At 44.2% G+C, this 72,089-nt stretch overlaps 4 long non-coding RNA genes and 1 other non-coding gene across 6 annotated transcripts in view; 4 read left to right on the top strand and 1 right to left on the bottom strand.

Annotated features, from left to right (window-relative positions):
* The window catches only part of LOC140582986 (uncharacterized), a 1,944-nt gene extending 723 nt beyond the window's left edge, over positions 1-1,221 (top strand). Inside the window, exon 3 of the long non-coding RNA XR_011985784.1 lies at positions 132-1,221. This is a non-coding gene — a long non-coding RNA (uncharacterized lncRNA). The remainder of the gene's footprint in view (positions 1-131) is intronic.
* A 5,728-nt stretch (positions 1,222-6,949) lies between these two features.
* Positions 6,950-9,814, top strand: LOC140582898 (uncharacterized). The gene is made up of 4 exons (XR_011985707.1): positions 6,950-9,031; positions 9,137-9,262; positions 9,426-9,571; positions 9,735-9,814. It is a non-coding gene; the product is annotated as an uncharacterized lncRNA (long non-coding RNA).
* Positions 9,815-41,551: 31,737 nt separating this feature from the next.
* LOC140582717 (uncharacterized) lies at positions 41,552-42,279 on the top strand. Of its 2 annotated transcripts, none has more exons than XR_011985552.1 (3): positions 41,552-41,768; positions 41,881-42,016; positions 42,121-42,279. It is a non-coding gene; the product is annotated as an uncharacterized lncRNA (long non-coding RNA). The 2 variants fall into 2 exon arrangements; XR_011985551.1 differs by having other exon boundaries at positions 41,877-42,016.
* Positions 42,280-49,476: 7,197 nt separating this feature from the next.
* Positions 49,477-51,194, top strand: LOC140583025 (uncharacterized). The gene is made up of 3 exons (XR_011985811.1): positions 49,477-50,350; positions 50,433-50,499; positions 50,616-51,194. It is a non-coding gene; the product is annotated as an uncharacterized lncRNA (long non-coding RNA).
* Positions 51,195-59,334: 8,140 nt separating this feature from the next.
* On the bottom strand, positions 59,335-59,418 carry trnal-uaa (transfer RNA leucine (anticodon UAA)). Its single transcript has one exon. It is a non-coding gene; the product is annotated as a tRNA-Leu (tRNA).
* Between the last annotated feature and the right edge of the window lie 12,671 nt (positions 59,419-72,089).

Raw genomic sequence — 72,089 nt, 5'->3', positions numbered from 1 at the left:
CACAGAAGACCACCATTGGAACCGCTCCTGACAAAACACATCCATATATATGCATTTGACATGACTGCAAAGTAAAGTTGGAAGGAGGTGTGTCTTGTATTTTTTTTTTTCTCCCTCCTGTTCATCTGTAGATGCCTCGCACCAAGGCATCCCGGCGTTCAGCAGCAGCGAAGAAGAGGCTAATGGATAGGCGTCTAGCTACTTGTAGCGATGTTGTGGCTGAGACTGTTGACGGGGTATGCCCTTTTCCCCGACCCAAAATGGAACTGACCGTGACTAATCTGACGAGCCACAACCAACAGCCTGACCCCGCTGCTGCTGCCATCCATGTCGTGGCTAGGACTGATGACGGGGTTAACCCATTTCCCCCCTACCGGAATACCAAAATGGTGATGACTGCGACTCGGCGGACGAGCCACGACCAACAACCTGACCAGGCCGCACAGTCGCGGCCTGTGTCTGTCATGGCTGTGACTGATGACGGGGTTAACCCATTTCCCCCCTCTCGGAATACCAAAATGGTGATGACTGCGACTTTGCCGACTAGCCATGACCACCGGGTTCCCGCCCTGGGTGCCATTTATACGACAGCTGACGAGTTTTGTAGGTCTTGTCCTTCCCCCGGTGAAGGAAAGGCACCGACGGACGAGGCATTCCAGCCCCCTCCTAAAAGAAAGGCTGGAAAAACTGACCCCAAATACTTGAATGAGCCTGATCTTGAACCTGATCTTGAACCTGAACCTGAGCTTGAACTTGAACCTGAGCTTGAACTTGAACTGAAAAGCAACCTGGCACTGCCAAACCATTGCCCAATCCTGGGTCAACAACAACATGTGAACCCTGTAATTGTACCTGTATCCCCTCATTTTCCTCAGGCACCTACAGTGAGAGGCTCATTTCATCAAGGAGACCGACGATTTGGAATCAACGGTAACAAACAGTGTGTGGCTAATAGTTTGATTGCTATAGTAACGTGTAAAATAAAAAATGTTTTAACCTGGTCAGTCACAGACATTGATCAAGTGCTGCTGAATGGAGACGACCTCTACAGTACCATCAGAGACGCTGGGAAAATTCGAGATGCTTCTGGGTATCTGTTTGTCAGAGATCTACCGACAGAGTACTCATTGAATGGTGATACATTTCAAATAAAGTACCACGATGACATGTTTGTTGGATTATTTGGTGTGAGTGAGTATGGAGATATGAGTGATGTTCTTATGTCGGCTGATGAAGCAGTAAGAAGAGTATTCTCACGGTTTGATGCATGTCTTTTTACCCTAAAAGTCAATACCTGTGCTCTCATTAAGCAAAGGTCATGGTATGTGGTGATCGACTCGCATTCCCGACGGGAAGATGGCGCAAGCGAAGCATCGGGCAGAAGCATACTGGCTTACCACTCTAGCCTAGACTCTTTGTTGAACCACATTGCTATCCTGGGCCTGTCTTTAGATGCAACTGGGGAGCAGTTTGAGATTACAGCTGTAAGTGTGAGTGTACCCACCGAAAGCATCGCACAGCAGCATTCCGAAGGTAACTCATCAGTCACCAGACTCGACCAGTTGACCAGCGCACCAGAGACTGGATATGGTACGGTAAGGCTGAATGTGACAGATGATGAAGCGCGTGAGGATGATGTCTATGCTGGTAATGAAGCTGATGTGGTCTTTATCGGTGAGCTGCACAGTGAGCAGTTTTCCTTCAGTCCTTTGACAACGCAGCAGCAAAGACGCCTGTCCTGTAAACTAGGTGTGGTGTACGTCGAGCATGGTCATGTAGACGTGACTGCAGAGTTTCCAATGGGTGATCCTTGCAGAACGATGCCTATCACTGGTGATGGTAACTGCTTTTTCAGGTCTGTGGCTTTTGCTATAACTGGAAGCGAGAGAGAACACAGGAAAATCAGGTGTGCTGTTGTTGCCCACATACTAAGAGATGAATCCAGGTATGCCGCTTGTCTGAGAGAAGGTCACTCTTCCGTCACTGAGTATGTTGCCGCATCACGGATGAAGTACGTTGGTACTTGGGCATCTGAGGTAGAGATTCAAGCTGCTGCCAATCTGCTTGGTGTGCATGTTTTCACATACTCTCATGACAGATGGTTAAAGTACTCCACGTGTCTTGGTTGTGATAGTGATCAGACGGGTATATACCTGAAACATTGTAATGAGTCACATTATGAGGCTGTAACTTGTGTGAAAAGGCTTGATGCTGATGGTTGTGCTGCGACCTGCTCTCAGATTGCCACTTCTGATGTGCCTTCATCGTGTCGTCGGAGACTGGAACGACAGAAAAGACGGTATGAAGTAAGTAAGGTGTACAAGGAGGAACAACTTGAGAGAAGCACAAAGCGCTACCGTGAGAATGAAGTGTACAGAGATCATGTGAAGCAGTCGAGCATCTGTAAGTATGCCACAGACGCTGATCATAGGCAATGTGTGAGACAGTCGAGTGTCAATAAATATGCCACAGACGTTGAACACAGGGAACGTGTCAAGCAGTCGGGTGTGAATAAATATGCCGTAGACATTGAATACAGGGAACGTCTCAAGCAGTCGAGTGTGAATAAATATGCCGTGGACATTGAACACAGGGAGTGTGTCAAGCAGTCTGGTGTGAATAAATATGCTGTAGACATTGAATACAGGGAACGTCTCAAGCAGTCGAGTGTGAATAAATATGCCGTGGACATTGAACACAGGGAGTGTGTCAAGCAGTCTGGTGTGAATAAATATGCTGTAGACATGGAATACAGGGAACGTCTCAAGCAGTCGAGTGTGAATAAATATGCTGTGGACATTGAACACAGGGAGCGTGTCAAGCAGGCGAGTGTCAATAAATATGCCGTAGACATTGAACACAGGGAATGTGTCAAGCAATCTAGTATTGATAGATACAAAACAAACAGCCAGTTTGCTACTGCAGTAAAAAGCAGAAATATTGAAAAACGGGTGAAAGAGAAGGATAAAAGAAAGGATATTAGGTATGTGATTGAACAGTTTAGAGAGAAAATTAATACAGGACCTGTGTACATTTGTTCAGTGTGTCATCGAATGCTGTTTAAACATCAAGTTGTCATATGCAGGAAAGATGAATACTTGAGAAAATCAGAAGGGGTTGCTTTAGTGGCATCGCGGTGTATCACAGATACATATTTGCATAAATGTGTAGATGCCTGTTCTGAAAACTGTAGTGATCTGAGGGGCCCTGCAGGTTCATTGTGGATTTGCTACACATGTCACAGAAAGATTCATGATGGGAGAATTCCAGCTGAGAGTGTCACAAACAATCTAGCCTTACAGCCAGTCCCTACTGAGTTGCAATGTTTAAATTCACTAGAACAGCATCTGATTGGTATGCATATTCCTTTCATGAGGATTGTGTCTTTGCCAAAAGGTGGACAAAATGGTGTTCATGGTCCGGTGACTTGCGTCCCATCTAGCGTTCCAAATGTAGCCCAAGCTTTACCGAGAGTGAACAACGATGACCTTATGATTCGCGTGAAGCTGAAGAGGAAGTTAACTTACAAAGGACACTACAAATATGAATTTGTGCACCCAGAAAAGATAAAGAAGGCCTTGATGTATCTCAGAGAGCATAACAAATTTTACAGTGATATACAGTTCAACAATGATTGGATTAATCCACTACAAAGAACTGAAGACGTCCCTGCTGATGTAAGTGACATACATGATGATGAAGACCATGCTGAAAATAACATGGAAGATGAGGACATGGATGAAACTCTGCATGATAGACAACAACATGGCATGTATATGGATACGTGCCTTCAACCTGTTGACATAGCACAAGAGATCCTGGATCAGCACTTTGACGGAATAATGGCTATGGCACCCGCAGAAGGAAACAATCCAGTGAGGCTTTTGACTGATGAGTCTAATGAGGCTAAATGTTTTCCAGTCCTTTTCCCAAAAGCCACAGGCACTTTTCACGAGAGGAGGAATGAGAAACTGACATTGTCTAGATATTTAAATACAAGGATCCTTAATGCAGATGGACGTTTTGCAAAAAACTTGGACTATATTTTTTATGGGCAATATTTGTCTGAGCTTCAGCAAGTTGTGTCAAATGTGTCCATTGCTGTGAGAAAAGGGTATGATGTCTGGGACAAAAGCACCATCACGTCAGAAACTTTGACAAACGCGGAGTCTCTACGAAGGATGTTGAATTTTGATGAAGGCTACAAATTTCTGAGACCCATCAGAGGCACCCCTGTTTTTTGGCAAAGTGTTCAGAAAGATTTGTTTGCGATGGTGAGACAGCTTGGTATTCCCACATGGTTTTGCTCCTTTTCCTCTGCCGATTTACGCTGGACGGAACTGATGACGGCAATCTTCAAACAAGATGGTATTGATGCACAAAGCGCCGAGCTAGAGTGGTCAGAAAGATGTGCCCTGTTGAAGAATAATCCCGTGACGGCCGCTAGAATGTTTGATCATCGATTTCACTGCTTCCTGAAAGATGTGATCATGTCAGAAGCGCAACCCATCGGCAAAATAGTTGACTACTTCTACAGAGTAGAATTTCAGCAACGGGGATCACCTCACACTCACTGTTTGTTCTGGGTGGAAGATGCACCAAAGGTTGGTAAAGGTGAGGACGACGAAGTAGCAGCTTTCATTGATCGGTATGTGACATGTGAAATGCCCGAGGATGATGATGAAATGCATGAAATCGTATGTAGTGTACAGCAACATAGTAAGAGACACTCGAAAACATGCAAGAAAAAAGGGACAACTTGTAGATTTAATTTCCCACGTCCACCAAGTAACAGGACATTTCTGTCATCACACAAACTTGGAAATGCTGAGTCAGATGGAAAACACCTCAAAAAAGAAGTAGCAGCGGCCATCATGAAGAAAGTGAAGCATGCTCTGCTGAACACTGAGGCCAACTATGACTCTGTTGATTCTTTGTTTGATGCAATTCATCTAAATCAAGAAGTATTTGAAGCCGCTTACTCGAGACTAACAAAGAACACTAGCATCGTTCTGAAGAGAAGACCATGTGAAGTCTGGGTGAACCAATATAACAGAGACCTCCTACGATGTTGGAATGCAAACATGGACATTCAGTTTGTGGTTGATGCATATTCATGTATTGTATACATCATCTCCTACATTTCCAAAGCTGAGAGAGAGATGGGACTGCTCCTGGCAAATGCTCAGAAAGAGGCCTCCCAGCAAGGCAACCTTGATGCGAAAGAAGCTCTTCGACAACTGGGCAGTGTGTTTCTGCATAATCGTGAAGTTTCAGCTCAGGAAAGTGTGTATCGTCTGACTAACATGAGGTTGAAAGAGGGATCACGCAAAGTGCAGTTTATCCCAACTGGAGAGCATACGGTGAGAATGAGTCTTCCACTACATGTCATACGGAAGAAAGCAGAGTGTGAGGAGGAGGATGAGCAGAACATTTGGATGAACAGTATCACTGACAGATATAAAGGCAGACCAAAAACAGAAGACTTTTCAGAAATGTGCCTGGCGAGATTTGCTTCTGAATACAGAATTTTATCAAAATCTGAGAGCTCGTCTGCTGGCAGTATAGAGTTGGACAGGAAATTAGGATTCGTGAAGAAAAGGACACGCACAGATGCAGCTGTTGTTCGGTATGCTAGGTTTTCGCCCACAAAGGACCTAGAGAAATACCATCAAAGCATTTTGCAGCTGTTCCTACCACATTATTTTGATGGCCAACTAAAACCACCTCCTTTTGGCAGTTATCAGGACTTCTACGAGACTGGCTTTGTGAAGTTTTTCGGTAATGAATTACATTCGGTGAAACGGGTCGTCGACTCAAATATGGCAAGTTTTGAAAAGGAAGCGGATGTGATAGACAAAGCTGAGGAAGATCTACAGTTGCATGGTGTAATGGAAGATGCATGGGCACTGATCTGTCCAGAGACTGAATGTGAACGGTTGGAGTGCCTCGCCAGCAAATCCAGTGTAAGGCCAGAAATGAGCGAAGACCGTGATGAGATACCAGATTTGTTACCGAGACCGGGTCGCCATATGTTCCAGGACAATCCTTGTGGTATGTCAAGGCAGGAAGCGCTGGCTTTGCTTCGCTCACTGAACAAGAAGCAGTCTGAGATCTTTTACAAAATAAGAAGCTGGTGTTTACAGAAGACACGTGGTGAAAATCCAGAACCATTTCATGTATTTATATCTGGACCTGGAGGTGTGGGCAAGTCTGTCTTGATCAAAGCAGTACATTATGAGGCATCTTGTATCTTGTCAAAGTTGTCAGATAACCCGGATGAGAGGCATGTGTTGCTGACTGCTCCGACTGGGGTTAGTGCCTACAACATCAGTGCTGCGACGATACATGCCTGTTTCCACATTGCGACAGATGTGAAGCTGCCTTATCAACCACTTGGAGATGAGAAGATAAATTCATTGAGAGCTGAACTGGGAAACCTGCAGATATTGATTATAGATGAGATTTCAATGGTCGATCACAAACTGCTTTCATATATTCATGGCAGATTGAGACAAATCAAGCAAACTGGAGATTATTCTGCTTTTGGTAACGTCTCAATAGTTGCCGTTGGAGATTTCTACCAGCTTTGCCCAGTGAAAGGGAAACCTTTGTATACTGAGACTCAAGGTGTCAATCTATGGCAGAATCATTTTGCTTCAGTGGAGCTGACGGACATCATGAGACAGAAAGATTTGGATTTTGCACAGTTGCTGAATCGGCTAAGGAAACGCAAAAGGGGTGATGCAATGCTAGAGGAAGATATTGCTATGCTGAAACGACGGGTGACAGACCAAGGACAAGACAGTACTGCCCTTCATATCTATGCGACTAATTATGAAGCCGATCTGCATAACCATCGCATGCTGCAGAAGGTATGCTCAGACCCTGTCATCATTCACGCTCAGGACTTTGAAAGGGTTGCTGCAACTGGCCGACTGCAAAGGAAAGCTGGACATCACGCACAAGTTTACAAGACGTGTCTGTCAGAAACACTTCACGTAGGTGTTAATGCACGGGTAATGCTACTGAAAAACATCGACGTTTCAGACGGCCTGGTAAATGGTGCATTTGGTACGGTAAGTGAGGTGTGCTTTGGTACTGAGGACGATTTCCCATTCGAAATATACGTCACGTTTGACAATGAAGCAGCTGGTAAGTCACTCAGAGCAAAGAAGCCGTGCTTAATCAAAGGTTTGGACAGAGCGACACGAATCAAACCAGAGGAGGAGAGAGTGGGTAACAGCGGTGCAGCACGACGTCAGTTTCCATTGAGATTAGCATGGGCTTGCACAGTACACAAAGTACAAGGTCTGACTGTGGATAAGGCTGTTGTATCGCTGAAGAAGATATTTGCAGCTGGACAGGCATACGTAGCGTTAAGCCGTGTGACTTCTCTGGAAGGCCTCATAATAGAAGACTTCAAGGAAAGTGTTATATACGCAAAACAGGACATTGAGAGTGCAATGCAAAGCATGCCTGCTTTTATTGAACCTGTCACAGAAGTGCCATCATTATGCAGAATTCTCCTCCACAATGTTCAAGGACTCGCATGTCACCTGGATGACGTAAAGCAAGACGGAAGGTATATGGAAGCCGATATCATCTGCTTGACAGAGATGTGGTTAAAGGAAGACACAGAAGAGATACACCTGAATGGATTTTCATTCTATGGGAAACGGAGACATCTCGCGTACGATGGTGATGATTCAATCTTTGCCGAACTGAAGAACCAACAGCATGGTGGTGTGGGCGTGTATTATAAAGAACATACCAACTGTAGCGTTGTTGATTTGCAGTGTGTCAACATTGAGTGTCTCCAGTTCAATGTGGGCCTACTGAAAACGACAGTCTCGGTACTATACAGACCGCCCTCGTATACTGTGTCAATCTTTCAGAAGAATCTCATGTGGCTGATCGCTCGCATGGACAGCATGGATGGAGGGAAAATCATCATGGGAGATTTTAATGAAAATCTTTTCACGGGAAGTACAATCACCACTTTTATGGAGGAACATGGGTATGCTCAACTTGTGAAAGATGCGACCACTGGGAACGGCACTTTGATTGATCATGTGTATGCAAAGGACATTGTCAAAAACGGTATCTGTGTTTCTGTAATGCCAACATATTTTAGCCACCATGAATGTGTTGTCCTACATTGTCTGTGAAATTGTATGCAAACTGATAATAAAATTTGTGATGGACTGAGTTTTATGGAGAGGGGTCTACTGGGGCTGGGCCTAAGCTTGGGATGGCTGGCACAGTGGTGAGGTTAGGGGGCTGGGTCTGGGGGGGCATCGTCATTTGTGTTAATCTTCTAGTGCAGGGGTGTCAAAGTCCAGTCCTGGAGGGCCGAAGCCCTGCACGTTTTTGAGTTTCCTCTCATTTAACACACCTGATTCAACTCCTTGTGCTAATTAACACGTCACTCTTGAACTCATTTCTGGTGGAACAGAAACAACTAAGCTAGACAGAGCTCCAGCCCTCCAGGACTAGAGTTTGACACCCCTGTCGTAGTGTGTTCCATTTGCCATCGGAACACTGTTTCTGTGTCATTTTCTGAGGACTGAAGCTGGAAATGACAACATGCACAACTTATCTGTGGGCTCTGTCACTTCTCAACTTATCTGTGGTCACTACAAAGTTTTATGTGTAAAGCAGCCTGACATTTCCAGTTCCGACCTCCAACATAAATGGAATGTAGCATTCCTCGTCCCCCCGATCCAGCCCCAGTCGCAACCATTTTTGTTCAAACCTTTTTTGTTTATTTGTAGTCTCTCTTCCTACTAATTACCCAACACTACCAATGTACAATTATCATGTGGCACTCTGAGGATCAAGCTAAGGGACCTTGTGTGCACGTTTGCATACATGTTCTCTACCTATGTCCACCTCTGCCTGCCACCAGCCGTCTGTGTATGCTCCCCACCCTAAGCCAGATCACCCCCTGCACTTGTTATGGCATCAGATTGGGACAGTAATGCATCATACTGCCTGCAACCTGGCCAGAGTATGCTGGGCTGGACATGTGAGTTTGCCTCTTCCGAAGGTTTCTTCCTCTTTGAGGCACTTTTACTTGGCCACTGTTAATATTTGCCTGACATGCAAGTTTCTGGTTTTTCTCTTTTTCCAGTGCCTGCTGTTTACATCACTCACCCCATGGCCACCACCTGAAGATTACCTTCACCCCTTGTGCTAATAAGGCAAACCTTGTCTGGAGCCCTCAAGGGCAAACGGCCACAGACATCTGTAGGCCACGGTAAGCCCTTATAGTCATCTGTCTGTGTAGTGTCTTACAGAAAAGTTTCAGACTAATGGAAGGAAACATTGGATGTAGGTCTGCTTTTCCTGTATTGTCATAAAGTATGTGATGCAGTCTCTAGGCTGGACTTCATTTTGTGTGTGGTTCTGTTCTACTACAGTTGATGATAAAGCTACAAGCAAGTAACATGGAATGCAGTCGTACATATGGATGTGCGAGGAAGAAACTGGAAAAGCTGGGCAGTTTGTCGCCAACAATATTCATCTAGACGCAGTGGCTGTGCATGACCATGTGGGCATAGCAAAGGTGCATGATTCACAGTGTCTCCCTTACTGTCATTGTCTTAGATATTCCACCACAGTTCATGGTACAAAACCTGAGACATTAGCCAGCTGAACATTGTCAAAATCATCTGGTATGTCCTGGCGTTCCAGATATTTAACCTGACTTTTTGTATGAATCTCCTCAGGTCACTATTGCAAAATCATCATCTACCACCATGAATATCAACCCAAGGGACCTTTGTATAAATGTCGGTTTCATATCTCCAACCTTGCCTGCTGCAGATCGTCTGTCTATGCAGCCTATAGGCTACTGCATTATCCACTGTTCTTTCTGAGCCAGTTTTCGCGTGCTACTGATGTTGCTGACTCCATGCCCACTACATGAAGTTCCCGTAACACATCGCACTCCCTGCTACCTGACCAGAAGATAGCTTGCACTTGTGAGTTTTCCTCTTTCCAAGGCTGCTACTTCTCTGAAGTAGTCTGACTTTGCAACTGTCAGTCTCTTGTTCACTGACATGCATGTTTCCTGTTTTTTCCAGTGCCTGCTGTCGATGTCACTGACCCCATGGCCACTGCATCAAGTCTCCCTTCGCCCTTTCTGCCAATGAGCCAAGCCGTGTGTGGAGGACTCAGGCCTAGTGTGCAGTTTGCACAAACCTCATCAACTGAGCACAGATACCCGTAGTGAACCCTGCCACATACAATCTCCAAACACTATAGAATGACACCAAGGCTACCTTGATTATAATGTGCCATTGCTCCTGTATGTTTCTCGCTATGGTGTGCCAGGTTTATTTCTTGTGGTTCTATTCTTCTGCCCTTCTGCCTGTGATGTCTTCCCCCTCTGCCCTGCTGCCATACTACTGTTTGCCCCACCATCTGGCACAGCTCCAGCACTTGCCTACCATCAACTGCCTGCCCTCTGCTTGCATCTCAAATGTGAAGACTGGGAAAATGTTAATTATGACTGACTTTCCCCTGCCAGCCCCAGGAGCATGGGCTCCCCCTCTGAGTCTGGCTCCTCCTAAGGTTTCTTCCTTCTAGGGAGTTTTCCCTTGCTACTGTTGCCTCTGACTTGCTCACTGTGGGCTTTGGGCAGGGATGCCGTAAAGCGCTTTGAGACTATGAAATATTGCGAGACAATATTACAATTTCAATGTGTATTGTATCATTTGTTGTGTCATTTTTTTAAAGAATTATCTATCAATGTTTCATATGTCAATGTTCCATCTATTGTATATCTGTTTCATTGTGTATTCATTTATTTCTTTTCACTTTTACTCTGCAATACCAAAGCATTAGTCATGTCTCCTAAGATGTTTCTACTTCGGGACATATTGCAGAATTCCTGTGTTTACTTGCACTAACGTGTAGTAAGGTCGCTTGTATATTCGGAAGTACGTCACCATGTTGCAGAATGGCACAATTGCACTTTATTTGTAAACTGTTCATTTAGTAATGATTTTATCATCATACATGTAATATTATGTCAGCTGTGCTGCATCCACTGTTGTGACTATGATGTACCTCAGGAGACCCCACAAACAATAGCACAAGCATGAATTTGTAAGACTGATGTAGTCTCTTGAAATTTTCAGATGTTTATTATGTGTTATGTGGCTTGCCTATCATAAAGAATAAGTATGATAAGTATTATTGTTGTCATTCTTAAGCATGATGAGTACACCTACAGTATAAAACTGAGAATGCTTTTCAACTAGGGTAGGTCCAGTCTGGTTCCATTTCAACATGCATACATAGTAAGATGATTCACATATGACAAGTATTTCAATGCTATGATCAACATTAAGAAAAAGACCCACTGGACTATAATGACATTTGATGGTAAGTAGCTGCAACTTATAATAGCTTGCAATATGCTTGCAGTCTGGTGTTTCAGGGTGACTAGTCTCATTAGCAAAAGTAGCCCAAGTATGCAGCAGTAGTCCTATGTTTAAAAATGCTAGTGGACATGGTGATGTAGTGTAAGACTACCAAGAGCCAAAACTATATAATTCAAACAAAATCCCAGGATTAATTGCACTGTCTGTACATCTTGAAGGACTTCATGGAAAAGATGGAACAGAGCACATGCATCTGAGTCACTTGTGATGCATCATGTTAAAAAACAAACCTACATTTATAGTAGAAAAAATCAAAAGGAAAGTCTATGACTATAGAATGGCATTTTTGAAAGCACAAAAAATGGATTGCTGACTACACGTCTGAGCCACTCACCAATGTATGGAAAAGTCAAACAATACTATGCACTTCTGGGACAGAATGGAGATTAAGTCTAGGCGTATCTAGTCAGGAGATATAGGACCATATGTAGACATCTGTGGTGTCATGCAGTCCAACGGAATGTCTGGTTTGGGTCTGATGCTCTGTCTAGTAGGTAGAAAACAGGATGGAGATTGTTGAGTCTTGGTCTAACAGGTCAGTAGAAGGTAGTAGGAAATAATGTAGAACTGTGTGGTGCAGTATCTGAGCCTGACTGAATGCCTGGTTTGGGTGTGATAGTCTGAGGAGTAGGTAGGAATGAGGATGGAGATTGTGTGGTGGAGTACCTGAGCCTAACTGAATGTTTGGTTTGGGTCTGATGGTCTGAGTAGTTGGTAGAAATAGGCGCCTTCATACCTGATGTGGAAAGTTTACTTACAAGTTAAAGTTTGCTTGTACTGACTGTGTGAACATAGGCTGTGTTGCATATTCTTAACAACAGTGCCAAGCTGGGAAACTGCTGCATGCAACAGTAATAATATCATACTTTGTTTTTTTTCTAGGCTGTTCATTTAGACATGAGAAGGCCTGAAAGTACTGAATGGCACTGGTTAATGGAGCACTGACTCCACCTGCTGGCCAATTTATTGAAACATTGAAATTGTTCTAGTCCACACAAGCTGAAGCATCATTGAAGTCTGATAAATTTCTAAGAGTGAAATGGCAGGATAATTACACTAAATTAAAAACCTGGAGGCAGATGTAGAGAAAGATAATTCTTTGAAGGTTTTATGAGAAATAAGGACATTTCAGCTAAATTAGCCAAGGCAGGTCTTAGACATATATAGACAGTGGCCATAGCGCCCCCATTTGAACGATCAACAGGAAATGTGGAAGGTCTGTCTGCGGTACAGTGCTACTTTAGTGAGAGAAATTTGGTAATGATTGGCTGAAGCATGTCTGAGATATAGCTGTTTGGTATGGCATGGCTGTCTGTATCAGCAGACAAAAGAATTTCGATTGTAGGACAAACAGGACAGGAGATATCAACCGAAAAGCTGGCTGAGTCGGACGGGTCGGACAATCTGAGTAGTGGGTAGGAATAGGCATCTTTGTGCCAAATATGGTTGGCCTAAGACTTACGGTTTAGGCTGGGCATTCAGTTCTATGGAAGAAAAATAATAAAGGTACTTCACTGATCCTCATGGGGAAAATGCCTTTACGTCTCTCTGAACTTCCTTTGCAGAGAGTACACTGTGCACGAAGGGCAGACAACTGTTGGGAGGTCTAACTGAAGTACCCACTGAAGCTGGGTTTGAACTGGTGACCCTCTGATTACAGGCACACAGGCTTAGCCCACTGAGCCACCCGCTGCCATGGGCAGGATGCAGGAGATCGGTAGACACCTTCCTACCTGATCTGGTAACTCATTTTAGCTGAATGTGCCTAGGTGGGTCTTAGACACATATAGACAATGGCCGTAGCACTGCCGTTTGATCGATCGATACGAAATTTGGAGGGTCTCTCTGTGGTACAGCCATTCATCAGAAATAGATATTTGGAAATGATTGGCTGAAGCGTGCATGAGATTTAGCTGTCTGATGGAAATGGACGTGGCACCAGTACAGTCAGGGTGTGGCTGGTGGCCATACCTTACCAAAAGTTTCATTTTTTTCTCTAAATCTTTAAAAGGACTGTCTTCTGATTTGAAGGACAACAGATTTATGTAGGTTTGAGGTAAATCGTAGGAAGTTAACGAAAAAAGCTGTTTTCAGACAAATATAAATCATGCAAAAATGCAAAGATGTAGAACTAAGTTGTATATGTTACTGAATTTGGCTCGACATAGTGAATTGGACTTGCAATAAAATTTAAGAGTATGACAAGTAGGACAGGAGATATTGACCAAAACGTGTTGTGTGGCGCAACGGCGCCCCCCTCTGACTAATTGGGATGAGTCGGAGGAGCTGAGTAGTGGGTAGCAATAGGCATCTTACTGCCAAATTTGGTCAGCCTAGGACTTACGGTTTAGGCTGGGCATTAAGTTTTAGGGAAGAAAAAAAATTATAATCTAACCCTTTGGAAGAGAGCCTGAGCCCATCTGAATGGCTGGTTTAATAAAATTTTGTGTATTTTTTTTCCCCTCATGGGGAAAACACCTTTACGTCTCCCCAGCTTGCTTTATGGAGAGCATGCTGTGCACATCGGGCTGCCTAGCTCAAGTACCCACCGAAGCTGGGTTTGAACCGGCGACCCTCTGATTACAAGCATGCAAGTTTAGCCCACTGAGCCACCCGCTGCTGTTGGTAAAATGGGTGAGATCGCTGGACACCTTCCTAACTGATCTAGTAACTCATTTTAGCTGAATTGGCCTAGGTTGGTCTTAGTAACATATGAACAGTGGCCGTAGCACTCCCATTTGACCAATCGACACAAAATTTGGAGGGTCTCTCGGTGGTACAGCCGTACATTAGTGAAAGAAATTTGGAAATGATTTGCTGAAGCATGCCTTAGATATAGCTGTCTGATTGAAATGGACATGGCACCAGTATCGTCATGGTGTGGCTTTTGGCCATACCTTACCAAAAGTTTAAGTTTTTTTCTCTAAATCTTTAAAACGACTGTCTCCTGATTTGAATGACATCAGATTTAAGTAGGTTGGGCGAAAGTCCAACGAGGGTAACAAAATGTCCTTTTTTCAGACAAATATAAATCATGCAAAAACACAAAGATGGAGAACCAAGTTATATATAATACTGGATTTGGCACGACAAAGTAAATTGAACTTGAAATAAAATTTAAGTGTAGGACAAGTAGGACAGGAGATATCGACCAAAACGTGTTCTGGGGCGCAACGGCGCCCCCCTCTGACTGATTGGGATGGGTCGGAGGGGCTGAGTAGTGGGTAGCAATAGGCATCTTACTGCCAAATTTGGTCGGCCTAGGACTTACAGTTTAGGCTGGGCATTCAGTTTTAGGGAAGAAAAATAATTATAATTGAACCCTCCGGAGGAGTGCCTGAGCCGGCAGGATTAATAATAATAGAAGCTTCATTGACCATCATGGGGAAAACACCTTTACGTCTCCCCACTTGCTTTACGGAGAGCATGCTGCGCACATCGGGCTGTCTAGCTCGAGTACCCACCGAAGCTGGGTTCGAACCGGCGACCCTCTGATTACAAGCATGCAAGTTTAGCCCACTGAGCCACCCGCTGCTGTTGGCAAAATGGGTGAGATCGCTGGACACCTTCCTACCTGATCTGGTAACTCATTTTAGCTGAATTGGCCTAGGTTGGTCTTAGTAACATATGAACAGTGGCCGTAGCGCTCCCATTTGACCAATCGACACAAAATTTGGAGGGTCTCTCCGTGGTAGAGCCCTACAATAGTGAGAGAAATTTGGCAATGATTTGATGAAGAATGCCTTAAATATAGCTGTCTGATTGAAATGGACATGGCATAAGTATGGTCATGGTGTGGCTTTTGGCAGTACCTTACCGAAAGTTTAATTTTTTTTCTCTCAATATTTAAAAGGACTGTCTCCTGATTTTAAAGACAACAGACTTATGCAGGTGAGGTGAAAATCCTAGGAGGATAATGAAAAAGCCTGTTTTCAGAGAAATATAAATCATGCAAAAATGCAAAGATGTAGAACCAAGTGCTATATGCAGTTGCATTCAGCTGGACATAGTGAATTGGACTGGCAATAAAATTAAAGTGTAAGCTTGGCAGTTCTGGAGAAATAGGCAGAAATGCAGATGGGGGTGCTGTCACGCCCCCATCTGGCCTAATGAGATGTCCTTAACAGGGTGGGCTGAGGGTCAGAGCACAAATGTACCAGCTAAATTTGATTTGGATTGGTCATCATTAAGCCAGTCAAATTGCTGCTTGATATTGATTGGCTGATGACGGCCACTGTTTCAGGACTTATGACTGTCATTGTAGGTGACTGACCTCAGGCTGGGACCTAGTACATATGGGCCAAATTTCACTTGGATTGGCCAAGGCAGTCAGGAGATATTGGCAGTTTTTAGTTGTAGCGCCCCCTATGGACGAAATGCGGACCGCTTTGGACGTTGTCCCCAGAATGCTGTACGGAGCTGGCATTTCAAATTTGGTCAACGTAGGCCAAGGCACGGCCAAGTTATAGCCATCAGACCAAAACAGGACAAATTTGGACATTGTTTCGGCGTGGCTAATGGCCGTACAATACAAAAATGTCTCAATTTTTTTAGAAATTCTTGATTAGCTCACAGTTCTGATTCGTTTGACAACTCATTTGTCTGATTTGGTAGGACAAGCTAGGACTTTAAGAGATAAGTAGTATTTGCAAAATATGCAAATTAGCAAAAAATCTAAGTAGGCGGAGCTTCATGGTCCCATTGACTTTTTGGTAGGGCATGGCTGTCTGTATAAGCAGAAAAAAGAATTTCGGTTGTAGGACAAACAGGACAGGAGATATCGACCGAAACGTTTTGGGGGGCGCTACGGCGCCCCCCTCTGGCTGAGTCGGACGGGTCGGACAACCTGAGTAGTGGGTAGGAATACCAATCATCGTACCAAGTTTGGTCAGCCTAGGACTTACGGTTTAGGCTGGGCATTCAGTTTTAGGGAAGAAAAATAATAAAAATAAAAATAACTAGAAACTGCAAGCAGTTACGAAAGGGTCCAAAGAGCAGGACAATCGGACTGGTCGGACAGTAGAGGAATAACGGCAGAGAACCGGCAGCCAGGGTAGTAGAAAGTGAGACAGAATTAGACTGCCATAACAGGATAGGAGATGTAGGACAGAGCAGGACGGTCTCAGTAGTAGGCAGACATTATGATGGAGATGCATTTAGTGCAGGTGTAACAGGCCAGTCAACATCAGAGAGTACACTGTGCACATCAGGATACCTAGCTGAAATACCAAAATACTAAGCTGGGTTCGATCCGGCGACCCTCTGATTACAGGAACACAGGATTAGCACACTGAGCCACCCGCTGCTGTGGTTAGAACTGGTCAGATCGGTAGACACCTTCCAACCTGATCTGGTAACTCGTTTTAGCTAAATGAGCCTAGGTTGGTCTTAGATGTATATAGACAGTGGCGTAGCGCTCCCGATTGACCGATTGACACGAAATTTGCAAGGTATCTCTGTGGTACAGTCCTACATCAGTGAGCCATATTTTGTAATGATTCGCTGAAGCAGCCCTGACATATATCTGTCTGATTGAAATGGGCGAGGCACCAGTACAGTCAGGGTGTGGCTGGTGGCTGTATCTTACCGAAAGTTTAAGTTTTTTCTCTAAATCTTTAAAAGGACTGTCTCCTGGTTTGAATGACATCAGATTTATGGATGTTGGGCGAAAATCGGAGGAGGTTAACAAAATAACCTGTTTTCAAACAACTATAAATCATGCAAAAAGGCAAAGATGGAGAACCAAGTTCTATATGCAGTTGAAATTCGTCATGACATAGTGAACTGGACTGGCAATAAATTTCAACTGTTGGCTTGACAGGTCTGTAGATATAGGCAGAAATGCAAATCGGGGTGCTGTAGCGCCCCCATCTGACTGACTGGGACGGGTCAGTGAGACTCAGTAGTGGGTAGGAATAGTAATCTTGTTGCCAAATTTGGTCAGTCTAAGACTTACGGTTTAGGCTGGGCATTAAGTTTTAGGGAAGAAAAATAATTATTGTTAAACCCTCTGTAGTAGTGCCTGAGCACGTCTAAATTAACAATAATAGAAGTTTCATTGATCCTTGTGGGGAAAACGCCTTCACGTCTCCCCAGCTCACTTCACGGAGAGTATGCTGCGCACATCGGGCTGCCTAGCTTGAGTACCCACCGAAGCCGGGTTCGAACCTGCGACCCTCTGATTACAAGCATACAAGTTTAGCCCACTGAGCCACCCGCTGCTGTGAGTAAAATGGGTGCGATCAGTAGACACCTTCCTACCTGATCTGGTAACTCATTTTACCTCAATGAGCCTAGGTGGGTCTTAGATGTATATAGACAGTGGCGTAGCGCTCCCGATTGACCGATCGACACGAAATTAGGAGGTTCTCTCTGAGGTACAGTCCTACATCAGTGAGCCATATTTTGTAATGATTGGCTGAAGCATTCCTGAGATATAGCTGTCTGATTGAAATGGGCAAGACAACAGTACAGTCAGGGTGTGGCTGGTGGCTGTATCTTACCGAAAGTTTAAGTTTTTTCTCTAAATCTTTAAAAGTACTGTCTCCTGGTTTGAATGACATCAGATTTATGGATGTTGGGCGAAAATCGGAGGAGGTTTACAAAATAACCTGTTTTCAAACAACTATAAATCATGCAAAAAGGCAAAGATGTAGAACCAAGGTCTATATGCAGTTGAAATTCGTCATGACATAGTGAATTGGACTGGCAATAAATTTCAACTGTTGGCTTGACAGGTCTGTAGATATAGGCAGAAATGCAAATCGGGGTGCTGTAGCGCCCCCATCTGACTGACTGGGACGGGTCAGTGGGACTGAGTAGTGGGTAGTAATAGGAATCTTGTTGCCAAATTTGGTCAGTCTAGGACTTACGGTTTAGGCTGGGCATTCAGTTTTAGGGAAGAAAAATAATTATTGTTCAACCCCCTGGAGTAGTGCCTGAGCACGTCTGAATTAACAATAATAGAAGTTTCATTGATCCTCGTGGGGAAAATGCCTTTACGTCTCCACAGCTCACTTCACGGAGGGTATGCTGTGCACATCGGGCTGCCTAGCTCGAGTACCCACCGAAGCTGGGTTCGAACCTGCGACCCTCTGATTACAAGCATACAAGTTTAGCCCACTGAGCCACCCATTGCTGTGGTTAAAACGGGTGAAATTGGTAGACACCTTCCAACCTGATCTGGTAACTCGTTTTAGCTCAATGAGCCTAGGTGGGTCTTAGAAGTATATAGACAGTGGCGTAGCGCTCCCAATTGACCGATCGACACGAAATTTGGAGGGTCTCTCTGTGGTACAGTCCTACATCAGTTAGCCAAATTTTGTAATGATTGGCTGAAGCATTCCTGAGATATAGCTGTCTGATTGAAATGGGCAAGACAACAGTACAGTCAGGGTGTGGCTGGTGGCTGTATCTTACCGAAAGTTTAAGTTTTTTCTCTAAATCTTTAAAAAGACTGTCTCCTGGTTTGAATGACACCAGATTTATGTATGTTGGGCGAAAATCCGAGGAGGTTAACAAAATAACCTGTTTTCAAACAACTATAAATCATGAAAAAAGGCAAAGATGTAGAACCAAGTTCTATATGCAGTTGAAATTCGTCATGACATAGTGAATTGGACTGGCAATAAATTTCAACTGTTGGCTTGACAGGTCTGTAGATATAGGCATAAATGCAAATCGGGGTGCTGTAGCGCCCCCATCTGACTGACTGGGACGGGTCAGTGAGACTGAGTAGTGGGTAGGAATTGTAATCATGTTGCCAAATTTGGTCAGTCTAGGACTTACGGTTTAGGCTGGGCATTCAGTTTTAGGGAAGAAAAATAATTATTGTTCAACCCTCTGTAGTAGTGCCTGAGCACGTCTAAATTAACAATAATGGAAGTTTCATTGATCCTTGTGGGGAAAACGCCTTCACGTCTCCCCAGCTCACTTCACGGAGAGTATGCTGTGCACATCGGGCTGCCTAGCTCGAGTACCCACCGAAGCTGGGTTCGAACCTGCGACCCTCTGATTACAAGCATACAAGTTTAGCCCACTGAGCCACCCGCTGCTGTGAGTAAAATGGGTGTGATCAGTAGACACCTTCCTACCTGATCTGGTAACTCATTTTACCTCAATGAGCCTAGGTGGGTCTTAGATGTATATAGACAGTGGCGTAGCGCTCCTGATTGACCGATCGACACGAAATTTGGAGGGTCTCTCTGTGGTACAGTCCTACATCAGTGAGCCAAATTTTGTAATGATTGGCTGAAGAATTCCTGAGATATAGCTGTCTGATTGAAATGGGCAAGACATCAGTACAGTCAGGGTGTGGCTGGTGGCTGTATCTTACCGAAAGTTTAAGTTTTTTCTGTAAATCTTTAAAAGGACTGTCTCCTGATTTGAATGACATCAGATTTATGGATGTTAGGCGAAAATCCTAGGAGGTTAACAAAAAAACCTGTTTTCAAAACATCTGTAAATCATGCAAGAAGGCAAAGATGTAGAACCAAGATCTATATGCAGTTTGATTTGTCAGGACATAGTGAATTGGACTGGCAATAAATTTCAACTGTAGGCTTGACAGGTCTGTAGATATAGGCAGAAATGCAAATCGGGGTGCTGTAGCGCCCCCATCTGACTGACTGGGATGGGTCAGTGGGACTTAGTAGTGGGTAGGAATAGGAATCTTGTTGCCAAATTTGGTCAGTCTAGGACTTACGGTTTAGGCTGGGCATTCAGTTTTAAGGAAGAAAAATAATTATTGTTCAACCCTCTGAAGTAGTGCCTGAGCATGTCTAACTTAAGAATAATATAAGCTTCATTGATCATCGTGGGGAAAACGCCTTCACGTCTCCCCAGCTCACTTCACGGAGGGTATGCTGTGCACATCGGGCTGCCTAGCTCGAGTACCCACCGAAGCTGGGTTCGAACCTGCGACCCTCTGATTACAAGCATACAAGTTTAGCCCACTGAGCCACCCGTTGCTGTGGTTAAAGCAGGTGAGATCGGTAGACACCTTCCTACCTGATCTGGTAACTCATTTGAGCTGAATTGGCCTAGGTTGGTCTTAGTAATATAAAAACAGTGGCCATAGCCACTGTTTACAGGGTAGGCTGATGGTCAGAGGACAAATGTACCAGCTAAATTTGATTTAGATTGGTCATCATTAAGCCAGTCAAATTGCTGCTTGATTTTGATTGGCCGATGGCGGCCACTGTTTCAGGACTCATGACTGCCATTGTATGTGACTGACCTCAGGCTGCGTCCTAGTACATACCTTCCAAATTTCAGTTGGATTGGCCGAGGCAGTCAGAAGATATTGGCAGTTTTTAGTTGTAGCGCCCCCTATGGACGAAATGCGGCCCGCCTTGCACCGTGCCCCCAAAATGGTGTACGGAGGTAGGATTTCAAATTTGGTCAAGGTAGGCCAAGGCACGGCCAAGTTATAGTAGTCAGACCACAATGTGTCAAATTTAGATATTGTTTGGGCTAGGCTAATGGCTGTAGGACATAGAAATGTCTGAAATTTGTGGATGATTCTTGATCAGCTCAGAGTTCTGATTCGTTTGACACCTCATTTGTCTGATTTGGTAGGACAAGCTAGGACTGTAAGAAAAAAGTATGATTTGCAAAATATGCAAATTAGCAAAAAATCTAAGTAGGCGAAGCTTCATGGTCCCATTGACTTTTTGGTAGGGCATGGCTGTCTGTATCAGCAGAAAAAAGAATTTCGGTTGTAGGACAAACAGGACAGGAGATATCGACGGAAACATGTTGGGGGGCGCTACGGCGCCCCCCATTGGCTGAGTCGGATGGGTCGGACAACCTAAGTAGTGGGTAGGAATTCCAATCATCCTACCAAATTTGGTCGGCCTAGGACTTACGGTTTAGGCTGGGCATTCAGTTTTAGGGAAGAAAAATAATAATAATAATAATAATAATAATAATAATAATAATAATCTTAACAAAAACAATAAGGTTCCATAGCACTACGTGCTTTGGACCCTTAACTAGAAACTGCAGGCAGTTACGAAAGGGTCCAAAGCGCAGGACGATCGGACTGGTCGGACAGTAGAGGAATAACGGCAGTGAACCGGCGGCCAGGGTAGTAGAAAGTCAGACAGAATTAGACTGCCATAACAGGATAGGAGATGTAGGACAGAGCTGGACGGTCTCAGTAGTAGGCAGACGTTAGGATGGAGATGCTTTTAGTGCAGGTGTAACAGGCCAGTCAACATCAGAGAGTACACTGTGCACATCAGGATACCTAGCTGAAATACAAAAATACTAAGCTGGGTTCGAACCGGCGATCCTCTGATTACAGGCACACAGGATTAGCACACTGAGCCATCCGCTGCTGTGGGTAAGATGACTGAGATCAGTAGACACCTTCTGGTAACTCGTTTTAGCTCAATGAGCCTAGGTGGGTCTTAGATGTATATAGACAGTGGCGTAGCGCTCCCGATTGACCGATCGACACGAAGTTTGGAGGGTCTCTCTGTGGTTCAGTCCTACATCAGTGAGCCAAATTTTGTAATGATTGGCTGAAGCATCCCTGAGATATAGCTGTCTGATTGAAATGGACGTGGCACCAGTAGTCAGGGTGTGGCTGGTGGCCATACCTTACCAAAAGTTTCATTTTTTTCTCTAAATCTTTAAAAGGACTATCTTCTGATTTGAAGGACAACAGATGTATGTAGGTTTGTTGAAAATCAAAGGAGGTTAACAAGAAAAGCTGTTTTCAGACAAATATAATTTATGTAAAAACAGAAAGAGGGAGAACCAAGTTATATATGTTGTTAGATTAGTCATGACATAGTTAATTGTAGTCGCAATAAATTTCAACTGTAGGCTTGACAGGTCTGGAGATATAGGCAGAAATGCAAATCGGGGTGCTGTAGCGCCCCCATCTGACTGACTGGGACGGGTCAGTGGGACTGAGTAGTGGGTAGGAATAGGAATCTTGTTGCCAAATTTGGTCAGTCTAGGACTTACGGTTTAGGCTGGGCATTCAGTTTTAGGGAAGAAAAATAATTATTGTTCAACCCTCTGTAGTAATGCCTGAGCACGTCTGCTGTTGGTAAAACTGGAGAGATCGCTGGACACCTTCCTACCTGATCTGGAAACTCATTGTACCTCAAGGAGCCTAGGTGGGTCTTAGATGTATATAGACAGTGGCGTAGCGCTCCTGATTGACCGATTGACACGAAGTTTGGAGGGTCTCTCTGTGGTTCAGTCCTACATCAGTGAGCCAAATTTTGTAATGATTGGATGAAGCATCCCTGAGATATAGCTGGCTGATTGAAATGGGCAAGACATCAGTACAGTCAGGGTGTGGCTGGTGGCTGTATCTTACCGAAAGTTTAAGATTTTTCTGTAAATCTTTAAAAGGACTGTCTCCTGATTTGAATGACACCAGATTTATGTATGTTAGTCGAAAATCCTAGGAGGTTAACAAAAAAACCTGTTTTCAAAACATCTGTAAATCATGCAAGAAGGCAAAGATGTAGAACCAAGATCTATATGCAGTTTGATTCGTCAGGACATAGTGAATTGGACTGGCAATAAATTTCAACTGTAGGCTTGACAGGTCTGGAGAAATAGGCAGAAATGCAAATCGGGGTGCTGTAGCGCCCCCATCTGACTGACTGGGATGGGTCAGTGGGACTGAGTAGTGGGTAGTAATAGGAATCTTGTTGCCAAATTTGGTCAGTCTAGGACTTACGGTTTAGGCTGGGCATTCAGTTTTAGGGAAGAAAAATAATTATTGTTCAACCCTCTGTAGTAGTGCCTGAGCACGTCTAAATTAACAATAATATAAGCTTCATTTATCATCGTGGGGAAAACGCCTTCACGTCTCCCCTGCTCACTTCACGGAGGGTATGCTGTGCACATCGGGCTGCCTAGCTCGAGTGCCCACCGAAGCTGGGTTCGAACCTGCGACCCTCTGATTACAAGCATACAAGTTTAGCCCACTGAGCCACCCGTTGCTGTGGTTAAAGCAGGTGAGATCAGTTGACACCTTCCTACCTGATCTGGTAACTCATTTGAGCTGAATTGGCCTAGGTTGGTCAGTAATATAAAAACAGTGGCCATAGCCACTGTTTACAGGGTAGGCTGAGGGTCAGAGGACAAATGTACCAGCTAAATTTGATTTAGATTGGTCATCATTAAGCCAGTCAAATTGCTGCTTGATTTTGATTGGCCGATGGCGGCCACTGTTTCAGGACTCATGACTGCCATTGTACGTGACTGACCTCAGGCTGCATCCTAGTACATACCTTCCAAATTTCAGTTGGATTGGCCGAGGCAGTCAGAAGATATTGGCAGTTTTTAGTTGTAGCGCCCCCTATGGACGAAATGCGGCCCGCCTTGGACCTTGCCCCCAAAATGGTGTAGGGAGGTAGGATTTCAAATTTGGTCAAGGTAGGCCAAGGCACGGCCAAGTTATAGTAGTCAGACCACAATGTGTCAAATTTAGATATTGTTTGGGCTAGGCTAATGGCCGTAGGACATAGAAATGTCTGAAATTTGTGGATGATTCTTGATCAGCTCAGAGTTCTGATTCGTTTGACACCTCATTTGTCTGATTTGGTAGGACAAGCTAGGACTGTAAGAAAAAAGTATGATTTGCAAAATATGCAAATTAGCAAAAAATCTAAGTAGGCGGAGCTTCATGGTCCCATTGACTTTTTGGCAGGGCATGGCTGTCTGTATCAGCAGAAAAAAGAATTTCGGTTGTAGGACAAACAGGACAGGAGATATTGACTGAAACGTGTTGGGGGGCGCTACGGCGCCCCCCTCTGGCTGAGTCGGACGGGTCGGACAACCTGAGTAGTGGGTCAGAATACCAATCATCCTACCAAATTTGGTCGGCCTAGGACTTACGGTTTAGGCTGGGCATTCAGTTTTAGGGAAGAAAAATAATAAAAAAAAAAATAAAAATAAAAATAATAATAATCCTAACAAAAACAATAAGGTTCCATAGCACTACGTGCTTTGGACCCTTAATAATCCTAACAAAAACAATAAGGTTCCATAGCACTACGTGCTTTGGACCCTTAACTAGAAACTGCAAGCAGTTACGAAAGGGTCCAAAGCGGAGGATGATCGGACTGGTAGGACAGTAGAGGAATAACAGCAGAGAACCGGTGGCCAGGGTAGTAGAAAGTCAGACAGAATTAGACTGCCATAACAGGATAGGCGATGTAGGACAGAGCTGGACAGTCTCAGTAGTTGGCAGACATTAGGATGTAGATGCTTTTTGTGCAGGTGTAACAGGCCAGTCAACATCAGAGAGTACACTGTGCACATCAGGATACCTAGCTGAAATAGCAACCTAAGCCGGGTTCGAACCGGCGACCCTCTGATTACAGGCACACAGGATTAGCACACTGAGCCATCCGCTCCTGTGGGTAAGATGAGTGAGATCAGTAGACACCTTCCTACCTGATCTGGTAACTCATTATAGCTGAATTAGACTAGATGAGGTTTAGACATATATGGACAGTGGCTATAGCGCTCCCGTTTGACCTATTGACACGAAAATTGGAAGGTCTCTCTGCGGTACAGCCTTTCATCAGAGATAGATATTTGGAAATGATTGGCTGAAGAGTGCATGATATATAGCTGTCTGATTGAAATGGACGTGGCACCAGTAGAGTCAGGGTGTGGCTGGTGGCCATACCTTACCAAAAGTTTCATTTTTTTCTCTAAATCTTTAAAAGGACTATCTTCTGATTTGAAGGACAACAGATGTATGTAGGTTTGTTGAAAATCAAAGGAGGTTAACAAGAAAAGCTGTTTTCAGACAAATATAATTTATGTAAAAACAGAAAGAGGCAGAACCAAGTTATATATGTTGTTAGATTAGTCATGACATAGTTAATTGTATTCGCAATAAATTTCAACTGTAGGCTTGACAGTTCTGTAGATATAGGCATAAATGCAAATCGGGGTGCTGTAGCGCCACCATCTGACTGACTGTGATGGGTCAATGGGACTGAGTAGTGGGTAGGAATAGGAATCTTGTTGCCAAATTTGGTCAGCCTAGGACTTACTGGTTAGGCTGGGCATTAAGTTTTAGGGAAGAAAAATAATTATTGTTTAACCATCTGAAGTAGTGCCTTAGCACGTCTAAATTAACAATAATATAAGCTTCACTGATCCTCGTGAGGAAAACGCCTTCATGTCTCCCCAGCTCTGCACATCGGGCTGCCTAGCTCGAGTACCTACCAAAGCTGGGTTCGAACCTGTGACCCTCTGATTACAAGCATACAAGTTTAGCCCACTGAGCCACCCGCTGCTGTGAGTAAAACGGGTGGGATCAGTAGACACCTTCCTACCTGATCTGGAAACTGATTTTACCTCAATGAGCCTAGGTGGGTCTTAGATGTATATAGACAGTGGCGTAGCGCTCCTGATTGACCGATTGACACAAAATTTGGACGGTCTCTCTGTGGTACAGTCCTACATCAGTGAGCCAACTGTTGTAATGATTGGCTGAAGCATCCCTGAGATATAGCTGTCTGATTGAAATGGGCAAGACACCAGTACAGTCAGGGTGTGGCTGGTGGCTGTATCTTACCGAAAGTTTAAGATTTTTCTGTAAATCTTTAAAAGGACTGTCTCCTGATTTGAATGACACCAGATTTATGGATGTTAGTCGAAAATCCTAGGAGGTTAACAAAAAAACCTGTTTTCAAAACATCTGTAAATCATGCAAGAAGGCAAAGATGTAGAACCAAGATCTATATGCAGGTTGATTCGTCAGGACATAGTGAATTGGACTGGCAATAAATTTCAACTGTAGGCTTGACAGGTCTGGAGATATAGGCAGAAATGCAAATCGGGGTGCTGTAGCGCCCCCATCTGACTGACTGGGACGGGTCAGTGGGACTGAGTAGTGGGTAGGAATAGGAATCTTGTTGCCAAATTTGGTCAGTCTAGGACTTACGGTTTAGGCTGGGCATTCAGTTTTAGGGAAGAAAAATAATTATTGTTCAACCCTCTGGAGTAGTGCCTGAGCACGTCTAAATTAACAATAATATAAGCTTCATTGATCATCGTGGGGAAAACGCCTTTAGGTCTCCCCAGCTCACTTCACGGAGGGTATGCTGTGCACATCAGGCTGCCTAGTTCGAGTACCCACCGAAGCTGGGTTCGAACCTGCGACCCTCTGATTACAAGCATACAAGTTTAGCCCACTGAGCCACCCGTTGCTGTTGTTAAAATAGGTGAGATCGGTAGACAACTTCTTACCTGATCTGGTAACTCATTTTACCTCAATGAGCCTAGGAGGGTCTTAGATGTATATTGACAGTGGCGTAGCGCTCCTAATTGACCGATCGACACAAAATTTGGAGGGTCTCTCTGGGGTGCAGTCCTACATCAGTGAGCCAAATTTTGTAATGATTGGCTGAAGCATCCCTGAGATATAGCTGTCTGATTGAAATGGGCAAGACAACAGTACAGTCAGGGTGTGGCTGGTGGCTGTATCTTACCGAAAGTTTAAGTTTTTTCTCTAAATCTTTAAAAGGACTGTCTCCTGGTTTAAATGACACCAGATTTATGTATGTTGGGCGAAAATCCTAGGAGGTTAACAAAATAACCTGTTTTCAAAACAACTATAAATCATGCAAAAAGGCAAAGATGGAGAACCAAGTTCTATATGCAGTTGGATTTGTCATGACATAGTGAATTGGACTGGCAATAAATTTCAACTGTAGGCTTGACAGGTCTGCAGATATAGGCAGAAATGCAAATCGAGGTGCTGTAGCGCCCCCATCTGCCTGACTGGGACGGGTCAGTGGGCCTGAGTAGTGGGTAGGAATAGGATTCTTGTTGCCAAATTTGGTCAGTCTAGGACTTACGGTTTAGGCTGGGCATTCAGTTTTAGGGAAGAAAAATAATTATTGTTCAACCCTCTGGAGTAGTGCCTGAGCACGTCTGAATTAACAATAATAGAAACTTCGTTGGGAAAACGCCTTTACGTCTCCCCAGCTCACTTCGCAGAGGATATGCTGTGCACATCGGGCTGCCTAGCTCGAGTACCCACCGAAGCTGGGTTCGAACCTGCGACCCTCTGATTACAAGCATACAAGTTTAGCCCACTGAGCCACCCATTGCTGTGGTTAAAACAGGTGAGATCGGTAGACACCTTCCTAACCTGATCTGGTAACTCATTTTAGCTCAATGAGAATAGGTGAGTCTTAGACACATATAGACAGTGGAAGTAGCACACCCATTTGACCGATCGACACGAAATTTGGAGGGTATCTCTGCGGTACAGCCCTACACGAATGAGAGAAATATGGTAATGATTGGCTGAAGCATCCCTAAGATATAGCTGTCTGATTGAAATGGGAAAGGCAGCAGTACAGTCAGGGTGTGCCTGGTGGCCGTACCTTACCGAAAGTTTATGTTTTTTCCATACATCTTTAAAAGGACTGTTTCCTGATTAGAATGACAACAGATTTATGTAGGGTGGGCAGAAATCCTAGGAGGTTTACAAAATAACCTGTTTTCAAACAACTATAAATCATGCAAGAACGCAAAGATGGAGAACCAAGTTCTATATGCATTTGGATTCGTCAGGACATAGTGAATTGGAATGGCAATAAATTTCAACTGTAGGCTTGGCAGTTCTGGAGAAATAGGCAGAAATGTTGAGGGGGGCGCTATCGCGCCCCCATCTGGCTTAGTGAGGTGTCCTTTACAGGGAGGGCTGAGGGTCAGAGGACAAATATACCACCAAAATTTGATTTAGATTGCTCATCGTTAAGCCTGTCAAATAGCTGCTTGATTTTGATTGGCCGATGGCGGTCACTCTTTAAGGACTAATGACTGCCATTGTACATGACTGACCTCAGGCTGCGTCCTAGTACATACCTGCCAAATTTCAGTTGGATTGGCCGAGGCAGTCAGGAGATATTGGCAGTTTTTAGTTGTAGCGCCCCCTATGGATGAAATGCGGCCCCCCTTGGACCGTGTCCCCAGAATGATGTCCGGAGGTAGAATTTCAAATTTGGTAGAGGTAGGCCAAGGCAAGGCCAAGTTATAGCTGTTAGACCAAAATGGGCCAAATTTGGGAATTCTTTGGGCGTGGCTAATGGCCATAAAATACATAAATGTCTAAATTTTTTTAGAAATTCTTGATGAGCTCAGAGTTCTGATTAGTTTGACACCTCATTTGTCTGATTTGGTAGGACAAGCTATGACTTTAAGAGATAAGTAGTATTTGCAAAATATGCAAATTAGCAAAAAATCTAAATAGGCGGAGCTTCATGGTCCCATTGACTTTTTGGTATGGCATGGCCGTCTGAATCAGCAGAAAAAAGAATTTCGGTTGTAGGACAAACAGGACAGGAGTTATCGACCGAAACGTGTTGGGGGGCGCTACGGCGCCCCCCTCTGGCTGAGTCGGACGGGTCGGACAACCTGAGTAGTGGGTAGGAATTCCAATCATCGTACCAAATTTGGTCAGCCTAGGACTTACGGTTTAGGCTGGGCATTCAGTTTTAGGGAAGAAAAATAATAAAAAAGATAACTGCAAGCAGTGACAATCGGGTCCAAAGCTAATGGAAAGAAGCAATGAAGAGGAATGAAGTGAATGGCATAAAATTAGAAGTTCACTAATTATTGGAAATGAAGTACAGACTGTAATTGATGAGCAATGCATTTAAGTTGGCAGGAAATAGGAAATGCTTCTATGAGATGATACCTAACATTTGAACATTACCGTGGAAATGTTTATCAAGGTATGATGAAGGGAACAGGGTAGATGAGAAACTGAAGGGAAATGTGGTGACTAGCTGTTTGAGAAATATTGCAATTGCTGCAGTGTACACAGGATGAAGTAACATTGAAGTTTGATAGATTTCTAAAAGTCAAATGGCAGTAACATATAAGCAGATTAAAAATATGGACTTAGATGAAGGTAAAGGTGATTAATATTTAAATGTCTAAATAAACAATAAGGAGATGTCAGCTGCATTAACCAAGGTTGTTGTTAGACATATTAGGACAGTGGCTAAATTGTAAATGAAGTATAGACTGTAACTGATGGCCAATGCATTTAAATAGTCAGAAAATAGGAAATGCTACTATGAGATGATAGCTAACATTTAAACATTATTGTGGAAATGTTTATCAAGGTATGATAAAGGAAAATGGTAGATGAGAAACGGAAGGGAAATGTGGTGACTAGCTGTTGGAGAAATATTGCAATTGCTGCAGTGTACACAGGCTGTGGACATTGAAGTTTGATAGATTTTTAAAAGTGAAATGGCAGGATTATATAAGCAGATTAAAAATATGGACTTTGAAGAAGGGAAAGGTGAATAATATTTAAATGTTTAAATAAACAATAAGGAGATGTCAGCTGCATTATCCAAGGTTGATCTTAGACATATTATGACAGTGGCTAAATTTGAAATGAAGTACAGACTGTAACTGATGGCCAATGCATTTAAATAGACAAAAAGTAGGAAATGCTTCTATGATAAGATTATACCTGACATTTTGAACATTGACTTTGATATGTTGATTAAGGTACGATAAAGGGAAGAGGGTAGATGAGAAACAGAAGGGACATGTGGTGACTAGCTGTTGGAAGAAATTGCAATTGTTGCACTGTACACAGCCTGAAGTATCTCTGAACTTTGATACATTTCTAAAAGTGAAATGAAATGAAAATGTCAATAATCTTTGAAGGTTTGATGAAAAATAAAGAAATTTCAGCTGCATTAACAACTAGTATATTTCGACAGTGGCAGAAGCACCCCCGTTTAACCGAATGTCACCAAAGTTAGATGGTCTATTCATAGTCCAGTGCTACAGAAGTGAGTCAAATTTTGTGAGAATTCGATGAAGTATGAATGAGGTTTAGCAGACTTAATGAATTCGGTATGGAAGTAGTGAGGCCAGCAGGTGGAGTTAGCACTACATTTGATAATTGGTAGTATGCAGTCCCTGGTGTGGCAGTTTGACTACTGCCATTAGCAGAAGCAACCATAGTACAACAATATAAGATACAATATATAACCATTTGCTGAAGTGCCTCAGCCCAAAAGAATTTGTTTTTTGTGTCAGATGGTCTAAGTAGACGGTAGAAATAGGCACCTGCATACCTAATATTTTAAGTCTAGATCATACAAGTTAAGCTTACTTTATACTACCTCAGTGAACAAATGCTGTCTTGTATATTAAAAAAAACAACAGTGGCTTACTGCATTTGTAAAGTATTCTTCTAGACATAAGAAGCCCTGAAAGAATTGAATGCCATTAATGAAATACAGGACGAACACCACCTGCTGGCTAATGTATAAAAAAAAATCCAAAAAACTGCAATATAAATAGAGCACCATCTCCACCTACTGGCCAATTTAATACAAAAAAGCAAAAAATCTGCAATATATACTGCCTGGCTTATAAATAAAATCTGATAATTTTCTATAAGTCAAGTAGCATAAAAATGAAAGGAGCTTAAAAATATGGACTGAGGTGAAGGGAAAGTTAATTCCTTGAAAGTATTATGAAGGATATTTCAGCTGAATTAGCCAAGATAGTTATTAGACATACTAGGACAGTGGCTGTACCGCTCCAGATTGACTGATCGCCACCAAACTTGGAAGATTTGTCTGTAGTCCAGTCATACAGAAGTGAATCAAATTTTGTAAGGATCAGATGAAGCATGCCTGAGATTTAGCTGTTTGAATGAAATGGTAATGGAAATGGTGTGGCCAGCAGGTGGAGTCAGCGCTCCATTTTAGAAATGATATTAAATGCTTTCTGACCTTCTCATTTGTAAATGAAGTCTGATAATGTTGTATAAGGCAAATTGGTGAAAAATGAAAGGAAATTAAAAATATGGACTCAGCTGAAGGGAAAGGTAACAATTATTTGAAGGTTTCATGAGGAATAAGGACATTTCAGCTGAATCTGCTAAGGTGGGTCTTACACATATATGGACAGTGGCTGTAGCGCCCCCATTTGACCAATTGGCACCAAAATTGGAGGGTCTGTCTGAGGTCCCTTACTACATTAGGCCATCAAATTTGATGAGGATTGGCTGAAGCATGGCTGAGATTTAGATGGTTGATTGAAATGAGCATGGATATGGTGCAGGTTTGTTATAGCTGGTGGCCATAGCATACAGGTCAAGGTATTTTTTATGAATTATCCATAAGGGCAATGTCCTGATTGATGTACTACCAGAATGACCTACTTGGGCTGGACATTGTAGAAGTTACAGTAATATTTTATTTATTAAGTTTTTAAACATCACAAGGGAATGAAAATGACTATCATTGGGCATTGCATATGTCTTGATTTGGCATGACTCACAGAACTGGCAGTACAAAATATTTTAACCAGTAATATGTCACTAGAACAGAAATGAGATAAATGTAAGTTGAACTGATTTTCAAGGTTTATACAGACATGTTATATTGTTGTAGCGCCCCCGTTTGACCGATCGGCACAAAATTTGGAGGACCCTTTCCGAGTAATGTCCTACATTATATATTTAAGTTTGGTGATGATTGGTTGAGGCACGCCTAAGATATAGCTGTCTGATTGAATTGGCCATGGCACCTATATGGTTTGAGTGTGGCTGGTGGCCGATCCTCATTGAAAGTTTAGGTTTTTTTGGATAATTATTTATAAGGACTGTCTCCTGATTTAAATGATACCAGATTTGTGTAGGTTTGGTGAAAATCCTAGGAGGCTAACGAAATGTCTTGTTTTCAGACCAATATGAATTATGCAAAAATGCTAAGGTGCAGAAGCAAGTTCTACATGTTGTTTGATTTGGCATGTCGTACTGAATTGACCTGGCAGTAAATGTTGATTGTAGGCTTCACCATTCTCGAGAAATAGGCAGAAACGCAAAAGTTGTCACTGTAGCGCCCCCATCTGGCCGAGTGAGGTGTCCTTTACAGGGTAGGCAGAGGGTGAGAGCACAAATGTATCACCCAAATTTGATTTAGATTGATCATTGATAAGCCTGTCAAATGGCTGCTTGATTTTGATTGGATGATGGCGGCCACTCTTTAAGGACAAATTACTGCCATTGTATGTGACTGACCACAGGCTGCGTCCTAGTACATATCTGCCAAATTTCAGTTAGATTGGCCAAGGCAGTCAGGAGATACTGCCAGTTTTTAGTTGTAGCGCCCCCTATTGACGAAATGCGGCCCGCCTTGGACCGTGTCCCCAGGATGGTGTTGCGAGGTAGCATTTCAAATTTGGTCAAGGTAGGCCAAGGAATAGCCAAGTTATAGCCGTCAGACCAAAATGGGCGAAATTTGGCCATTGTTTGGGCGTGGCTAATGGCCGTAGGATATAAAAATGTCTGAATTTTGTTGATGATTCTTGATCAGCTCCGAGTTCTGATTCGTTTGACACCTCATTTGTCTGATTTGGTAGAACAAGCTAGGACTTGAAGGGAAAAGTAGGATTTGCAAATTATGCAAATTAGCAAAAAATCTAAGTAGGCGGAGCTTCATAGTCCAAATGGCAAGTTGGTAGGGAATGGCTGTCTGTATCAGCAGAAAAAAGAATTTCAGTTGTAGGACTAATAGGACAGGAGATATGGACTGAAACGCGTTGTGGGGTGCTAGAGCGCCCCCATCTGGCTGGCAGGCCTGGGTCGGAGAATCTGAGTAGCGGGTAGGAATTGACATCATGTTACCAAGTTTGGTTGGTCTAGCTCTTACGGTTTAGGCTGTACATTCAGTTTTAGGGCAGGAAAAAAATAATAATAATCCTAAGAAAAACAATAATGGTCCATAAGCATTTCATGCTTTGGACCCTTAACTAGGACTTACGGTTTAGGCTGGGCATTCAGTTTTAGGGAAGAAAAATAATTATAATCGAACCCTCTGGAGGAGTGCCTAAGCCCCTCAGAATGGCTCGGTTAATAACAAAAATATAAGCTTCATTGACCGTCATGGGGAAAATGCTGATATATCTCCGCAGCTTGTTTTACGGAGAGCATGCTGTGCACATCGGGCTGCCTAGCTCAAGTACCCACCGAAGCTGGGTTCGAACCGGCGACCCTCTGATTACAAGCACACAAGTTTAGCCCACTGAGCCACCTGCTGCTTTTGGTAAGATTGGTGAGATTGGTAGACACCTTCCTACCTTATATGGTAACTCATTTTAGCTGAATTAGCCTAGGTTGGTCTTAGACAAATATAAGCAGTGGCCGCAGCGCTCCCGTTTGACCGATTGACACAAAAATCGGAGGGTCTCTCTGGATTACTGCCGTACAATAGGACCACAAATTTGGTAATGATTGGTTGAAGTATGCCTGAGAAATAGCTTTCTGATTGAAATGGACATGGCACCAGTATGGTCTTGGTGTGGCTTTTGGCCATACCTTACCGAAAGTTTAAGCTTTTTTCTCTAAATCTTTAAAATGACTGTCTCCTGATTTAAATGACAGCAGATTTATGTAGGTGCGGCAAAAATCATAGGAGGGCAACGAAAAAGCCTGTTTTCAGACAAATATAAATTATGCAAAAATGCAATGATATATAACCAAGTTCCATATTTGTTTAGATTTGCCATGACATATTGAATTAGACTGGCAATCAATTTCAACTGTAGGCTTGATAGGTCTGTAGAAATAGGCAGAAATCCAAATGGGGCCACTGTAGCGCCCCCATCTGGCCTAGTGAGTTGTCCTAGTGGTTTGCAGAGGGTCAGAAGATGATTGTAGCAGCCAAATTTTGGTATGATTGGTCATTGTTAAGCCTGTCAAATGGCTGCTTGATGTTGATTGGCTAATGGCAGCCAAGCTTTTATGATTGATGACTGGCATTGTATGTGACTGCCCTCAGGCTAGGTCATAGTATATGTCTGCCAAATTTCAGTTTGATTGACCAAGGCAGTCAGGAGATATTGGCAGTTTTTAGTTGTAGCGCCCCCTACGGACGAAATGCAGCCCGCCTTGGACCGTGTCCCCAGAATGGTGTCGGGAGGTAGGATTTCAAATTTGGTCTAGGTAGGCCAAGGCACAGCCAAGTTATAGCCATCAGACCAAAACGGGCCAAATTTGGACATTGTTTGGGCGTGGCTAATGGCCGTATGATATAAAAATGTCTGAATTTTGTTAATGGTTCTTGATCAGCTGAGAATTCTGATTCGTCTGACACCTCATTTGTCTGATTTGGTAGGACCAGCCAGGACTTTAAGGAAAAAGTATGATTTGCAAATTATGCAAATTAGCAAAAAATCTAAGTAGGCGGAGCTTCATGGTCCCATTGACTTTTTGGTAGGGCAGGGCTGTCTGCATCAGGAGAAAAAAGAATTTTGATGGTCGGACAAACAGGACAGGAGATATCGTCCAAAACGTGTTGGGGGGCGCTACGGCGCCCCCCTCTGGCTGAGTCGGACGGGTCGGACAACCTGAGTAGTGGGTAGGAATTGCAATCATCCTACCAAATTTGGTAGGCCTAGCACTTACGGTTTAGGCTGGGCATTCAGTTTTAGGGAAGAAAAATAATAAAAACTAGAAACTGCAAGCAGTTACGAAAGGGTCCAAAGCAAAGGATGATCGGACTGGTAGGACAGGCAGAGAACCGGCGGCCAGGGTAGTAGAAAATCAGACAGAATAACATGGTAGGAGATGTAGGACAGAACAGGACGGTCTCAGTAGTAGGCAGACATTACGATGGAGATGCTTTCATGCAGGAGTAACAGGCCAGTCAACATCATAGAGTACACTGTGCACATCAGAATACCTAGCTGAAATCTCAACCTAAGCTGGGTTCGAACCGGCGACCGTCTGATTACAGGCACACAGGATTAGCACACTGAGCCACCCGCTGCTGTTGGTAAAACGGGAGAGATCACTGGACACCTACCTACCTGATCTGGTGACACATTTTAGCTGAATTAGCCTTGGTTGGTCTTAGATATATAGAGACAGTGGCCATAGCGCTCCCATTTGATCGATCAACAAGAAATTTACAGGGTCTCTCTGTAGTACAGCCTTACATTGGTGAGAGAAAATTGGTCATGATTGACTGAAGCATGCCTGAGATTTAGCTGTCTGATTGAAATGGGCGAGACACCAGTAGAGTCAGGGTGTGGCTTGTGGATGTATCTTACCGAAAGTTTAAGTTTTTTCTCAAAATCTTTAAAAAGACTGTCTCCTGATTTGAATGACACCAGATTTATGTATGTTGGGCGAAAATCCTAGGAGGTTAACAAAATAACCTGTTTTAAGGCAACTATAAATCACGCAAGAAGGCAAAGAGGGAGAACCAAGTTCTATATGCAGTTGGATTCATCATGACATAGTGAATTGGACTGGCAATAAATTTCAACGGTAGGCTTGACAGGTCTGGAGATATAGGCAGAAATGCAAATCGGGGTGCTGTAGCGCCCCCATCTGACTGACTGGGACGGGTCAGTGGGACTGAGTAGTGGGTAGGAATAGGAATCTTGTTGCCAAATTTGGTCAGTCTAGGACTTACGGTTTAGGCTGGGCATTCAGTTTTAGGGAAGAAAAATAATTATTGTTCAACCCTCTGGAGTAGTGCCTGAGCACGTCTAAATTAACAATAATATAAGCTTCATTGATCATCGTGGGGAAAACGCCTTCACTTATCCCCAGCTCACTTCACGGAGGGTATGCTGTGCACATCGGGCTGCCTAGCTCGAGGACCCACCTAAGCTGGGTTCGAACCTGCGACCCTCTGATTACAAGCATACAAGTTTAGCCCACTGAGCCACCCGCTGCTGTTGGTAAAACTGGAGAGATCGCTGGACACCTTCTTACCTGATCTGGTAACTCATTTTACCTCAATGAGCCTAGGTGGGTCTTAGATGTATATAGACAGTGGCGTAGCGCTCCCAATTGACCGATCGACATGAAATTTGGAAGGTCTCTCTGAGGTACAGTCCTACATCAGTGAGCCAAATTTTGTAATGATTGGCTGAAGCATTCCTGAGATATAGCTGTCTGATTGAAATGGGCAAGACAACAGTACAGTCAGGGTGTGGCTGGTGGCTGTATCTTACCGAAAGTTTAAGTTTTTTCTCTAAATCTTTAAAAGGACTGTCTCCTGGTTTGAATGACAACAGATTTATGTATGTTGGGCGACAATCGGAGGAGGTTAACAAAATTACCTGTTTTCAAACAACTATAAATCATGCAAAAAGGCAAAGATGGAGAACCAAGTTCTATATGCAGTTGAAATTCGTCATGACATAGTGAATTGGACTGGCAATAAATTTCAACTGTTGGCTTGACAGGTCTGTAGATATAGGCAGAAATGCAAATCGGGGTGCTGTAGCGCCCCCATCTGACTGACTGGGACGGGTCAGTGGGACTGAGTAGTGGGTAGGAATAGGAATCTTGTTGCCAAATTTGGTTAGTCTAGGACTTACGGTTTAGGCTGGGCATTCAGTTTTAGGGAAGAAAAATAATTATTGTTCAACCCTCTGATGTAGTGCCTGAGCATGTCTAACTTAACAATAATATAAGCTTCATTGATCATCGCGGGGAAAACGCCTTCACGTCTCCCCAGCTCACTTCACGGAGAGTATGCTGTGCACATCGGGCTGCTTAGCTCGAGTACCCACCTAAGCTGGGTTCGAACCTGCGACCCTCTGATTACAAGCATACAAGTTTAGCCCACTGAGCCACCCGTTGCTGTGGTTAAAGCAGGTGAGATCGGTAGACACCTTCCTACCTGATCTGGTAACTCATTTGAGCTGAATTGGCCTAGGTTGGTCTTAGTAATATAAAAACAGTGGCCATAGCCACTGTTTACAGGGTAGGCTGAGGGTCAGAGGACAAATGTACCAGCTAAATTTGATTTAGCTTGGTCATCATTAAGCCAGTCAAATTGCTGCTTGATTTTGATTGGCCGATGGCGGCCACTGTTTCAGGACTCATGACTGCCATTGTATGTGACTGACCTCAGGCTGCGTCCTAGTACATACCTTCCAAATTTCAGTTGGATTGGCCGAGGCAGTCAGAAGATATTGGCAGTTTTTAGTTGTAGCGCCCCCTATGGACGAAATGCGGCCCGCCTTGCACCGTGCCCCCAAAATGGTGTAGGGAGGTAGGATTTCAAATTTGGTCAAGGTAGGCCAAGGCACGGCCAAGTTATAGTAGTCAGACCACAATGTGCCAAATTTAGATACTGTTTGGGCTAGGCTAATGGCCGTAGGACATAGAAATGTCTGAAATTTGTGGATGATTCTTGATCAGCTCAGAGTTCTGATTCGTTTGACACCTCATTTATCTGATTTGGTAGGACAAGCTAGGACTGTAAGAAAAAAGTCTGATTTGCAAAATATGCAAATTAGCAAAAAATCTAAGTAGGCGGAGCTTCATGGTCCCATTGACTTTTTGGTAGGGCATGGCTGTCTGTATCAGCAGAAAAAAGAATTTCGGTTGTAGGACAAACAGGACAGGAGATATCGACCGAAACGTGTTGGGGGGCGCTACGGCGCCCCCCTCTGGCTGAGTCGGACGGGTCGGACAACCTGAGTAGTGGGTAGGAATACCAATCATCCTACCAAATTTGGTCGGCCTAGGACTTACGGTTTAGGCTGGGCATTCAGTTTTAGGGAAGAAAAATAATAAAAAAAAAAATAAAAATAAAAATAACTAGAAACTGCAGGCAGTTACGAAAGGGTCCAAAGCGCAGGACGATCGGACTGGTCGGACAGTAGAGGAATAACGGCAGTGAACCGGCGGCCAGGGTAGTAGAAAGTCAGACAGAATTAGACTGCCATAACAGGATAGGAGATGTAGGACAGAGCTGGACGGTCTCAGTAGTAGGCAGACGTTAGGATGGAGATGCTTTTAGTGCAGGTGTAACAGGCCAGTCAACATCAGAGAGTACACTGTGCACATCAGGATACCTAGCTGAAATACAAAAATACTAAGCTGGGTTCGAACCGGCGATCCTCTGATTACAGGCACACAGGATTAGCACACTGAGCCATCCGCTGCTGTGGGTAAGATGACTGAGATCAGTAGACACCTTCTGGTAACTCGTTTTAGCTCAATGAGCTTAGGTGGGTCTTAGATGTATATAGACAGTGGCGTAGCGCTCCCGATTGACCGATCGACACGAAGTTTGGAGGGTCTCTCTGTGGTTCAGTCCTACATCAGTGAGCCAAATTTTGTAATGATTGGCTGAAGCATCCCTGAGATATAGCTGTCTGATTGAAATGGACGTGGCACCAGTAGAGTCAGGGTGTGGCTGGTGGCCATACCTTACCAAAAGTTTCTTTTTTTTCTCTAAATCTTTAAAAGGACTATCTTCTGATTTGAAGGACAACAGATGTATGTAGGTTTGTTGAAAATCAAAGGAGGTTAACAACAAAAGCTGTTTTCAGACAAATATAATTTATGTAAAAACAGAAAGAGGGAGAACCAAGTTATATATGTTGTTAGATTAGTCATGACATAGTTAATTGTAGTCGCAATAAATTTCAACTGTAGGCTTGACAGGTCTGGAGATATAGGCAGAAATGCAAATCGGGGTGCTGTAGCGCCCCCATCTGACTGACTGGGATGGGTCAGTGGGACTGAGTAGTGGGTAGGAATAGGAATCTTGTTGCCAAATTTGGTCAGTCTAGGACTTACGGTTTAGGCTGGGCATTCAGTTTTAGGGAAGAAAAATAATTATTGTTCAACCCTCTGGAGTAGTGCCTGAGCACGTCTAAATTAACAATAATATAAGCTTCATTGATCATCGTGGGGAAAACGCCTTCACGTATCCCCAGCTCACTTCACGGAGGGTATGCTGTGCACATCGGGCTGCCTAGCTCGAGGACCCACCTAAGCTGGGTTCGAACCTGCGACCCTCTGATTACAAGCATACAAGTTTAGCCCACTGAGCCACCCGCTGCTGTTGGTAAAACTGGAGAGATCGCTGGACACCTTCCTACCTGATCTGGAAACTCATTGTACCTCAAGGAGCCTAGGTGGGTCTTAGATGTATATAGACAGTGGCGTAGCGCTCCTGATTGACCGATTGACACGAAGTTTGGAGGGTCTCTCTGTGGTTCAGTCCTACATCAGTGAGCCAAATTTTGTAATGATTGGATGAAGCATCCCTGAGATATAGCTGGCTGATTGAAATGGGCAAGACATCAGTACAGTCAGGGTGTGGCTGGTGGCTGTATCTTACCGAAAGTTTAAGATTTTTCTGTAAATCTTTAAAAGGACTGTCTCCTGATTTGAATGACACCAGATTTATGGATGTTAGTCGAAAATCCTAGGAGGTTAACAAAAAAACCTGTTTTCAAAACATCTGTAAATCATGCAAGAAGGCAAAGATGTAGAACCAAGATCTATATGCAGTTTGATTCGTCAGGACATAGTGAATTGGACTGGCAATAAATTTCAACTGTAGGCTTGACAGGTCTGGAGAAATAGGCAGAAATGCAAATCGGGGTGCTGTAGCGCCCCCATCTGACTGACTGGGATGGGTCAGTGGGACTGAGTAGTGGGTAGTAATAGGAATCTTGTTGCCAAATTTGGTCAGTCTAGGACTTACGGTTTAGGCTGGGCATTCAGTTTTAGGGAAGAAAAATAATTATTGTTCAACCCTCTGTAGTAGTGCCTGAGCACGTCTAAATTAACAATAATATAAGCTTCATTTATCATCGTGGGGAAAACGCCTTCACGTCTCCCCTGCTCACTTCACGGAGGGTATGCTGTGCACATCGGGCTGCCTAGCTCGAGTGCCCACCGAAGCTGGGTTCGAACCTGCGACCCTCAGATTACAAGCATACAAGTTTAGCCCACTGAGCCACCCGTTGCTGTGGTTAAAGCAGGTGAGATCAGTTGACACCTTCCTACCTGATCTGGTAACTCATTTGAGCTGAATTGGCCTAGGTTGGTCAGTAATATAAAAACAGTGGCCATAGCCACTGTTTACAGGGTAGGCTGAGGGTCAGAGGACAAATGTACCAGCTAAATTTGATTTAGATTGGTCATCATTAAGCCAGTCAAATTGCTGCTTGATTTTGATTGGCCGATGGCGGCCACTGTTTCAGGACTCATGACTGCCATTGTACGTGACTGACCTCAGGCTGCATCCTAGTACATACCTTCCAAATTTCAGTTGGATTGGCCGAGGCAGTCAGAAGATATTGGCAGTTTTTAGTTGTAGCGCCCCCTATGGACGAAATGCGGCCCGCCTTGGACCTTGCCCCCAAAATGGTGTAGGGAGGTAGGATTTCAAATTTGGTCAAGGTAGGCCAAGGCACGGCCAAGTTATAGTAGTCAGACCACAATGTGTCAAATTTAGATATTGTTTGGGCTAGGCTAATGGCCGTAGGACATAGAAATGTCTGAAATTTGTGGATGATTCTTGATCAGCTCAGAGTTCTGATTCGTTTGACACCTCATTTGTCTGATTTGGTAGGACAAGCTAGGACTGTAAAAAAAAAGTATGATTTGCGAAATATGCAAATTAGCAAAAAATCTAAGTAGGCGGAGCTTCATGGTCCCATTGACTTTTTGGCAGGGCATGGCTGTCTGTATCAGCAGAAAAAAGAATTTCGGTTGTAGGACAAACAGGACAGGAGATATTGACTGAAACGTGTTGGGGGGCGCTACGGCGCCCCCCTCTGGCTGAGTCGGACGGGTCGGACAACCTGAGTAGTGGGTCAGAATACCAATCATCCTACCAAATTTGGTCGGCCTAGGACTTACGGTTTAGGCTGGGCATTCAGTTTTAGGGAAGAAAAATAATTAAAAAAAAAATAAAAATAATAATAATCCTAACAAAAACAATAAGGTTCCATAGCACTACGTGCTTTGGACCCTTAATAATCCTAACAAAAACAATAAGGTTCCATAGCACTACGTGCTTTGGACCCTTAATAATAATCCTAACAAAAACAATAAGGTTCCATAGCACTACGTGCTTTGGACCCTTAATAATAATCCTAAGAAAAACAATAATGGTCCATAAGGACTTCGTCCTTTGGACCCTTAATAAGGGACAAGATGTTTGAGATAAAAGCATGAAAATAAAATTTAAAATCGACTCTGCTGCCATAAGGATTGGCTCTTGTGCTAGAAAGTATACTTACGGTCATATTCTCCACCACCCCAGGACGCTGCTGGTGCTTCAGGATCAAAACAGCCTCCAAGAAGTACAACATCAACTGTCTTTCTTGTCTGGAGAGATCGCAGCCAGGAATGGCCTCCGGTCCTGTCACCTTGCCGATGATCCTGAGGAAGTCGGGCTTGGCAGCATCAAGGACAGCTAGGCACTGCCTTGGTGTCACACAGCCCCGGGTCAGGATTTCAAATCTGATGAAAGAACGGAAGAGGTTAGGACATAATTCAACAATATACATGGATACATTGACACAATAAGCAGCAGAGAAGAAAGTGCTAACCTCTTCCTTGTGGTTTCCCTGCTGACTTGTTTGGAAAAGCCAGCTTGCACTGTCGAAAGAAACTGTATGAAATTCACACAGTGCCTGTGCAGCTCCTCGTCCTGAAAGCACAGGTCGGTCCCTCCCGTATGAAACTTCAGGAACCTGTTTAAAAAGAATAACAAATTCAGTGAGTTGAAGTGAGTTGAAATTTGATGCATGCATATTTTTTTTATCAATTGCTGTGAACCACCACTGACCTTTTGATGCTCTTTAAGTAATTCTGATGTGTCTGCTTCGACAGGCCAGACAGTTCAGAGAAGAACTTCCGAGTATCTTCGTGCTTCTTGACAAATTCCAAGCTGGGCTTGGATGGGTTTATGAAATACATAAACCGTGCCATGTTCTCCACCTGGAATTGTTATATGGTATTGTTATAAGCCAAGAGAAATAATAAACAACAACTCACACAATGCACATGTGTATATAAATGAATGCATCATTATTCTCCTCACCTCCTGTTTGAAATTTTCGTTTGCCAAATCATTTTCCAAATAATTGGCAAATGACTTAAGCAGATGATGGTCCAACGAATGTTTCTTGTAGAGACCTTTCTTCTCCATGTTCCGCCTCACCATGGACATCTTCACCTTCACAGAGGGGCTGAATTGACGGGCAGCGAGAGACGATCAGAATGAGCAAGTTTGTTTCGTACACACTAGATACAGTTATATGTATGTACCTCTATCATATCAGAAACATCAATTTGTACAATTTATATTGTCAGTTGTTATTTAAAAGCAGGCCCTTACCACTGGTATAGATCTCCCTCAGAACTGGTCACAGGCTCCGGATCACTTGCTGTAGATGATCCAGCTGTTGAGGGAACAGCAGGTTCTTCCACAGCAGGTGCCGCCACAGCAGGGGGAATGTTCAGCACAGAATTCCCTCTAGCCTGTAGCTCCTGGACCATCCTATTCACCCTGTGAAACAAAATGATTTACTTAATTGGAATAAATGTAACAAATTTTATCAATGATAATTAAGTAATTGTGAAGTCAACGGAATAAAATGAAGTGAAGCACATACCTGCTGATGGGATCAGCGTCCCCCACGAGTGCCTTGAGGAAGTTGTACTCCCACACCCGGCCGTGTCGCAGCAACTCCATCGCCTCCATCTTTGCTGCTTCCACAACCGCCGAAATCTCCTGCTCCGATGCCTTCTGCATGCACACTCTCCTCAGGTGGACAGGGAGACTGAAGTGGGTCTTCTTGCAGAAAGGGCACAGGAGGAAGTGCCTCTTGACAGGTAGACTACGACAAAGAGATTAGGGTTATTAAAACTTTTTTTCCCAATGGGTAATAACCAGATAAACAGATTTTGCATAGCAGTCATCCAATATTACACAAAATTACATCATCAGACCAAAGTGTACTTACGCAGAAGAAGTCATGTCTCTGTCTTTGGAGTTCTCAAAGTGAAATGCAAAAAGATTCAGTCACTGGCCTTGTACAGACAAGATACAGTTGTGAAGCCTGTGTCTTGGGGTCAGACTATTTAAGCATGTACCAACCAGTGACATCACCAAAATCAGATGAATTCCCCAGCTAACCCCGCCCATATCAGTATCAATTAAAACAGTACTTCAAACTGAAGACTTGTTTCTAATCATTGACATATAGACAGAAAAACTGAAATCTATTGTGTCTCTATTTGCATTTTGATAGCCCCAGCTAATCCCAACTAAAAACATATAATAGGTGTGAAGTGATTGAGGCAGAGAGCAATCAATACAGGAGGTGCAACCGCTCAACCACTTCACACCCAGCAACACAAGGGGTCTGTTTGGGGATATTATACTTTTTACAAAGAAGGAATGCTCAGTTTAATTTATTGTTGAACAGACCAACCACAATTTTATGCACAGAAAAACCCAGTTTAAATTTTTAAAAGGGCATAGGAGAAAAGCAGTAATGTGCATATACTTTAGAACTTTATTTTATTTTATTTTTATCAAGAAACGAGGATAGCCCCACTATTGTAAGAGCAATATATCAAAAAATTAGATACATTAAAGACTGAGTCTGCTGCTACTAGTAATCACTGTATGTCAGTGTGCCCTTGTCAGTACGAATAGAACAACGTGAAATTCGTAGAACACACAGGGTTTTCAGATGCTGGTGCTTTAAGACCGGCTTGCGACCGCGTGTGTGCATTAGAGCGAGGCGTGTGGTGTGGGGGGCGCAATTTGGTTCTGTAATTTCAGGGTAAAAATGGGGAAATCTAAATAGGATCATAATGGGGAAGTTGCTCAGAATCGCTGTACCTTTCGCAGGGTATGTCGGGTGTTGAAAAAAAAAGTATAAAAAAGTGATTTTCCGCTGCTATCCGAACCACCACAGAGGACCTTGGATGGGGTCGCACGCCGCCACGAGGAGCGCTTAACCCGGCCAGCCCGGAGGGGTTATTTATTTATTTATGGATAAATTAAAAAATAACTGAAAGTAACTAATAAGCAGAAGAAAAAAAAATGAAACGGGGAAAGGCCACACAGGCAGACTATATATGAAATTAAAGCTCAGTATTTGTGTTTTATAATGAGTCCAGTCACATCCGTATTACACCAGGGGATGGTTTGTTATTTATTTATTTAAAAGCTTCAGTATATTAGGGCCACCTTTCAGGTTTCAGCAATACTGCTTATGCAGACATTCATGTAATCCCAATTTCACAAACCCGCAGGGATTTCAGTCATGTCCCAAGTCTGCTAACCCACAGGGTTACAATATTACAATAATGCAACTACTTTTAATCCAACTATTTACATAAGAACATAAGAAATTTACAAACGAGAGGAGGCCATTCAGCCCATCAAGCTCGTTTGGGGAGAACTTAACTAATAGCTCAGAGTTGTTAGAGCTGGATAAGATTTTGATTGAAAGGAACCCATGGTTTTAGCTTCCGCTACACTAGCAGGAAGACTATTCCATACTCTAACTACACGCTGTGTAAAGAAGTGCTTCCTCAAATTTGTTTTAAAATGTTCTCCCGCTAATTTCCACTTATGGCCATGAGTTCTAGTATTTAGACTAAAATTGAAATAGTCATTTGGCTGAACAGCATCCAGACCCGTTAGAATCTTATAGACCTGAATCACATCCCCCCTTAGTCTCCTTTGCTCAAGGCTAAACAGATTCAGTTCCGCTAACCTCTCCTCATAAGACATTCCTCCGAAGTCTGTTACCCCTCCGAAGTCTGTTACCCCTCATCTCAGATGTTGATGTTAACCGCTTGAGTAAGTGACCTGTGGGTCGCACTTAAAATACTGTAATACTTGGGGTAACGACAAGGTCTTAAACTTTATACATTGTCAAAAAAAACAAAAACAAAACAATTATACCTGGATGTTGCTAGAAGAGTGTCACTTTATTCCACATTTAAAGAGTTATTTCACATAAAAACTGCATACAAGAAAATAGTACAGTGCAATCAGGATGTACTTGGGCTAATTGATTAGAAATTAAGAGCTTCCACTTCTGGTTGTGGATGAGCTCCTGGATGTGGCTAGAGTCCATGGCAGTGTCCACCGAACCCACTGGTCTCCAGTCCTTCAGAACGCTGGCCGCGCTGGGAACGTTACTTTTCCAGCCTTGGTTCCTGATCCAAGCGTCGACCCGGGACTCGGTGGGCTGCCGTCTGCCAAAGTGTGCTGTCAAGAACAAAGTAAATTGTTGTTAGTTAAGAAGTTAATGTCTGTGGCCACTGCACCTCCCGGGTACTGCCATGTGGAAAACATATGTCGTCTTAAAATTGCACCTTCAATTGGCTCACAAGCAAAAGCAAAAGGTATCAATGAAGCTGCAAATCCGAGACACTCATACTCACACTTGAAAGATCTCGCCGTTGCGGACACTGACTGCGTCCTCTGACTGCTCAGTCGCCGAGCTCTCCGGTTGCTGCACGGTTGTACCAGCCAGCACAGGAACACTGCTGGTCTGCGCCACTACTGCTGGGGAGGGGGTGTCAGTCACCACCATGTGGCAACGCTCCAGCTCCTGGATCATCCTTTCAGATAAATAAGTAAATAAAAAACTCTTAGTAAATGTCATACTGAAGAAAGGAAGCGAGATGTGCTAAAAAGACTGAAGAGTTTTCCCACCAACCTGCTCATAGGATTAGCATCATCCATAATGTCTCGCAGGTGCCTGTAGCTGAACACCCTGCCCCACTGCAGAACTTCAAGCGCATCCTGCTTTGCCTTCTCCACTACTTCTTGGATGGCTTCTTTCGAAGATCTCTTCATGCACACCCTAGTCAGATGCACCGAGAGGGTTGCCTGTGTCTTCTTGCACACGGGACAGAGCAGGAAATGCCTGTTGGAAGTACTGCGGATATAAAAAAAACAAACAATTAACAGTTATGCAACAGTCAAGGAAGTGTTACTTAAGATTAGATTTAATTCATGATTTTCAGGACCCATTCCAGTCATCATCATGAACATTGTTCATTCCTCAGTGGTTTGGATAAATAACATTTGCTTATCTATTGTCATCCTGATGGGTCCCAGACTGAGAAAAGTAATTTAGTAAACTACATGATCACAACTACTGAAACATGTTTACGAATTAGTTACATTTATATCAAGCAATATAAGCCCTTTGTGATCACTGCAAATAAAAAAAAAATGTATTCTACACTTTAATACTGTCACGTTCGGCTTAAGGCGAGCAGGGAAGCAAGCGAGCTGAGCCAAACTCACGGGTAGAATGGGGGTTTATTAGCGAACGGACAGACAGGTAAGGACATCAACGGACAATACACATGACAATACAATGACTAATCTGGGGAAGACTGACTCAGACAAGGACTAAATACACAAGACAAGCTAGACTTAACAGGACACAGGCACACATCGGGAGCGGACGGAGCGGGGCGTGACAAATACCATCTTTACTACTAATTTAAAGATAATTGGTATAAAATACATTTTATTTGCATTGCACTTTATATTTTAGCAATCTCAAAAGTGCTACAGAGAAAAAATAAAGAGATAAAACAGGAGAATCTATAAAGTACCTTAAGAAAATGTCTTTCTAAAAAGATGAGTTTTTAGTAATTAAAAAAAGTTGCTTCGAAATATTGTTTTCGTTTTGTAGTGGATGCAATTTAAGTTTTAACAATAGTAGTCAGTTTAAGAGACTTAAGCACAGTGTCAGTAAACTACATACAAGGATGAACAAGTTTATCCACAGTTTCTACACATTCAAATGCAATCATAAATTGATCATAACTTACGCCTTGGAAGCCATTCTTGACGAGTTGTTCGACAAAAGATGAAATCTTGAGCAGAATCTGGAGCTCTTGTCTCGCTGGAAGCAGAGGTAGAGTAACTACATGCGGAGGTCTCCTCTTAATATACCATTCTGACCGCGTCCCCTCCCCCCCTCGAAGCCTGGCCCACCCGAGCCCCAGTGTCATTCTGAGGGACACTTTGAAAGACAATTTCAAAAAATGTAACTTTTAAAAAGGATAAGAACTGAATTTATATTTCTAAATAAAGTGATAAATCGATAGTGCAGTTCTAAAACTCCTGCACCAATTCGCCACCACACCACAAATATATAGTGTATACTATAATATAATTTACCCAAACAACAGATCCCTTATGTTGCTTGCTCATATACATTTGATTTGTGTCTGTCTTTGCCATTTCAAAACCATGTTGTGACTCTTGGCTGACTTTAATATAAGCTATTGGAGCTGTAATAATTTCCGTTTTACAACATCTTGATTAATGTGGAAGATCGTAATTTAAAATACATAGGATGATAATAAAGAATGTTTGCTTTCTTATTTGTCGGTCACGGTAAGCAACCGGAACGCCCCGCATACCATCGGACAGCTACAGCGATTCTGAGCAATTTTGGCAGTATGATCCAATTTCGATTTCGCCGTTTTTACCCTGAAATTTCTGCCTGAAAGCACTCGCTCACTAATTGGAGCGAGCCAGCCTTAAAGGGCCCAGATCGCATTACTGATGGTACCACATATTGTTCTAATCCGTACTGTTGTGACACAGACATGACATACAGTGACTACTAATATTAGCAGGATAGGCTCAATGTATAATGTTCCGAATATTTTGGTATATTGCTCGGCATTACTGGTTCTTTAATACATTTATTTGAGTCACTGTTTACGTGACCTGATGTTTACGTGATCTCAGCCTAATTGTTGCGTTGGCAGATTGTTGGGGGATGGGTAGCCCTGCATGTGCATCGCAGAGAAGTGCAGAACAGCAATCAAGGAAACAATAGCCCTAGGCTGGCAAGCCCAATCCAGGTATTTGTCCCCTAATCTCAGAAACTGATGTTAACAGCTTGAGTAACTGACCTGCTTGATTCAAATGCTGATGACTCCCAAACTGAGGAATTTGTAACTAAATAGTTGGATTAAAAATATTTGCATCATTGTAATTTGCTCACAACTACAGCTAACTTGCCTGTGTGGCCTGTTCACTGTTTTCTTCTGCTTATCACTTACTTTTAGTTGAATTTACAATTGTCATCTCCATTGTTTAGTGCTCAATGCCTTTGATAAATAACATCATATATATAATATGTCTAATACATATAGTGTAATATAAGTTTAATAACTTTGTAATTTAATATGTTAAGACAAGCTTAATACTAATTGTATATAAACTATATATATCATAATTAGCCCTTCTGAAGTCTGTTACCCGTCATCTCGATCAGATGTTGATGTTAACCGCTTCAGTAAGTAACCTGTGGGTCGCACTGGTAAAATAGTTGAGGTTATTTTTCCTTAAACGGTCCCATTATTCATCATGTTTTTATGCTCCACAAATACTGTAGGTTGTCAGCTTTATTTGCCTGTGTACATTTTATATTGTCTGTAATTGCTTTGACCTCTGTGATTTTGCTAAGGTTATCCTGCTAATTCCCTTGCAAACTGTAAAAAACTGAAGAAACGAAGCGAGATGTGTAAAAAAGACTGAAGAGTTTTCCCACCAACCTGCTCATAGGATTAGCATCATCCATAATGTCTCGCAGGTGCCTGTAGCTGAACACCCTGCCCCACTGCAGAACTTCAAGCGCATCCTGCTTTGCCTTCTCCACTACTTCTTGGATGGCTTCTTTCGAAGATCTCTTCATGCACACCTTAGTCAGATGCACCGAGAGGCGTGCCTGTGTCTTCTTGGACACGGGGCAGAGCAGGAAATGCCTGTTGGAAGTACTGCAGATAAAAAAAAACAAACAAAAAAAACAATTAACAGTTATGTAACAGTCAAGGAAGTGTTACTTAAGATTAGATTTAATTCATGATTTTCAGGACCCATTAGAGAGATGGAGAATACCGCTTCTTTCAAAAAGATTTATGACCCAAAGGTCATAAAGGTCACGGGTCAAAAGTTCACTGGATGGGCGGGTCTGGGGCGTGACGTCACCTGGCTGTGAGCCAGCAACGACTAGTGAGGTTGGGAGAGGTTTTTTTTTATTATTTATTTATTTATTTATTTATTTATTTATTATTATTATTAATTAATTATTTATTTATTATAATTATTATTAATTATTTATTTAATTATTTGAGGATTTTGAATTGTGTGCTTATGAGTGGGTTTTTGTGGGAATAGCCCCGTGCTACGAGGGTGCCGAGGACGGAGCTGAGGACGGGGGCTGAGTGGGTCGGTTACCTGATGGAGTGTGAGCGTACGGTGCCTGTGGAGCGGTACCTTGGGAAGGTCCCAGTCGGTCCAGCGGAGCGTGTACTTGGGCATAGCGCAAAGGCCTCGGAGAGAGCGATGCTGTGTCTGGTGTGGTACCGTGGTAAGGTCCCATGGCTTTGGATAATCCGCAAAGGACTCGGAGAGAGCGATGCCGGAGAGCTGAGAGTTGTGCTGCTCGAGACTGAAAGAAACCCTGTGAGAATGAACAAGTTGGAGCTAAGAATGAGAGGAGGAGGAGGGTCTGGGTCTGACGCTATCCTCCTCCAATGTACGCTTAGCGGCAGTTTGTGTGTGTGTGTGTGTGTGTGTGCGTGAAAGCCGACACCCCCCTGCAGCAGTAGCAGTTTGGCCTTGTGTTTTTCCTCATGCAACCTATGTACATCCCGATAGGTCAAATCCCGGTCAAACTGTAATTTGGGCCACACATCAAGTTTGACATTTTGTATTTCAGTAAATTTTGTTTGAAGTTTTGTCTTTTCCCCCGACTCCCCGCCACACATCAAGTTGGACATTTTGTATTTCAGTAAATTTTGTCTTTTCCCCCCGACTCCCCCCATACCGTCTGCGCAGTTAAAACGTACATCGAAATAGACAACAGATAAAACTTGACAGGACGTATATTTCTCCTTAAATAAATCCTAAAAAGTAACCAACCGCAGATATTTTTAGTATGCCGAGCAGGGTTTCCCTCCTTTGGTAAAGAGACACAAGTACCCCACACCCAGTATCATCAAGGCCTTGCCCTACTGGAAAGAGAAAACTACACGGGACCTGCATAGAGTGAGTATATTATTTCTTTTACTCGTGTTTTATGATAAACACCATACAATAAAATAACTTAAAATAATTATTTTATTTTTAGAGATTCAGCTATTTTGGGTTTGTTTTTTTTCTCTACGGGAGACGCTGCGGTTAGAAAACTCCATATAGTGAGTATATTATTTCTTTTATACGTGTGATAAAAACGCTATTCATTAAAAATAACTTATTTCATTAAAAATAACTTATTCTAATAATAGGTATTCTCTATTATTTTATGTACAAGAGAGACGGCACGGACCGGTCAAGAGAAAATCTACGCAAGACCTGAATCAGCAGGTATGGACGGAGCAACACCCCCTCCTATACCCGAAGCGCTATTAAATGAAATGGACAACATCAACAACGGTAATAATGAAAATGATGCGGTTTATCAACACGACTCGCAAACCCCTCCTATACCCGAAGCGTTATTAAATGAAATAGACATCATCAACAACACTAATAATGATGAAAATGATGCGGTTTATCAACACGACTCGCCACCCGCAGCGTCTGGCGAATCCAGGGCCCAAGAGCCCTGTTTCCTACCGTCCTTAGAGACATTAATAAGCATGTTAAATGAAAGGGGCTCTGAAGCAGAAGCGGTGCTGCCCGACGACGAGGTCGCGTGGTCCCCCGCGGATTCTGAATTGTGGGAAGCCTTGTCAGACGTAGAATTTCTTCTCGATGCTGAGGAGATTGAAAATGACTTGGGACTGGGACAATTTGAAAATGTTGAACAGGAAGGTGCCGGTGGTGTTGGTGACGTGGATCCCCAGCCTGACGGGGTCGTGCATCGCCGCAGATTCAATAATGTACAGATTAGGCGGATTCTAAATATTCCGCAACTTAGAAACGAAGCCAATTTCCGAGAGTACTATGAAAATGTAATCGAGGGGTTTCAAAATATTGTGAATGAGGCGATACCTTACGCCGCATGGGGAGCTTATATACAGGTCACCCTGCGCGGTGACTTTTTAAACGACGAGCTGTTGCAAATTGTACGGTATGGGGAAGGGGAGCTGACAGACTTGCAACAACTGCTGGATCGCCTGGTTCAGTCTAATCAAGAGATTTTAAACGATTCCAACCTAGAAGTAATAGTAGACGTAATAAATATCCCACGCGGCGGCGGTGGAAACAAACGTAAACTACAGACCATGTTAGCTTCAGAAATAATTTCTAAAAAAGCCAACACATGTTTATCATTAAACAAAACGACAGCAGAGCGTGTTTCGCCATAAACTTGGCGCATCTGCTCCACGGAAACCTCACTGATGCCGAGGGTGAAAAGCTCGGCCTGGAGTTACAGGAGAAAGCGGGTTTCACCCACGATCATGCTGTCTGTTTAAATGACATAATCAATTTTGAGAAAATCATTGATTGCAAAGCAGTGGTGTATTATCAACAACCTTATTCAAACAATCTCCAAATTTACCAGACAGCCACACCTACCGGCAGTAGACGGGTGATGTATTTCTTTTTACACAATCAGCATTTTTACGGCATTAAAAGCGCCAAGGGCTTCTTAGGGGCCGGCTATGTTTGCACAAGCTGTTTCAAAGGGTACGACTCGCCTCACTCTCATCGCTGCAAAAAATTTTGCAACGTCTGTCAGACTAATTGTAGAGAAGGTGAAATCACACCGGGGATAGTGTGTGAGCGGTGTAATCTCAGATGCTTAAATAACATGTGCTTCGAGCGTCAACGTACGCCGAGGGTCTGCCCCGTTAGGGGGGAGATTGCTAGCCCCTGTGACAAGTTCAAAAAATGCAAAGCTTGCGGGCTCAACTACTACCAAAGTCCCGAGAACCCAAAACCGCACTCGTGTAAAACAGAAAAATGTAATATATGCGACGCTAAGTTGCAGTCAGCAGAATCAGACATATCCACCCCACATCTCTGCTATTTAAATCCAATAGAGAAATCTAACAAAGGGAAATCGGTCGCCCAAAGCGGCGAGGGCAGTAAAAAGCCCCCCAAATATGTGTTTTTTGACTTTGAAACATCCCAGAGCTCGGGTACCCATATCCCGGTTTACGTGTGCGCCATCTCCGATCAGAATGAGACAATGACCGCCGAGGGGCCAGACTGCGCGCTGCACTTTCTCAGACATTTCAGGACGCCCTACTATACAGGGACGTGTTTCATTAGTCACTATGGAAAGGCGTTCGATAATTACATAATACTGAACGCTATGGTGAAGGAAGGAGTGGAACCGCGTGTGGTGTCACAGGGGAATAAAATCATTCTCATCCTGGACAGCGTGTTTGCGCAAAGGTACATCGACAGTCACTGCTTTCTAAGCATGCCGTTGAGAAAAATCCCCGATGCAATGGGGTGCTCGACTCAGGTGCGAAAAGGCTATTTTCCGCATCATTTCACAGACATGGAAAAGTTTAGTTACGTGGGCCCCTACCCCCCTCCTGATCAGTATGGGCCCGATCAAATGCCCGGCAAAGAACGCAACAAGTTTTATCGATGGTACGACGGTGTAAAGCACCAGACCTTTAATTTTCACAAAGAGCTGATCGCTTACTGTAAGAACGACGTGGAGATTCTGAGAGAGGGCTGCTTGCACTTCCTGCGGGAGTTTGAAACGCTCACGGGTTGCGACCCCTTCTCCACGGCGACCATCGCTTCGGCCGCGATGCTGGTTTACAGGACAAATTTCCTGCCCAGAGATACGATCGCGATCCCGGACGTCTGGGATTACAGGAGGCAATACAAAAGTTATTCCAACGTCTCGATCCAGTGGCTGGAATTCGTGGGCCGCACGCGCGGCATAGAAATTCGACACGCGCTACGCGGGGGTGAAGTGCGCGTGGGGCGCTTTCACCTAGACGGATACGCTGAGATAGAGGGAGAGAAATGGGCTTTCGAGTTTCTAGGCTGCCAGTTTCACGGCTGTCCTAAGTGCAACAATGAACACGATGTCTGCCCCCTGACCCGCGAGAGCTTCGGTGCCCTGTACGTTAAAACAAGGGAAAAACTCGAGGTGTTGCGCCAAGAGTTTAATATGAACGTAGAATCCATCTGGGAACACGAATGGACTCACGCTAAAACTCACGACCCACAAGTGCAGAGTTTCCTGTCAGACTTTCAGCCCCCTGACCCCCTTAGGCCGCGAGAAGCGCTGTTTGGGGGTCGGACGTCGGCGATTCGCCTGCGTTACGACGTCACGGGGCAAGAGCGCGTCCGCTACGTGGATTTCACGTCGCTGTATCCGTACACTCTGGCTAAATGTGAATTCCCCGTGGGGCACCCGGAAATCATTCATTCAAATTTTAAACCTCTGAATGAATACTTTGGCCTGATCAAAGCCACTGTGAACACCCCGTGCGAGCTGTTTTTCCCCGTCCTACCCAGCAGACTGCCAAATGGGAAACTCGTGTTTACACTGTGCAGGACGTGCGCGATCGACAACAGGCAAGAGGGGGCATGCCCCCATTCTGACGCAGAGCGTGCGCTGACCGGCGTGTGGGTCTCTGCTGAGCTCAATCTGGCTTTAGACAGGGGCTATACTGTCGTGAAGGTGCACGAAGTGTGGCATTTTCCCCAGACCAGCGGCGACCTGTTTAGAGAATACATTGAAACCTTTCTCAAAGTGAAGCAGCAGGCTTCGGGCTACCCCGACGACGCGACCGATGACGCGGGTCGCAGGGACTACATTAAAAACTATCTCGAGCGTGAGGAGATCCAATTGGAGCCCGATAAGATAGTGTCTAACGGGGGCAAGAGGCAGGTGGCCAAGCTTCTGCTTAACTCTCTGTGGGGTAAACTGGCGCAGAGGAACAACATGCTCCAGACATGTATAGTGTCTGACCCGGGGGAGTTTTTTAATTTTTTATGCTCGGAGCTGTACGAGATTTCCGGCGGCGCGACTAGGGACAAATCTGTACAGGAAGTTGTCCAGCAAGTGGCGCCCAGGCTAGAAAGAACGTGGGGTACATCATGCAGAAACTGCTCGATTCCGACGGGGCAGTACGTTGGATCCAGTCGGGTGAACTCATCATCAGAGATAGACCCATTAAAGGTTCCCATATTTTGGATTTGATGAAAACTTTATCCCAGCCGAAATCCCAGGCCGTCGGATATCCTAAAGGCTGGGAACCCTTTTTAAACGTAATATCCGAATTAAACATCCCCCTCACGACCGTCGGTAACATTCAAGCTAGGAAAGCCCTAAGCCATCTTAAAGATTACGGCGCTGGAAACGCCACGGCGAGGGGTCCCCCGCCACCCTCCTCGCCCCCTCCTGTGAAAAAGAAGCGCAAGAGATGTGCAAAATTTAGTACGGACGACTCTCCGCTTGTGGGTACCCCTCACACGCCGCGTGATTCCTCCCCTGAATATCGTTTATGGCCTTTAAAGGGTACCCCTTATTCTCCGTGGATAGATTACAGCGATTAAGTGTTTTATGCGTGTGGAAAAAAAAGACGCCTGTAACAACGAAAAAAGATGGTTAATAAAATGTTGATTTTATTGAATAAATGGTGTCACGGTGTTTTTTTTTTATTTTTCCCGACAAATAATCTAACAACTATAACAATCTTTAAATAGTTTTAAGGAACATACATTTTGCGGCTTTGAAAGTTTATCGGCATTAACACGGCTAATACAGTTTGAATATTTCTTGATAAACTTGGATACTAGAGCGTCGTTTTTCCTCAAGTCATCAGAGTACAGCATCATAGTCTCTTGAAATGAAAGTCCCTTGAAGCGGTGGTAGAGGAAAAAGGAGACGTGGGCCCCGCACGTGGAGGAAAAGTCGTGTTGAACTTGACGCGTATTATACCTTATTTCGCTAGCGTGCCTCCCCAAGAAGCGCATAAAACTTTTAGGGTAGTAAGGGGAATCGGGGGGATAACCGTAAGAATCAAAGAAGGAGGCTTTCCCCTCTTGGGGCTCCAAAATGATCCCGATCCAGTGTTCACCCTCTCTATTGCTGTCGTGCGTGTTTGCGACCAGAAAAGTGGGCCTCGTCTGTACGCTGGTGGGTAATAAATCGCTAGGCCACACACCTCCAAAAGCATCCCCCAGCAGGGGTCGTAAAAGGCATTCCAGCTGGTGAGTGTTCATGGTTAAAAGTCCACCAAAACCTGTCTCTTGGAGTTTATTTCAATCACGGTGTCGAAGCAGGCGTAGACGATGAGACTCATTGTTCGAGGTAGCGGGGCTCTGAACCTTAAATCCAGACGGCACGTGCCGCTGATGACGGGTGACAGGGCACCTCCGTCCAACTCGTCGTCTCGGGAGAGATTGAGAGCAAATAGCGAGTATCCGTTTTCAAAATCCTCACGGTTAATGCATAGCGCCGAATCCCTTAAATGCCTGTTTGTAGCCAGGAAAAGGTTGTAAAACTCTCTGACCGACTGCCTCGCGTTAAAATCGGGCTGGAACGGTTTGCTGGGTATGTGTCGACCGTTTACAGAGAGACTCAGAAATTCCAGGTCACAATGCTGAAACCTGAATGGGTTTCTGTTTCGCGTGCCCACGAACGCGGCGTGGTCCACGATCCCCAAAACGATGTAGCGCGGTAAGTTGCCCAGGAAAAGATTGTCCTGCGGGCAGACCCGCGACTGCGCGGGCAGCGTGTAATTTTTAACGACTACCCTGCTTATAGGGTACAGGGCGTTTGCTTTCATGAGAGCGGCCGAGTGACCCAGTGACACCGCCGGGGAGACGTCCACTTTTTTCACAAACAGGCTGGCCCTCAGTATTTTCAGCTCATAATCGGCGTCATTTCTACACATGAGACTAAAATCGCTTTTAGCCTTTACAAACTTTAAGCGTATATCCACATTGTTTAACAGCATTCGTTCGCTGAAAAAAATATCAGCGTGTATAGGGCCTATCAGAGAGAATTCCCGAGAGTTTCTACAGAAGGCAGCTCGCTTCTGCAACCCCACGTTAGGGCCCTGGGGGGTGATGTCCACGCTATCCAAGTCGGCTCCGCCGTCTTTGTACCAGAGCCCTGCCGAAAACTGACTCTCTAGCGTATCCGTAGAAAAATTGAGCAGGGTCTCTATGAATGACCTATAGGGGTGCGTGGCCGATGAGGAACTGATCAGGACGTCGTTCAGACTCACGTCCAGCTGAGAGAATATACAGTTTAGTGGATACTGTATAATACCGCAGGGGTCAGCGTCAACCAGGGGGGCGCCGTCCGCCCTAACGATCTTGAGCCTTAGATATAGCAGTGTAGAGTTGAGGTCCAGATAGAAATTGCCCGACCCCGGTATTAGGAAATCCAAAACATCCTGATCGGTAATGGAATTTAATGGGTTGATTTCTACGTAATTGGTCTGATCTATGGATAATTGCGTCATAGGGGCCGCAAACAGGTCCAGCTCAGATTTGGTGCATTCGGCCGAGAGGCGGTGAGCTAGAGCCATTCTTCCTTACGCTCTTAAAATATGTCCCCGGGGGGTTTCCTGTTTCTCTTTGAAGGTCGAGACTTGGGAATCCTGACAGCTCTGCTGCTGCGAGGTTTTTTATGACCGTGCTGCCTGGGTAAAGGCGCTGGGGCTCTCTTCCTACCCCTCTGAGATAGCAACAGCAGACCAGAGCCTTCCTGCTTGGGGTCACCGGTGTTTGTAAAACGGCCGCTGATTACAGAGCTGGCGAGATCCGAAGCTATTCCTTTGGCCGCCGATTTCAAATGAGGTTTCGCTAAATCAACTCCACGCTTAAGAAAGGGTAAAACGAATCTAAAAGCCCTACTGAGCATGGAGCCCAACCCACGCCCGTACATCACGGGGCTCCCCGCAAAACCGGGGAGCCCATGTCCCGCCTGACTGGTGTAATACTGAATAAATCTCTGCGAATTGTGGTACGCCATGCTCTCCCACCCCCTCCGCTTTCTCTCTTTTTTTTTTTTAAACGGGGATCTTTGGCACTGGGCGAAAGTGCAGCTTGACGATCGTTTTTCCGTAGGAGAAATTAATCAGAGTATTCTGATCGTTCTTTATCTCAATATGCAAATTCTGGAGGCTCTGCTTGTTCACCGGTACGTAGTGCAGCTTGTGGAACGGCAAAGTGACTACGTCGCCGAACCCACCATCTATTTTAACGGTTCTCAGGAGCGGCACTACAAATTCCCCCACGTGCTGTGGATCCACGATGTTACAGTAGACGTACATATTATAGAATCCCGCGTGAATGTCGGACGGGTAGGGTGAGGTTGGCATGGTACCTCCTACGTTATACCAGCCACCGGGCTCAAAGCCCAGCATGTAGGCCAAAGTAGGTTTAAATTTGATCTTGTATTTCTGATTTCCGGTTATATTAACCCTTCGCGTAATCTCGTTGTATGCAAAGAAAACTTCCGTACCTAATTTTTTTAACGAAGCGTTGATTTCTGACACAATCTGTGAAACGGATTCATAATATCCGACTTTAATTTTCCGAGGGAACAGGTAAGGCAAATCCACTAGAGGATCGGCGTCTCTTCTTGCCTGCACCTCCGTATCCCGCAATTCAAAAGTATTTTCGGGGTGTGTAATATTTCGCCACGTGTAACAATACATGATTTCAGCCAGTCCTACTTCGTAAGGCCCCCGTAGCTCTATAGGTCGCGAGAGCATCACGGTGTAATCCGAACTCTGGTTATCGGGGAAGATGGAGAGACAAGAGTTTGACGGTAGCGTGAGGTAAAAAGAGGGTCGATCCTCCATTTTTTCCCCTTTTCTTTTAAAAAATAAAAAATTAAATCCGTATCAAGTCCGACCGCGGTATCCACGAATCAAACCTCGAGGGCCAACCCTGCCAGCGTACTAAAATCCACTTTTTCCCCTTTTCGTCGGTCTTTGAGCCTATAACCTTCTCGACCTTGAACGCGCGTTTCGGAGATATTTTGACTTTCTGCAGCTCAGCTTCATAGAATGTCCCTTTGAGTATTTCACCGCGCACGTCTCTCAATTTATACACCGGCGGGGATCTGGGTACACGTTCGCATATGACAAAGTACTCGTCAGTAAATGTCTGCTCGTACTTTTTGTCAAATATCTGACTGTGCTTGGAGACTCTCACAGTGTCCCCTATGTTAAACTTAAAACGTGGCCTTCTGCTTTTCTTCTTCTTCTTCAGAGGACCGTATAGATTATCAAATACTAGATGAGCATTATCGGTCGTGACCTCGAAAGGTTTCATTTTAATAGCGCTGTGAAATGACTGGTTGTACCCCTTTATTAGATCGTCCAACACATCCACGTATCGTCGAGTGTTTTTAGCCGTAAAGTACCTGTACATCCTCTCTTTTAACGTTCGGTTAAATCTCTCTACGACTGAAGCTTTAAGTTCACTACCCGTGGTGAAATGGGTGATTTTATGACTTTTTAAAAGTTTCTGAAAAGTCCCATTTAAAAACTCCTTACCGGCATCCGTCTGTAACTTGAGGGGCACACCCCCCTCAGTTAAAATAGAATCAAAGGCCTCCGTTACGACCACCCCCGTCTTGTTTCTTATGGCACGCGCGTAGGCCTTTTTAGAAAAAACATCAATCACCGTAAGGAGGTATTTTAACCCGTCGTTGTACGTGGCCAGCCCTTGCATGTCGCATAAATCGGCCTGCCACTGATACATGGCTCTCGGTACAAACACTCTGTTCCTGGGGAAATTCTTTTTAGCCGGCTTATGTAAAGTATAACTGTCTTGCATAGACAGCCACTCTCTGATGTCATCAGAAGCCACTTTTTTCCCCGTATCATCCTCCACGGCTCTCTGCAGTCTGGAGACACCCCCGTATGACCCCGGCTGGCTGGGGTCATAGTACGAACGGCTCAAGACACGAGCTGTAGTCTTGGCAACAGACATGCTTTTTCACACAGCGAGAGTGTGGGGGGTGAGAGCAGGGATGCGGCGTTTTATAGCTGTCTGGGGAGGGGGGGGGGGGTGAGTGAACACATTAATGAAATTGTGTGTTTTTTCCCCATATGTGTAGAGTTTTTACAAAAGAGTTTTAGCTGGGGCGGGATTCGAACCCACGCGGACATACGTCCATTGGATCTTAAGTCCAACGCCTTTAACCACTCGGCCACCCTGCTGAACATGTATATACAAAGACTATTGCATTGTTGTTCAACTCAATTTTATTGCAAGGGCATACAGTGAAAGAGATACATTTTCAAATTGCTGGTATACATTTTCTTTGTGAAAGATATAGTTTTAAAAACGCTAATACAAGGGTACACATTTTGTGAAAAATATAGTTTTAAAAATGCTATTACAAGGGTACACATTTAGTGAAAGATATAGTTTTAAAAACGTTATTACAAGGGCATACAATTAGTTACAGCCGTGACAGTTGTTGAGGTAGATATAGTTTAAAAACATTATTACAAGGGCACACAATTACAGGTAGTTACAGCCGTGACAGTTGTTGAGGTAGATTAGCGATGTCACATGCAGTAAGGTCCGTATAGAGGCCTTTTCAGCGATGCATGTATGCAGAGTAGAAAGCATCTGATTAACATCGAAAGGCTGCTTATTATGAAATTTAAAGGCAACTACATCTACGATTAAAGCATAAAATATAAAAATGTGATTACAGTCAAATTCATCGTCGGGAATACAAGATAGACACGCGTGTATGAGACTTTCTGACGATTGTCCTTCTCTCTCTGCCATCGGCTGAGTAAGTAAAACTATTCCCCGCTGATAATGTTCTCCGACTTGAGCAATCTCAAATATCAGTCTATGAAAGCAGCAACAAGTATAATCATCCCGACAATCGCTTTTCTTTTTATCGATAGCATGCAACAACAGTGGGCTAACTTTTTCTAAAAAAACATTTAACATAAACCGCCGTAAAACGCTACCGATACCGTTCCCCATTACAAATTGCGTTTTGTTTTAGTCTTGGGCCTCCCAACGACTCATTAACTCTTCTTCCAGGATCTGCTTAAGCGCGGGGGTCTGTTCAAACAGATCCTGTTCCAGGCGAGTGATTTCCAGCATTCCGTCGCGGGCCTCGCGTAGATCATACAGGATAGCTTCCACGGTCCCCTCCAACCTGCCGATGGAAGCTTGGATGCCCAGGGTCGTCAGAACGTGAATCAAGGCGGGTGTCAGCCGGCTGGTCCACAGGTCACTCAGCACAGAGTCAAAGTGTATGTAAAAGTAATTCCTGCCGGCGGGAAACAGGCAAGGGTGCTGTCTTTGACTGGGATGATCCACCTCGCAGCCGTAGCAGTTTTTCTGCTGATGCTTCCTGATGACTGAGGCTAAAAGCCCCACTATCATGGCTTTTATGCAGCTGAGCATCCCTATGCACAAAGCCGGTCTGGAGAGAAGCGTGCAGATCTCAGGGGTCGGAGGGACCTCTCCAGGAACAGAGGCCGGTGTCGGTGGAGGGGTCGGAGGGAGCTCTCCGGCATCAGAGGCCTGTGATGCTGCTGGTGAAGGGGGTGAAAAGGCCTCATTCTCCCCGCTTTCGTCGTCGTCGTCGGAGAACACTTTGTCGCTGTAATTTGCTGCTGCTGCCATGATGATGATGATGATGTTTGTGAAAGGGGGTTGTAAAGGCGTCCAGTTATATACAGGCGGAGGGTGAGGGGAGGGGGGGGGGGTGATCCTTAGGGCGTAGGTTTTTGCATCTCCTTACGTATCCGACTCTCCTTGAACAGCGCTTGGAAGTAATCGCTCTTTTCTTCAATCAGCCGCATCCAAATCATGAACGGAATTCTCATTCCACAACAGTCGCATTTAGGCAGCTGCCATATATTCAGCATTCTCTTGTCCAGCTCCCCGGTCGCGTCCCACTTCATAAAGGTGCTCCGTTGTTTACCAGTGTCAGCATCTCTATAGTGCATCTCCATTCTAGCAGTCTCTGTCTGAAAGTCGGGGTCGGTGCTCTCCTTCATCATCGGGATAACGACAGTCTTCAAGTTTCCCCATTCCATTTCAGAAAAACATGCCAGATGCGGGTCATCTTTCCCCGGGTCTGCGGCATCTCCGGTGACCTGAAAGATGCGTAGTTCCTCCGCAGCATTGTCAAAGAGGCAGACCACTTTATCCCCGTTGGGCAGCTCCCAGGTAACTCTCAGGTCTCCAGACGGCTGCATCAAAAGTACCCGTCTACGCCTCGTAGGAGTCTTCTTCTTGGGAGCCCCCGGAGGCCGCATAACAGCCTCCTCCTGCTCCTGCTGAGTCTTAGGTGGTGGTGAGGCTGAATCGTTCATTTCCATAGTGCCAGACATGTCTGTGTTTCTTAAAAAATTAGTGTTGGCCCTACAGCGCAAAGCTCCCTATATTATCCACGGCCTGATGGTGGGGGGCGTGGCACGCATGGTAAGGCCATGATGATGATACTGGGTGGGGGTACTTGTGTCTCTACCAAAGGAGTGAAACCCTGATCAAGGTAATAAAAATTTCAGCGGTTGCTTACTTTTTAGGATTTATTTAAGGAGAAATATACGTCCTGTCAAGTTTTATCTGTTGTCTATTTCGATGTACGTTTTAACTGCGCAGACGGTATGGGGGGAGTCGGGGGGAAAAGACAAAACTTCAAACAAAATTTACTGAAATACAAAATGTCAAACTTGATCTGTGGCCCAAATTACAGTTTGACCGGGATTTGACCTATCGGGATGTACATAGGTTGCATGAGGAAAAACACAAGGCCAAACTGCTACTGCTGCTGCAGGGGGGTGTCGGCTTTCACACACACACACACACACACACACACACACACACACACACACACACACACACACACACACACACACACACACACACACACACACACACACACACACAGACGGTCAAACTACTGCTAAGGGTTTTTTACTGGACGTCAGACCCAGCTCCTCCTCTCATTCTTAGCTCCAACTTGTTCATTCTCACAGGGTTTCTTTCAGTCTCGCGCAGCACAACTCTCAGCTCTCCGGCATCGCTCTCTCCGAGTCCTTTGCGGATTATCCAAAGCCACGGGACCTTACCACGGTACCGCACCAGACACAGCATCGCTCTCTCCGAGCCCTTTTCTACAGATTCTCCAAAGCCACGGACCTTACCACGGTGGTACAGCGTACGCTCACACTCCATCAGGTAACCCACCCCCACTCAGACCCAGTGTTTGGGACCTTAACGCACCAACAACAAATAAATTTATGACCTTTGGGTCATAAATCTTTTTGAAAGAAGCGGCATTCTATCTCTCTCTCACAATATGGACAAAAGTATTGGGACACACCTTTCAATCACAGGTGTTTCATTCAGACCCATTGCCATGGGTGCATAAAGTCAATCACCTAACCATGCATTCAGGTTTACAAACGTTTGTAGAAGAATGGGTCGTTCTGAAAAGCTCAGTGAATTCAAGCAGGCTATTGTCATAGGATACCTCCATGGCAATAAGTCAGTTTGTGAAATTCCTTTCCTGCTATATATTCCAGAGTCAACTGGAAGTGGTATTATTGAAATGTGGAAGTGTTTAGGAACAACAAAAGTGACAGAGTGCTAAGGTGCATAGTGCGGAAAATTCGCTAATGTTTTCTTGACTCAATAACTGCAGAGCTCCATACTTTCTCTGGCATTAAGTCTTATGCCAGAAGATTCATGGAATGGGTTTCCATAGCCAAGCAGCTTCATGCAAGCCTCACATCACCAAACGCAATGTCAAGCATTGGATAAAGTGGTGTAAAGCAGCATGTCATTTGACTCTAGAACAGTAGAAATGTGTTCTATGGAGTGACAAATCAAGTTTCTCTATCTGACAGTCTGCTGGATGAGTCTGGGTTTGGCAGATGCCAGGAAAACGTTACCTGCCTGACTGGATTGTGCCAAGTTTGATGGAAGAGGGGTAATGGTATGGGGTTGTTTTTCAGGGGTTGGCCTAGACCGTTTAGTTCCAGTTCCTCTGCCCTCCCTGCTGGACACCTACAATAAACACTGCAGGTCCAGAGGTACCAAGATAATTAAGTACTCCTCACACCCCGCAAACTGCCTATTCTGCAGGCTGAACTCAGGCAGACGGTTCCGTTGCCTGATGTCCAGGACTGAGAGACTCAGGAAGAGTTTTTTCCCCCAAGCCATAAGGCTTCTCAATTTAAACTAACTCTGGCCTTTCTGTACACTATGTATGTTTGCACTGAATGCACAAATACTGCACATTTGCACTATATTCAGATTTTTGCACTGTATTATAGATTCTTGATTTTAGGTTGTATATATTGCACTGTATGTTTTAGATTATATCTTGGTTCCATAGTATTTATATAATGTAATTTCTCTTTTTACTCCTACTTTACTTCTTACCTTTTTTCTTTTTTTCTCTTCTATTTCTATTTTTGCACAGCCAAATAAGGGTGACACAGAGATACATTTCACTGCATGTTGTACTGTATGTAACAAATAAATCTCTTGAATCTTGGTGTCAAGGTGTATCCAGAGGAGATGCCCCTGGAGTGTGCAGAGTGCTGCCTTGTCCTCTACTACCTGGAGGCCACGGTCATTCTGAAGCATCTCCAGCGACCAGGCGTGGTGGAGCACATGACCGTAACCCATAATGTTTTATCAAAAAAAAAAAACAATGTCCAAGACAATTTGGACAATTCTATGTGTCCCTATTTGTGGGAAAAGTTTAGGGAAGAGGCCCTTTTCTATTCTAGCATTCTGGTAGTAAAATTATAAATTAACCTCTCTGATAACTCCAGTTGAGCCACTTAGAATAAAACTCAGGGCCTCTCACTTGGTGAGCAAAGGTATCTCTTTTATACAGCAATCCAGCAAAGCGCTCCCATCACACTCTGGCACCAGGTACCAAGGACCCCGAGCACAAAGAGAAACCAGTTGATAAACCATAATTCTCAATTCCAGATAAGGACTTCTAAGTTCTGATTGGTCACAAAACACCAACAAACCAGGCTCAAACGTATAACAAACACAATTCTCCTGCTCTATTGGTTCACCTTGGTAGCAAGGTAAAATCCACCCATTTTGCTCAATTTACCAGAACATGTCTCGACTGCTAGGTTGCTACTTGAAATATGAATATACACTCACCTAAAGGATTATTAGGAACACCTGTTCAATTTCTCATTAATGCAATTATCTAATCAACCAAACACATGGCAGTTGCTTCAATGCATTTAGGGGTGTGGTCCTGGTCAAGACAATCTCCTGAACTCCAAACTGAATGTCAGAATGGGAAAGAAAGGTGATTTAAGCAATTTTGAGCGTGGCCTGGTTGTTGGTGCCAGATGGGCCGGTCTAAGTATTTCACAATCTATCAGCTTGAATCAGTTGGTCCATTCTCCTCTGACCTCTAGCATCAACAAGGCATTTTCGCCCACAGGACTGCCGCATACTGGATGTTTTTCCCTTTGCACACCATTCTTTGTAAACCCTAGAAATGGTTGTGCGTGAAAATCCCAGTAACTGAGCAGATTGTGAAATACTCAGACCGGCCCGTCTGGCACCAACAACCATGCCACGCTCAAAATTGCTTAAATCACCTTTCTTTCCCATTCTGACATTCAGTTTGGAGTTCAGGAGATTGTCTTGACCAGGACCACACCCCTAAATGCATTGAAGCAACTGCCATGTGATTGGTTGATTAGATAATTGCATTAATGAGAAATTGAACAGGTGTTCCTAATAATCCTTTAGGTGAGTGTATATGCACAGCAGTAAAAACGGTGGGTAACCATTTATATCCTTACCTTTTTTGAGATCACTAATGTTAAGTAAACGCTGTTTTGTAAATTTAAAAGGTGCGTAAATGGCGTTTGTGTGCATTTACCCTCCACTACACCACTGAATGAAGGATTTGCGTTAAGTAATCTGAATAATTGCATAAAATAATCCAAAAACTCCACAACGTCACATAATACATCAGTGTCTCTCCGACCTAATTTCAGCTAATTATCATCAAATTCTGGCTTCTAAAACAAGATTCTGCTGTGTCCGCCTCCGCCATTTTTAAACTTTTTTTTCAATTCTCCCAGAATTCATCACGTAAGCTTCTCAAGGCACGCCATTGGTTCTCGTCACCTTTTTCCTTTTATGGCGATCGGCATCCAGCTTAATGGTACTTTACTGCCACCGCGGCTTTGGTTAGCTTACTGCTCCCAAATTAGGAGGTAACCACTGTACTTGTGTGTGTAATAACGTAGACCCAACTAATCGATTATTAAATTAGTTGGCAACTATTTTAATAATCGATTTTAATCGATTAGTTGTTGCAGCCCTAGTTTTGTACAAACAGCATGATATCATCTGCACAGATTATTTTGTGTTGAGGTATCGGTATGAATTCCATTTATTTCACTTTTCTGTCGTATTGCTGCCGCATGTGGTTCTATGAAGATGCCAAACAATGAAGGAGAGAGTGGGCAGTGATCCCATCTGTGACCACTGTAGCTTTGGATGAGGTGTACGGTCAGTGATGGGCGGTAGCCATGTAGCGAAGCTATTTGTTTACTTACATTTTCTAGTAGCTTGCCTGTAGCGTCGCTGATTTCTGAATCAAATGATTTTCCAGTAGTTACGTAATTTTTTTGATAAAGTATAGCGACCTAGCGTCCATAAAAGCTACAATTCCCAGGACATGTCTGAGAAAAGCATCTTTGGGATGTGGTGGAACGGGAGCTTAATGCCCTGGATGTGCATCCCACAAATCTCCATCAACTGCAAGATGCTATCCTATCAACATGGGCCAACATTTCTAAAGAATGCTTTGAGCACCTTGTTGAATCAATGCCACGTAGAATTAAGGCAGTTCTGAAGGCGAAAGGGGGTCAAACACCGTATTTGTATGGTGTTCCTAATAATCCTTTAGGTGAGTGTATATGATGTTATTTATCAAAGACATTGAGCACTAAACAATGGAGATGACAATTGGATATTCAACTAAAAGTAAGTGATAAGCAGAAGAAAACAAGGGACAGGGAACAGACCACACAGGCAAGTTAGCTGTAGTTGTGAGCAAATTACAATGATGCAAATATTTTTAATCCAACTATTTAGTTACAAATTCCTCAGCCTGGGAGTCATCAGCATTTGAATCAAGCAGGTCAGTTACTCAAGCCGTCAACATCAGCTTCTGAGATGAGGGGACAAATACCTGGATTGGGCTTGCCAGCCTAGGGCTATTGTTTCCTTGATTGCTGTTTTGCACTTCTCTGCGATGCACATGCAGGGCTACCCATCCCCCAACAATCTGCCAACGTAACAATTAGGCTGAGATCACGTAAACATCAGGTCACGTAAACAAACAGGGTGACTCAAATAAATGTATTAAAAAACCAGTAATGCCGAGCAATATACCAAAATATTCGGAACATTATACATTGAGCCTATCCTGCTAATATTGGTAGTCACTGTATGTCATGTCTGTGTCACAACAGTACGGATTAGAACAATATGTGGTACCATCAATAATGCGATCTGGGCCCTTTAAGGCTGGCTCGCTCCAATTAGTGAGCGAGTGCTTTCAGGCAGAAATTTCAGGGTAAAAACGACGAAATCGAAATTGGATCATACTGCCAATATTGCTCAGAATCGCTGTAGCTGTCCGATGGTATGCGGGGCGTTGCGGTTGCTTAGCGTGACCGACGCATAAGAAAGCAAACATTCTTTATCATCGTCCTATGTATGTTAAATTACGATCTTCCACATTAATCAAGATATTGTAAAACGGAAATTATTACAGCTCCAATAGCTTATATTAAAGTCAGCCAAGAGTCACAACAAGGTTTTGAAATGGCAAACACAGACACAAATCAAATGTATATGAGCAAGCAACATAAGGGATCTGTTGTTTGGGTAAATTATATTATAGTATGCACTATATATTTGTGGTGTGGTGGCGAATTGGTGCAGAAGTTTTAGAACTGCACTATCGATTTATCACTTTATTTAGAAATATAAATTCAGTTCTTATCCTTTTTAAAAGTTACATTTTTTGAAATTGTCTTTCAAAGTGTCCCTCAGAATGACACTGGGGCTGGGGTGGGCGGGGCTACGAGGGGGGAGGGGACGCAGTCAGAATGGTATATTAAGAGACGACCTCCGCATGTACACTTACTCTACCTCTGCTTCCAGCGAGACAAGAGCTCCAGATTCTGCTCAAGATTTCATCTTTTGTCGAACAACTCGTCAAGAATGGCTTCCAAGGCGTAAGTTATGATCAATTTATGATTGGTCATAATCATCTTCTGCACCAATTCGCCACCACACCACAAATATATAGTGTATACTATAATATAATTTACCCAAACGACAGATCCCTTATGTTGCTTGCTCATATACATTTGATTTGTGTCTGTTTGCCATGACTGGTACAAAAAGACCAGATGGGAAAACACAGCAGGAGATAGAACATGGGGACCAAAAACCAACTGACTCGGGAACAGACGCGGGGATGGAGGAACAAATCCTGGGGCATGAGGCGGAAAACAAGATGTAGGGGAACCAGAAGGGAAAGGACCAGGGACATGGGACTGGGACCGAAGCAGGGCCGAGGGACCGGAAGGAAAGGGCAGAAATGGAACTTGTTGGGGCAGCTGACCGGGAAACGGAGAAGGGAACTGTTGGGTAGGATGTGGGGTAGGTGGTTGGTAGGAGGGCGACAAGGAAGGGACTGCAGAGTGAGGACGGGAACTGGGACCGGAGGGTGACAAGGAAGGGACTGCAGGACGTGGACAAGGACGGGTACTGTAGGGCGATGAGGCAATGACGGCAGGACGGGAAAAGGGACCAGAGGGTGACAAGGAAGGGAGCGAAGGACCAGAGGATGATGAGGAAGGGACCCTAGGACAAGGGCGGGAACTGGGAACGGAGGGCAACAATGAGGAGGGGACTACAAGACTGGGGAACGACGAGGAGGGCACAAGACCGGAATGGGGACTGGAGGACGATAATGAAGGGACTGTAGGATGGGGACCAGAGGGTGACAACGAGGAAGGGACTGCAGGATTGGGACAGGAACTGGGACTGGAGGGCGATGAGAAGGGCACGGGACCGGAATGGGAACTGAAGGGCGAAAGAGAAGGGAATGATGAATGAGGGCCAAAGGGTGACACTGAGGAAGGGGCTAGGTCAGGGCGGTTGGACCGCCTGGCATGTCCCCGTCTCCCCTTTCGGGAGACAGAACCGGGCTGGTCCTTTGCTGGGCCCCCACCAGTGCCAAGAAAGGTCCACTTGTGTGGGGGTAGAAGTCCGGGCCTTGGGGCATGGGGTCAGGACGGCCTTAGATGGAGAAGCAGAGGCGGCTGCGGCTTCCCCTGGGCAGGGCTCAGGCAGAGCGGCGGAGGCTTCCCGTGTGCAGGACTCGGGCAGAGCGGCGGAGGCGGCTGCGGCTTCCCCTGGGCAGGGCTCGGGCAGAGCGGCGGAGGCGGCTGCGGCTTCCCCTGGGCAACCTGGTTCAGGTTCCTTAGGCGACCCGGCCAGGTCCACCAGGTGCCAGAAGGCCCTCTCCAGCCTTCGCACCTCCTCCTCCGGAGATGCTGGAGAGAGCTGGAGCAGCTGGTTGCCGGCCTCGGTCAGGGCACGGCATAACCAGGGTGACTGGAGGACAGCTGGAGTCAGGGATAGCCGTCTCCAGACGGCCTGAAGAGTGCAGAGCTCCTCAACACAAGCCTGGACATCATCCAGAACAGCAGGTGTCCCGGAGCCTGGGGATCATCCTTTTGGCTGGTTCATACTGTCAAGGTTGCGGGCGGCTCGGGCACGGGAACGGGGCATGGTGCACAAAAAAGGGCGGACGACCCACTTGCAGCTCAGGGAACAGAAAGGGTTTATTAAAATAAACCGAAGACACTACAAACACAATGAAACCAAAAGGACCACGAGGGGTCAAAACTAAAGGGGATTAATTAACAAAAACTAGGATGGTAAACAGAATACAGATCTAATCAAGACAAGCAACAACCCTCACATAGACAGTCATAGACACCAGAACACAGTATAGACACGAGAAACGACACGATGAACCAGTGGGGAACAGAACAAAGGCAGGAACTAATATACTACGGGGGTAATGACTAACACAGGGCAGGTGAGGCTGATTAACAAAGACTAGGGAAACAGGACACAGGTGAAACCAATTAACTCAAAGACACTAACAATCAGGGAAACTAAACACTAACAAAGGAAGCATATATCAACACACGGAAGGTACATAGGCAATAACATAAGCAGGGGAACAAGAAACAAAACCAAAACCAATTACAAAGCAAACACCAGGAATAATTAAGCATAAAGGAAAACACCAGGGAGCTAAATACAAAAACAGAGGAGGCGGGATTCGAACTCACAACAAGAGGGAACTCAGGACCGAAGGGCAAACAGACAGCACATGCTTAATACATTGAGCCACGAGACCAGACAAGTGACAGGAGAGAAGAAAGGACTGACGTATGGATGGGATGACCAGCACCACCTGCTGGTCAAACGGGGAGGGGGCACGGAAGGACCACAGCGGGAGGCCGACCCTGACAATGAGCAGGTTGGTGGGAAAACTCTTCAGTCTTTTTTACACATCTCGCTTCGTTTCTTCAGTATGACATTTACTAAGAGTTTTTTATTTACTTATTTATCTGAAAGGATGATCCAAGAGCTGGAGCGTCGCCACATGGTGGTGCCTGACACCCCCTCCCCAGCAGAAGCGGCGCAGACCAGCAGTGTTCCTATGGTGGCTGGTACAACCGTGCAGCGACCGGAGAGCTCGGCAACTGAGCATTCGGAGGACGCAGTCAGTGTCACTAACGGCGAGATCTTTCAAGTGTGAGTATGAGTGTCTCGGCTTTGCAGCTTCATTGATACCTTTTGCTTTTGCTTGTAAGCCAATTGAAGGTGCAATTTTAAGACGAAATATGTTTTCCACATGGCAGTACCCGGGAAAATGTCTTTTGAAGTAATTTTCTCTATTGCTCTTCTAACCTCTTCCCAAAATACTTCAACCTCAGGGCATTGCCACATACAATGTTCTGTCCGAAATAAACCCCATTTGATCGCATTCACGGCTCTCTCGCCTGCTTCCCCGCACACCAGTCATCACAAAATTAGTATTTTTATTCTGTTTAACATATAAATCAAACTGTATTGTCATGCCCCGGTCCTCCGATCCTCCCGTGTGCCACGCCCCCTCATTTACCTCGTGTGGAATCCCCATGTTACCAGCTGTTTTGAGTCATGTTGATTAGTCCTGTGTATTTAAGTCCGTGTTAGAGTATGTTTCCCCAGTCCGGTCACTGACATCAGTCTGTCCTCTGGTCCATGTTCCTGATTTGTCTTCCTCCTAATAAACCCATTTTCCCCCCGAATCCTCCAGTCTTGTTCCTGCTTCCCCAGTCTGTGCCCTGGTGAACATGACATGTACTGTCAGAAAGAACAGGGATGCTAACTTATTTTACTACCTAGCTACGTGCCTGTTTGAAAGCCAACAAATCTCAAAGGGGGGGGGATTCAAGCCCATAATATTACCCTGTGGCTATGTGCCTGGTACAGCTGGATGAATGGATGCAGCCACATGCAGTCACATTAAGACACGAATGACAAAATGGACTGTTAAAGCAATTTTTTGTCAAATAAAGGTCACAGCAAGAATGACTAATGAACAAAATGTATTTTTTTTTTTTTTTCAACAATATATTTATTGTTTTATATAAATACAGTACATCCCAATTACAGACCATTTGTTGGTTAACTGTACATAACCATGTCTCCCAAACGTAGATGAACAAAACATTGTACAGAGACAAAATAACAAAAAAAAAGAAAAAGAAAACCTTGCCAAGAAAAACATTCTTCAGTTTGTTATAAACTGTACAGCCAGCTACATTAACGTATATATCTGAGGTAATAGATATGTCGGTTTACAGTTGTGTTTAAAATGAGTTCTCATTTGTCCTCGAAGTAGGAATTTCCCACAAAGTTTTTAAAAGATCCCCACATTTTCTCAAATAATGGCAGTTTTCCTTTCCTAAAATAAGTAATTCTTTCCAAAGGAAACACCAAGAGCATCTGTCTCACCCAATGTGCCAGTGTAGGCCTGTGCATCTCCTTCCATTTTATTGCAATTAGTCTTTTGGCCTGCAGTAGGCACATGTTTATCATTGCTCGATCATTCTTTGTGAAGTCGTGCTTTTTGGGGTAAATGCCTAAAATAAGAAGCATAGGATTTTTTGGAATGTCTTTTGAAGTAATTTTCTCTATTGCTCTTCTAACCTCTTCCCAAAATACTTCAACCTCAGGGCATTGCCACATACAATGAAGCAACGTTCCTTTAGAATCAGTGCATTTTGTACAAATATCAGGTACATTTCGATTGTATCTGTTCAGTTATTCTGGCGTCATGTAAATTCTCATGAGCCACTTGTATTGGAGGAGCCTGAATCGAGTATTAACCAGTTGCCTATGTGCTTCGCGACACGCATATTCCCAATCCTCTTTTGAAATAGTTGTCGCGAGATCTTCGTTCCATGCCCTCAATTTAGAGTTTGAATTTTCAGGAGAGTTGGATAATAATAAACTATATAGTTCTGATATAGCTCCTTTGTTTTGGCTAGTCTTAGAGAGAACTTTTTCCAAAACAGTTTTTGGGGGTTTGGTCAGTTTCGCCCGATTTGCTCTGACAAAGCTTCTAAGCTGAAGAAATTTGAAGAAATATTTTTTATTTATATTATACATTGATGTTAATTCATCAAAGGACATTAATGTATCAGAATTTGGTTTATACAGGTCTTGCATTGTCTTTAGCCCTTTTAGCGCC

This window comes from Paramormyrops kingsleyae, chromosome 25, assembly GCF_048594095.1.
Source record: "Paramormyrops kingsleyae isolate MSU_618 chromosome 25, PKINGS_0.4, whole genome shotgun sequence".
NCBI classification, from domain to species: Eukaryota; Metazoa; Chordata; class Actinopteri; order Osteoglossiformes; family Mormyridae; genus Paramormyrops; species Paramormyrops kingsleyae.
Note: the sequence above shows the minus strand (reverse complement) of the source record. Positions and strands in the feature narration are given on the sequence as shown.